Source organism: Zingiber officinale, chromosome 2B (genome assembly GCF_018446385.1).
Source record: "Zingiber officinale cultivar Zhangliang chromosome 2B, Zo_v1.1, whole genome shotgun sequence".
Taxonomy (NCBI): Eukaryota; Viridiplantae; Streptophyta; class Magnoliopsida; order Zingiberales; family Zingiberaceae; genus Zingiber; species Zingiber officinale.
This window is the reverse complement of record NC_055989.1, coordinates 108299154-108371242: the sequence shown is the minus strand read 5'-3', so window position 1 is coordinate 108371242 and position 72089 is coordinate 108299154. Positions and strand designations below refer to the sequence as shown.

General features: G+C 36.0%; 4 protein-coding genes across 17 annotated transcripts; 2 read left to right on the top strand and 2 right to left on the bottom strand.

Moving 5' to 3' along the window:
• Positions 1-6792: 6792 nt before the first annotated feature.
• Positions 6793-9649, bottom strand: LOC122046731 (outer envelope protein 64, mitochondrial-like). Of its 6 annotated transcripts, none has more exons than XR_006130368.1 (6): positions 9000-9646; positions 8866-8926; positions 8559-8727; positions 7988-8126; positions 7403-7571; positions 6793-7197 (listed from the first exon to the last, which is right to left on the bottom strand). XR_006130368.1 is itself a non-coding variant. In XM_042607569.1 (6 exons), the coding sequence occupies exons 2-6, from the start codon at positions 8892-8894 to the stop codon at positions 7179-7181; spliced, it is 474 nt and encodes a 157-aa protein (XP_042463503.1). In that variant the 5' UTR covers positions 8895-8926; positions 9000-9648; the 3' UTR covers positions 6793-7178. The 6 variants fall into 6 exon arrangements, 3 of the variants coding, with proteins under 3 accessions (XP_042463503.1, XP_042463504.1, XP_042463505.1); XM_042607569.1 differs by having other exon boundaries at positions 6793-7208; positions 7988-8064; positions 9000-9648; XM_042607570.1 differs by having other exon boundaries at positions 7988-8064; positions 9000-9647.
• Positions 9650-16142: 6493 nt separating this feature from the next.
• On the top strand, positions 16143-51386 carry LOC122046730. Of its 9 annotated transcripts, none has more exons than XM_042607561.1 (23): positions 16144-17042; positions 20334-20876; positions 20964-21098; positions 21193-23274; positions 23362-23475; positions 23829-24011; positions 24102-24164; positions 25875-25946; positions 26018-26287; positions 31160-31279; positions 32389-32448; positions 37543-37583; positions 37740-37817; positions 37893-37977; positions 38611-38755; positions 38851-38909; positions 39058-39141; positions 39241-39410; positions 48725-48911; positions 50206-50302; positions 50681-50727; positions 50951-51049; positions 51158-51386. In XM_042607561.1, exons 1-15 carry the CDS (start codon positions 16248-16250, stop codon positions 38737-38739), a joined length of 4770 nt encoding a protein of 1589 aa, XP_042463495.1. In that variant the 5' UTR covers positions 16144-16247; the 3' UTR covers positions 38740-38755; positions 38851-38909; positions 39058-39141; positions 39241-39410; positions 48725-48911; positions 50206-50302; positions 50681-50727; positions 50951-51049; positions 51158-51386. The 9 variants fall into 9 exon arrangements, with proteins under 9 accessions (XP_042463502.1, XP_042463495.1, XP_042463494.1 ...); XM_042607560.1 differs by having other exon boundaries at positions 50681-50861; XM_042607565.1 differs by having other exon boundaries at positions 39058-39098; positions 50681-51049.
• On the top strand, positions 45092-51259 carry LOC122048553. Its single transcript, XM_042610107.1, has 9 exons — positions 45092-45667; positions 45749-45833; positions 45918-46063; positions 46214-46846; positions 46954-47092; positions 48725-48855; positions 50206-50302; positions 50681-50703; positions 51158-51259. Exons 1-9 carry the CDS (start codon positions 45092-45094, stop codon positions 51257-51259), a joined length of 1932 nt encoding a protein of 643 aa, XP_042466041.1.
• A 322-nt stretch (positions 51387-51708) lies between the features above and the next one.
• On the bottom strand, positions 51709-52878 carry LOC122049404. Its single transcript, XM_042610789.1, has one exon. The coding sequence runs from the start codon at positions 52754-52756 to the stop codon at positions 52052-52054; it is 705 nt and encodes a 234-aa protein (XP_042466723.1). The 5' UTR covers positions 52757-52878; the 3' UTR covers positions 51709-52051.
• Between the last annotated feature and the right edge of the window lie 19211 nt (positions 52879-72089).

Genomic DNA, 72089 nt, shown 5'->3' with positions numbered 1-72089 from the left:
AGACTTCGCACACTAGAAGAAGAAGATGGAGGTATATTTTAAAACTGACTTCGATATATTTCTAATATTGAAAATGATTTTGCAGTACCTACCGATAGCAACGGCGAGCTAAAGAAAGAAGACCATTGGATGAAAAAGGAACAAGCCGAATTTATGGCAAATGGAAAAGCGAAGTTCCATCTGCTAAGCGCGCTGCCACCACAAGAGGTAAACCAAATCAAAGTCTATGAATCTGCAAAGAATCTCTGGGAAAAATTCCTAGAGCTTCACGAAGGAACTGTCGAAACCAAGCTTGTAAGAAGAGATCTTCTTTGGAACCAACTGACGAATCTATGACTCAAGGAAGGTGAAACAGTTCCTCAATTGCATGTCAAGCTTAAAGAACTAGTCACTGAACTCACGAATCTCGGAAAAAAGGTAACCAACTAAGATTCACTAAGGTATGCACTTAACGCTTTCCCTAAAACTCCTGAATAGTCAACTCTAATAGATGCATATTACATCTCTAGAGATTTAGAGATAAGTAATTTAAAAGAGTTATTTTCCACTTTTGAAATTCATGAGTCTAAATGCGCAAATCTAAAGGAGTTGAAGCACAACATTGCTTTGAAGGCAAAAATGGATGAACCATAATCTGAAACGCCTCTCGATGATGACGAAATGACTTTTATGGTAAGAAAGTTCAAAAAGTTTGTTAAAACTAATAAATTCAATCAAGTGTAAACTAAAAGAAGAAAAAGGAAAGTAAAGTGCAATCATTGCAATGAAGAAGGGCGCGTTAAAGAAAACTACCCAAAACTGAAGAATAAGGACAAGAAAAAGGACAAAAGAATGACCTAGAAGAAGCACAAGAATCTAAAGATGACATGGGACGAAACATCTTCATCAGATTCGGACGTTGTAGCCTATGTCAGACTTACATTGATGGCAAGTCACCAAGAAGACAACAAAGCAAGTTCATCAGAGATGAGCATTGAGAGCATCGATGAAGAGGGAGCAATGTCAGAAGAAAGCAACTCTACAGGGAGAGCATCAGAGATCGACAAGATAAGTCAGATATAGTCTCTACCTCCTGACCAATTATTTAAATTTATTAAAATTTTATCAAAAAATTCTTGTCAATGAGAAAATGATAATAAAAAATTTTTAAAAGAAAATAATGAGTTAAAAAGAACCTTAACAACATCTTGTCGATTGGAAAACTTCGATAAATAAAAATAGAAAATGAGAATTAAAAATATATATATATAATTTAAAAAATTCTGCATATTCAAATGTTATTCATTTAAATTTTAGAAATTTTCAAAAACTCAATTGGCATCTTAGATATCATAAGGGCTAAATCAAAAAATTATCATCAAAATATATTATGAAAAAAAGTGATTAATCTAGTAAGTAGGAAGCTATATTGGATTCCAAAATCATACTTAGATTAAATTTTTATGCATGCCTTATTTTTAAATTGAATTAAAGTTTTTTTAAACTGTCTAATATTTTTAAATAAATTGCTTTGCATGATTTCTGTTAGAAATTAATTAGAATTTAATTTTTTCGAGAAAGATAATTTCATCACTTAGGAAAAATTTTAAATTTTTTTTGGGTGTTAAATTATTTTCTATGAATTTTTAAACAAAAATTATATTTTTAATTCAAAAATAATTCTCAAAGTAATTTTTGTAAATTTTATTTTTCTGTGAACTCTTATCATGTATTGATCAAAGAAATTTTTTTTTGAATTTTTTAACCATTGTATTATTTTTCTATGATTTTTCCTAAAAAATCATATTTTAAATATTAAAAATTTGATTTTTGTTCAATTTTTGAAAATATTTTTTTTGTAAAAATAATTGCTCTATTACATTTTCAAAAAATTTATCACCATTTTTTTAGCCTGGAAATTATTTTTAAACATTTTTTTAAACAAATAACATTTTTTTAAATAAATTATTATTGCTTAAATCAAATCCATAATTTCATGAAAATTTTATCACAACTTTGGATATATCTGCTTTCCTGTTGCAAAAATTTTCAAAATTTTTTGATATTTAAGCATAATTCTAAAATTATTTTTCCAAAAATTATTTATAAGTAGTAAAAATCTAGATTTTTAAAATTTAAACTTGATGATTTTTTTTTTGGATACTAGTCAATGTATTTTTATCTCTTAGACTTTGTTTTAAATTTATTTCAAGTTATTTTCATAGCATACCCCTATTTTTAATATGATCAAAGGGGGAGAAGTAGATGTTAACTCTAGGGGAGGGTAACATCTTGATTTTTGCACATTTTTTTAATTACAAAATTTATACTTGTTATTTTCCTACTATTTGTTTTTAGTTTACTCTAACTTAACTTGGGTTACTCACATCAAAAAGGGAAAGATTGTAAGTACCTCTCGTGGAAGTTTTACTGTGATCAACCAAGTCAAGTTAGGTCATGTTGTGTTTTGATACCCTGTGTTTGAGTGTGCAGGAACTTAGAAGCACAGGAGGTCGAGCGAAAGGCGCAGCTAGTGAGAAGGACGGCATAAGAGAGAGTCGATGGGCTCGGTGTATCCCAAGGACGAGGTGCTGCGAAAGAGTACGCTAACAAACAAGAAGGAAGCGGCGACGGTTCCGAGGCACGAGAAGTCAGAGCAAAAGATTACTTGAGAAGGCCAAAAAATGGGTTCGGGTGAGCCCTATTCCGGATGGCTGCAATCACCAAAGCGAGCGGAACCGGAGTAGAAGACCCGGACAGAAAGTCAACAAGGAGTTGACTCTGGTCCAAGCACTCGGATCACTCGGGGTAGCCAGGGCACCCCGGGTGCAAGCCCTGGTCGCGGGCTGGTTCAGCCCGATTGTAACGACCCAATTTTCCCTATTTCAAGTTCTAAAAGTCCTTATTAATACTTAGAAGTGCTATAGAAATATTCTAGAGATTTTTAGAAATTTTTAGAGTATTTTTACGTAATTTTTGGAAGTCGTTTGATATTTTTACAAAACGAAAGAAGTTTTGATAAAAATAATGTCCAAGCCGAGGTTTGAACCGGAAACCCCAGGTTAAGCAGAGATTCGCTTAACCAACAGACCAACCGAACTTTTCTTAATTAAACCTATATCGAAATATAGTTAAGTTATAATGAGAACCCCAAGTTAGGCCTAGTTATAAAAGGATTAGGTTTTTCTTTCTCCCGAAAACCATCTGTCCTTCTTTCCCTTCTCCCTCGCGACGGCAGGCTCCTCTCTCGGGCGAAAAGGGGCGACATCGCTAGGGCTTCACTTCGACGGCCGGCGAGAGACTCTTTCCGACGGGATTCCACAAATCCGCGACCACCTCGTCAAGGGGAACACGCGGATAGGAAGGGATCGCCGAGATCTTCACCTCCTCCGAACCCTAGAACCGTTCTGTCGGTTGTAAGTCCAAGCAAACCGCTGTAAGTACTACTCACCTGTGGTAGGAGTTGCTCCGAACTTAGGGTTTTCGTTTCCTTGCTTTCGGATTTTTCTGTGCCGAGTAGAATTATATGCTAGAGCTTTTCTTTCCTTGCTCTGTTTGTCAAGCCAAACAGTCATACCTATTTGCATGAGAATTTTGAGTTTTGTGATTGATATGCTTCAATTGTGATAATCCGAATAGCCCTCTAATTCTAGCACGTAGTTCATGTTTTAAGCATGCCTTTAACACTTCAGTATTGTATCCTTGTACATCTACCACTGCCCATAAATTCCAGCAAGTTTGTTTTTCTTTTGGGCCATGCAGATGGGCATAAACAGCCTTTAGCATTTCAATTTTAGGTAATTCTGGTTAATTAGTAGGCATGATCAGCAGGTTATCTAAGTGGCAATATTAGTTTTTGGTGTTATTCTTGAATAAGAACAACCCTATTTCTTTCCAGCATTACAATTCTGAATTCTTTGCTTATTTTGGTTAGCATGAACAGCCATATTACAAGGATTCGGGATTTGTTTGTCTTGCTACCTTATCTAGCATCCCAGTATTTAATTCCTTGCAGTTTTGTAACCTTCCGGTACTACCGTAAGCATGAATAGCATTTTCCTTGCTACTCAAAGAGCAAGAACAGCTCTTATTTAGTTAGAATGGATTTTGCATTCTCCTTGCTACTCAAAAAGGCAAGAACAGCCTTAACATAAAGTACGTAGTGTTAGTTTCTTGGTTTCTTGAACATGAACAGCTATTAAGCTTATCTTGTAGTTTGATTGGCTTTGCTTTATTTTTATAGCATGCTCAGTTAGTTGCAATTCTCTACTTGTTAGACATACTTACAGTGTTCTAGTAAGCTCTATTAGGGGATTATGAGAAGTTATGAGTAGAGAAAAAGACCAAGGTCTAGTTAGAAAAGATAATAAGTAATTTAAAGTAAGAGGCTAGTACCCGACTTCCAAGGTTGTCGTTAAACAAATCCAGGTGACCAATTCCAAGGTCTTGGCCCTGGTAAGACCAAGGTCTTTACCCCCATAGGAATGTAGGCTCGCTACCTCAGTCTCTATTAGAGAGCGCTCATTTGGTACTAAGCCTGGGCCCAAGAAAGAGAAGAAGAAAGTTAAACATTAATTTCAAGTATAAAACTATAAGTAAATGAAACAAGTATCACCTATGTTTAGAACTAGCAAAGTTTAGCTCTTATAATTCTAAACATACAGTATTGGTTTTCATTTGCTTTCCTTATGAGTTTATTGAGCATGATTAGCTTTATTTCCAGCATGCAAATTTATTCTTGTATATCATGAGTATGCAGATTATTTTAGTGCTTTGCTATTAGATGAGCATGTGTACCTTTTCTTTTTAGCATTTCAGTTTTAGCATCCCTTGTATCTTATGCACTTTCGAGTTTTTGTGAGATAGTTTAGTATTTACTAAGCATTTCGCTTATAGATTTATTTTCCTCCTACTGCAGATAAAGGAAAAGCTAAAGTATAAAGAGGAAGGCGACAAGGAGGACGTGTGATGGATGGTGTGTGATGTTGAACTATGGAAGCCTCGGGACTTGGCTAAGAAGTTGTTTAGAGTCCTTCTTTAATGTTATTTGAGAAGTTGAGATTGTTAAAGAGTTGTTTCCTTTTTCTTATGTTGCTAATTGAGTCTATTCCGCATTGTTAGTTTGATTGTTTCCTACTGTTGGAGCTTTATTCATTTGTTATTGCTAGAATAGTTTTTTTAAGTTGTTGTGTCTTATTACTGCATGGTTGTGAAGTATATATACCAGCCGCATGTGGCTGATGGTTTATTTTGCATGTATTGATGATTATTGTCACCGGTACAGGAGAGACTCTGTCGAAATTTTTCGGTAGGAACTTCTCTGGGGCCGTGATAAATTTAAGTGTTGCTAATAATAGCATAAGTAACACTAGTAAGTAGAGTAATAGTTAAGTAACGGTCACCTTTAGAGAGTAGCAAGGAAGGTGGGTCATTACACCGATGCAGGCACTCGGACTTAGTCTAGGCGCTCGAACCACAAAACTTATCGTTTGCCCTGCTGTCGTGATCCATGGCGTCGTGGATAAAAGTTTATCTACACTTAGGCGTCTAGAACCCTTCTAAGCACCCAGATCAGGCATATAAATACAGCTCTAATCCTAATAGTTCAGAACAACATTTGTAAATGATTCTCTTCTTGTTCTATTACTTAGTTTGTGAGTTATCTGTTGGAGCAATCTTGCCTCAAGATTGTCCTGTGTGACTATGGGTTTTGATGGTTTGGGCAAAGAGTTTAAGTTATTCACCGTTGTATTTGATATGTGTATGTGAGTGTGTATGTTTGCAGGATACACATATGACTCAGCTTGATAGTTTCAAATCCGGTGAAGGATGGAGCATTTGAGGGACCATGGACAAGAGCCAAGGGAAGCGACTTCGAGACATGCGCGAAGGATAGCATTAGGACGAGCCTTGGGCTTGGATGCATCTGAGGGGCAAGAGTCAAATGAAGTAGGCTTGAAGGCAAGAGGTCAACGCTACAAGGAAGAGTCAAGTGAGTCGTAAGGGTGAGGGTCCGAGTGCTAAGAGATTGTACTCAGGGTACCAGTCGACTAGTACTTTCATCAGTTGACTGGTTCAGTCAACTGAGCAGTCGACTAGGAGTGAATAGAATACTTTTGTTCGCTCGGCTAGTGTGGAGCAGTCAACTGCAGAAGACTGATATTGAGCCATTGGATTGTAACAATCAAATTTTCACAGAGGATGGTCGACTGACACTTTCACCAGTCGACTGGTAGGCAGAATTTTCCAACCCGTGGCCTATATAACCAAGGCTTGGGAGCTTGGTTAAGGTTAACGAAATAGAGGTAGTTAACCCCTATTAGTAGTCTACCTTGAGCTGTGATTGGAGTGCGGTGTATTGATCAAGGTTATGTGAGGTTTACTCCACCAAGAAGGAGTTCGCACTAGCCGGAGTTTTGAGGCTTGATCCACTGAAGGATCACAGGGATCGTCCACCTTGCGAACAAGCCGTGGAATAGGTGCAAGCAATCTGCGAACTACGTTACATCGAACGTGTTAGAGTTTGTGTTTCTTTTCTTGTCTTTAGCTTTCGTATTCGTATTTGCATTGTTGGCATTCTACTGTGCTAACAAATACGTAGGAAAGCGAATTGGGGGCAACGTCTATTCAACCCCCCTTCTAGCCGATCGTTTGATCACCAACACTGTCAACGTTGTAAGAGGCTACTCTGTCCAAAGGAGATTTTTAGTAAGTTTTAATTGTCTTGGATTAGGAATCCTCTAATTGTAAACCAAGTAAAAGATCTGCCTCTACTTTCTTTTTAATTAGTTTCTTAATTTTTTTGTACAAGTATTTTAATCAAGCTATAAGATCGAGAAATGTATTTATTTATTTTTGTAGGAAATTTACTCCCTCTTGTCGGACGCAAGGGATCAATAATTACTCGCATACAAAGAAATTTTAATTAGGAGACACTCAAAACTACTCCTCTCAATTACATCTTATTGCATGAACTTAAAGGATCTTGATAGATGTTACTTATCCTCTTGACTTGAATGTTCTTTACTCATTGACTTTAACCACGTTCTCGCTTAAATCCCAAAGCCTTCTTGATAGTTCTTTGTCGAAGTACTTCCCAATCACACCTGTGGGGTTCAGATGCAGTGTCACATAACATGTAGTTGTTGCTCATGTAATCATCCATACCCGAGTTGTTTAGATGGAGTTTCTGAATATCTTCATTCACCTTCAAAATATCTGAAAAGGCACTGCACGTCAAATTTTCACAATCTTAACATTTAATGAAAGGCAACAGGAATAAACAAATGGCATGTGAAATTTCTACAATTTCAACATCTGAAGAGCATGCATAAGCAAAGAAGAAATGACATGATTGTCACTAGTATCTTATAGACTATTAAAAAAAAAAAAAAAATGTGAATGGTAAAAGCTAGAGAAGCACCTTCAAATGACTGTTCAATGCACTTCGCATTTCTGCCCTCACTTTGTACAAAGATTTTATGTTGTCCTGTGTAGCATTCACAACTGCAAGAACCTGAGAGGAATTACGAACTCCTATTCTGTGTTTCACTGTGTTAAACCATGCCTCATGGTTTAACTTGAATTCACATCTGAAAAGGTGAATGACATTTTTGACCATATAAATCGTTTGAGAACTAGTTTCAAACATACTAGTGTAAAAATTTGATAACATAAAGAAAGGGATAAATAACTCCTTAAGAAAACTGAGGAAAAGACTATTAGCTAAATTCTGTCTAAAGGAAACAGTGATCACATGACCACAATATAACAAAAAATGTGTAATGACTTCATTGCAGTTACATGTATAAAAATTAAGGAACATAATATCCACTAGCATTGAGCATTTATTCCTATAAACCGAAAATATTGGTTCTTTATGCTATGTTTTTCCAATGGATAATTAGAAAGATGTGATTCTTAGTTTGGGAGCCTTAAATTCGAGTTTAGATTCATGTCCCATAATTAGAATCAGTTAAAAATGCAACACCACATGATGATTGTTTACCTTTGCAACAATACCATAGCTAAAGATATTGCCTTTAAAATGGATATTCCTTCTTTAGGTGTTGGTTCAGTGAATTCCTTCAAACTCAAAACATTTGTCATCAAATATTGACTGATATTCATATGCTTACAAGGTTGATCTGCATAAAAATAATAAATTGACCACTTAATCCATAGCACACAATGGCATATTTTCCCAGTAAGAGACATTGAAATGAATTCCAACAACTTATCATAAGTCAGAACCATCCTAAAACAGATTGTATTATATTGTACGTAGAAAGAGTTTTCAAATTTCTAGAGCAGATAAAGAGTATTACATAACAAGTTATTTTTGGTTCAACAAGATCATCAAACATAAGTAGCAAGCAACCAAGTATGAGATGGAACCAATTTTCAGTAAAAAAGGAATCAAGAAGGGAAGCCTTGAATCAGAAAAACTTGCTCCAACAATTAGCGCCCAAGTTGTATGTTACATGGTTTAGAAAACTTTGTAGGCTAAGCATCACACAACTGCTGCTCTAGGGACTCGTTTTCCTTTTTGATGGAATCAAGATCAGATTGGAGTTTACCAAAGTCAAGAGTCCTAGAGAAAATAGCTGCAAGTTTCTTCTCATGCTCAGCAGCTTCCCCTCTAGCTCTGTCAGTTGAGAAATTTTCTCCCTGATTTGTTCGAAAACGTCATGCATGCTAGTTAGAAGCTGGTATAACTGACGCCCTGTTGGATCATCTTTCATGTTCCTATGGGCAAAGGAAAGTGCTTAAGCACAGATGCCTACAGCTATCAAATGCTTATGCGTTGCATATCAGTTTCACTTACAAGCAAGCACAAGCTTAAATCTAAAGTAGAAACATATAGAACCAAATCTAGAAGAATACCTAGAAAGAAATGAGACCTCAAATGACATAGTGGTAAAGTGTAGAAGTGAGCCATGTCCACCTGCAATCGATTGGGAAAAGGAATCAAGAAGGAAAAATCAGCGAAGACGAAAAACCCAATTTGTTTTGCTTACCGGAGTTAGGGATTTTCAAAAGCTCAAGTCGGTCTTGGGCAGCTCGATAACCCTAGCAGCCCAGGAAGATGAGCATTAATATGAGGGAGCTAGCCGACAATGAGGAAGAGCGTGGAGGTCAGCCAAGGGTAGGGGAAGGCGTTGAGAACCTTCTTGTTGTAGATGTTGAACACCACGTTCAGCGCCCACCACGTGGCGAAGTAAAATCCGATCTTGACCTTTTGCGCTGCCGCCGATCGGCTCTCCTCACCGCCGATCGGCCATTAGAGCCCTAACGAGCTAGGGAACCGCCTTGGCGGTCTCAGCGGAGAGTCATCCCTCCTCCTCCATTAGATCGGCGACCAAGGTATCGATCTCGTGTGGCGATCCGCACTTGGACAAGGTGGAGACCATCTCTGCATAGAGGTTGAGATCGACGTGGTACCATTGCTCGCTTCAGGCGGCAGTGAAGGCATTCAAGGCAAGGCATAACTGGTCCTAAAAAAGCTCATTGTTTGAAGGTGTTCGGAGGAGAGATTCACGAAGAGAGGTTTGTCGAAGAGGGGTTGGACGGAGACGAGCTTGAAGGAGAGATTCGTGGAGAGGGGTTCGAGAAGGGAAGGCTTTTTAGAGTTGGCATAAAAATTTCAGCCAGGGTAAAGAAAAACGTTGATGGGAAAAAATACGGCGAAGAGGAAAATAATTGTCGAAGGGAAAAAAACAATGTTATTTTGACAAAATTATTCAAAGACAACGATTTTCAAACAAATATTATCGTAGTCTTTAAAAAATTACTCATAGGTAATATTTTTTTATAAATCGTTATCTTTGATTAAAACAAAATATTCAAAGACAATTTTTCACTAAAAGCATTCTAAAAAAAATAAGACAACACTTTTATAAAAAGTGTTACTTTTTTTAATATTGTAAAATTCTAAATTTTTTTATAGTATGAGGTTGTACGTTAGTATTAAAGGAGTATAGTCGCATTAAATATGTTGTCATAGTATATAGAAATCAAAGAAGCTACCGGATTTCATCTATTAGCCAATCTTAGCTTAGTTATTTATTTTAATTTTATAATACTAACTATATTTATATTTAATATGAACTAGAACCATATAGTTGTATATAGTTCATATTTTATTATATAGTATAGAACTTAGTATAGAACTAACTATATCTAACTATAGAACTAATCTAACGATATAGATAGAATAGTTAGAATATAATATATAGAACTACTTCTAACTATAATGTTCTAACTATAATGTATAACATAATGTATTTACATATATACATATATGTATTTTTTTTATTTTCCAAATAATTTCTATATTAGATAGATTTTATCTATATCTTTTATAAAAAAATGATATAAAATAAAAAAAATGGAATTTTACTTATTTAATTTAATTAATTATAATATGATGAATATCAATTTAATCAAATTGTAAAATCCTGCCACGTGCTCTCCTTGACCGTTGACGGAGGTAATGATGAGGTGACCATCCTTTCTACCAAAAACACAATAATCTAATAAGTCGAGCTCACGTCTCCTTTGATTCAACTTAAGAGGAGGTTTATAATGTAGAGAGTATTATAAGCTTCTACATATCTAAGAAAGTCAATGGTCAAAGTTGAGTTGGAGGTCAAAGTTAAGATTGATCAAAGAGATCAACAATCTGATCGTGCCCCTTAGTCGGATCATATCAAATTTATAGACTAGTGATCCTCTCGGCTCCACCGATCGACAATCCTTTTGGCTCCGCTGATTGACAATTGTCTCAACTCTACTGACTAGCGATCCTCTCGGCTCCACCAATTGATGATCATCTTGACTCCACTGACTAGTGATCCTCTCAGCTCCATCGACTGATGATCATCTCGGCTCCACTTACCGATGATCCTCTCGACTGCATTGATCAACGATCCTCTCGACTCCATCGACCTATGATCGTCTCAGCTCCAGCAATTGACGATCCTCGCAGTTCCGTTGATCGATGTTCGTCTTGGCTCCACTGACTAGCGAACATCGTCTCCATCGACCGACGATCCTCTTGGCTCCACTGATCGACGATTGTCTCGACTCCACCGATTGACGATCCTCTCGGCTCCACCGATCGATGATCGTCTTGGCTCCATCGATTGGTGATCCTCTTAGCTCCACCGACTGATGATCATCTCGGCTCCATCAAGCAACAATACTCTTGACTCCATCGACTGACAATTCTCTCGACTCCACTTATTGACAATCATCTCAGCTCCATCAAATGATGATCCTCTTAGCTCCATCGACTGACGATCTTCTCGGCTCCATCGACTAGTGATATTCTTGGCTCCATCGACCGATGATCGTCTCGGCTTCACTGATTGGATACTCTAGTTGATTCAGTGCCTCTCTCGGCCCTACAAGTCCAATTCTCCTTTACTTAACAGGTCATGCCCTCTGGCCCATCTATTTTAAAATGGGCTGGCCTAGCACATTGATTGACGTAGCATGTGATATAGCATGTGGATTCACATAACACATGGGAAAGAGCATGAATTATCAAAGCATGTGGAGCAACATGATCAATATGGCTTGACCCCACAAAATATTTTGGTGATATGATTCATGGATATGATGATATGATACTTTCTTTACTAGGATATGATATCTAATTAACGAGGAAAAGTATTTTTCCTTCTTCAATAGAAAAAGTCCGTTGTTGAGGGCAAAGGTATGCTTTTACTGTTGGTGCAAGATGCACCAGAATCAAACCTGAGTGTTGATGTTGTCAAATGTTCAAGTTAAGTCTTGTTATGATCTAACAAGTTGACTGAGTGTGCAGGATGTTTACTCAACCGGGAAAGTCCTAGCTGGAGGCTAGGCAGAAAAGTCTTAGCAAATCGTGGAACCTAGGTGCAAGTCCAAGCAGGACCCAATGCTTGGCGGTAAGATCGAGAAGTTTGGAGGACTGAAGATCAAGAGAAAAGTCCTGGGGAGCCGATCAAGGCTGAGTGAAAAGTCCAAACTGGATCTGGAGGATCAAAGTTTGGCAGGTAGGTTGAGGTAAGCAAACTGGAGGAGCGACGGTGAGGTCGGGTTCCCAGAGGGAACAACCTTAGGTCACTGATCCAACTGAAGAAACCGGGAAGGTTTCCAAGTTGAGATCAAGACAGCTCTACTGTCTTTATTACTCATGCATTATATTACTGTGCTAACACTTGTTTTGCAGGAATATTGTTTAAACTCTGTTTTGCAGATTCGGCTTGATCGGTCGACCGAACCAGAAGATCGGTCGACCGAACCTGGAGATCGGTCGACCGATACAATCAGCATTTAATCAACATTAAAGGGTGATCTTAGCATATTTTAGCGAACAAGGAAAAACCGTGTTCGGTCGACCGATAAAAGGGTTCGGTCGACTGAACCATTGAAGGCCAGTTAATGCAGAATTTACGAGCCAGCGTCAGACTCCAGCTGTGGGTGATCGGAGCTGGTTCGGTCGACCGAACAGAGGGATCGGTCGACCGAACCTCAGTGCACCTATAAATTGAGGCTCGAAGTCAGAGGCCAGGAACAACTTTTCTGATCACAAGTTACTGCTCTGCAAGCGACTCATCTTCATCAGTACAGCAAGCTGCGTCATTCGAAAGCACTGACCTACGTTAAATCTTCGATTCATTTGTCGGTATATATATATCTTGTTTTTCACTTAATTGCAAATAAGATAGTAGACTTGTTACTATCTTATTCTATTGTATCTGTACGATCTGCTTCTCTCCGAGGACTTCGGAGAGAAGAGTTTTAGTGTTTTGCCCATCGGTGCGGTCAAGAACCGCGAGCCTTTGAGTAGGAGTCGAGCTAGGCTCCGAACAAAGTAAACAAACTGTCTCTATTTACTTTCCGCTGTGCACGACTTTGAATTCCAAGAAACGATTAGTTTTAAAATAACGCGATATTCACCCTCTCTCTCTATCGCGCTACTCGATCTTATCATTTACGCATACACACACTTATGAACTCTCACACTTTTTCCTTATCTATGGTTTATTTCCTTCATCCCGCTAGAGCCTCTATTTAAACTCTCCTCTTTTCTTTACCTACTATTCATTTTTTCTACTTCTTATATCGAATACTGACTTAAATGTCGGAATGAACGAATTAGGACACTTCGATCGCATTCTATTCTAACTCCCTTTTGCTTTCTCTCTTAAGTGTAGCAGACGCTCTGTTGATCTAACTCCCTCTTCTTTCCTTGAAGATTTGGCGACTCCATCACCATGCAAAGAGAGCTCACCTATGATTACGATTTCAAACAGAAACACTAGTGTATGGTGTTATTCTCCATAATACACCAGAATTATTTACTTAAGACAAATCAGTCTGCCCACTTAGATAAGACGTGAAGTAATTAAATAATTCATCATTCATCATCTAAACTCAGTCAATTTTTATTTTAATTCTAAAGAAGTTGTTGGTTCATGATAATCTCTATTACCATGATTGTCAGCTGATTCATGAACCCGCGACGGTATTCAGTTTGTCGGGTCAAACATCGCAACACAAACGACATCGCATGAAATCCATAGAAGATTGGGAGATTACATGAATACCTGCCACCGGAGGCCTTTTAAAGCCATGATTATTCCATAATAAATATAATACAATTGTAGATAAAATCTCATTTGTGTAAAAATAAAAAAAAAATCCAAATTGTTAAAAGAGTTATTATTTTTAATTAATCATCAAAATAACATTGCTTATCCTTTTTTTACTCGAATTATCTATCTTTACTAAACAGATCTAAATATATAAAAATTGAACCATCTGAATATATATGTTGCAGCATGAATCATAACTATTAGAATATAATATTGACTAACACATGTGCTATTAGAATATAATTATTATAATATGCTATTAATTAGTTTTGATTTAAATAGAATAGAATATGATTTGTAATTATTACTATTATAATATATAATAATTATGATTCATAATTGGTATAATAGGATATTGATTGAATTAAGATCTTATATGTGAACTGCTAGTTTTTATAACATTCGAATTAACTAGGGAGTAGGTTGAATAATAAAAATGGATTGAAATGATATAAAAAAAGTCATTTTTTATTATTAGAATTGTCAAAAGATGCCCTTGTTTTTTATTTGACATCCACATTTGATATTAATGTCAGTTGTAACATCTAAATCATATTACAAGTTACGTGAATGAACATATGTCAATTCCTATAATCAATATAGAAGAACTAAATCATAAATGATTGATGATGATAATATTTTAGAGTAAATCTTGCTGGCCAGAATCTGGCCAGTTAGAAATTTCTATCTCCCAATTAAAATGCATGCATGGACATGCATATAATTAATGTGGCTATATGAAATTACTAAAATACCCATGCATATGCATGCATGCATATATTCTAGCTGCCCAGATTCTGGCCGTTTAGCAATACCCAATATTTTATATGCTAGAAATTAGATTATGGACTTATTCCAAAGGTTATAATGAGTATGATTAAATGTTAATAAAAGTTATATATTAATATAATGAATATGTATTACGTTTTTTTTTTTAAAGATGTGACATATATTATTAACATTCAAATCAATATATGCCTTGCCTACTCTAACATAAATATTTTAACTTTATCATACTAATAACTATGTTATCCAAAGGTTAGTAGTCGTCCATAATTTATTTTCTCCGTATTAGTCCTGAGACAAATTGACGAGGACGCTAAGAACGAACGTATTTATCTTTTACCACATACCAATAACTATGTTATAGTTCATAGCTAGAATAATATGAACACTTTATCTAAGTTGTCACTAGCTAATATTATGTTATAGTATGTTTTTTTTTCCGACTATGATCAATATTAATAGTTCACAACTCTTATCACATATAGATGCTTCCTCCTTTATCAGGGAGCAGATCTCCTGGTCCGTAAATTGCGGACCAGGAGATGGTCTACTACATGTGGATCTTTGATTTGAATAAACCCCACTTATTTAAAGATGGGGTCCATTCAAATCAAAGGTCCAGATTAGTGGACCATCCCTTGGTCCGTAATTTACGGACCAAGAGATCCCTGCTGCCTTTATCAATATAATATTATAACAATTACATCACAACTGTTATAACATAGACAATTTATTTTTAATCAATAATAATCACTATTATACTATAGTAGCGGCAACATCATAACTACTACACTAGTGTAGTTGTAGCAATAATAATTTTTTAACTATTAGAATTATTTACTAACTACGAAATCGTAAATACAGCTACATGACCATTATACTCTTTTATTAATTGGTATAATAATATAAAAAATAAAGTTTATTTTGAATAGGGCTGTAAACGAGTCGAACTGAGTTTTGGATTATTCAAACTTATTTGATAAGATAATCAAATCGAATCGAGCTTAAAATAAATCAAACTTTTGAAATGATTGTTCAAGTTTGACTTAGTTTATTTTTTATGAACTTGAGCTTATTTGAAACTTGACTTGAACTTGATTTGTTTAGATATTATCGAGCTCTCAATTCAAGTTTGATTCGAATTTGATTCGTTTAGATGTTATTAAGCTTTTAATTAAAACTTATTTGATTATTTGAAATTTTTAGTTATTTGATTGATTATTGAGTTTGATAATTTAAATTTATTTATTTTATTTTATTATTTATTTAGCATATTGAAAAGAGTAATTTTTTTAAAAATAAATATGGTTCATGAATATTATTTACGAATATTATTTATAAACGTTAACGAGTTGAACATATATATATTTAAACTTATTTATTTAGTTTAACAAGCTATTCAAATTTTTATGTTTAATTAATACTATGTATATTGGAAAATATAAACTTATCAACTTAAATACTAAAATTATTTATGAAAATTTGATATGTTTATTTAATTAATTCTATATACATGGAATGGAACGAATATATATACATGCTTATCAAGTTAAATATTAAAGTTATTTACGAAAGTTTGATTCGTTACCGAGACGAACGGGATCCTCATCCTGATTTTTATTTTAAAATAAAAGGTTCTATTGACAATTCTAATAAAATGAACTATTTTATTTGAATAAGCTTTGAAAAAGGAGCACCAGATACAATAAAAAGGCTTTTTGATGATATAGATAGAAAGAAGGCTGTTTTAATTTTAAATTTTAATTTTTTTCCCCTTCCTCTGCGTGAAAAGGAAATAACACGTCCGTCGTCTCATGCGATCGAGTGAGAGAGATGGCAATGAAATCGCAGCAGTTGCTCGACTCCCTCACTGCTCACATCGCCGTCTACCACGCCGCCTTCTCCAAGGCCTCGAAGCCTAACCCTAGCCCGCGCACAACCGTCCTCCGGTGGTTCTCGGCCCTCTCCGGCGCCGACCGCCAGGCGGCCCTCACTTTCGTCGACCCTGACTTCGTCCGTCTCCTCCTACTAATGGTCGCGCGCCTCCGCAGCCAGGGCCATGGCTTTTTCTTCGTCCTCCCCGATCTGCCCTCTGACTCTCCCTCCCTCCCCTCCCTCTGCTTCCGCCGATCTCATGGCCTACTCTCCAGAGCTGCTGCCATCGACACCGCCGAGAGGGATGTCGCTGCATCTCTCCTCCTCTTTGCCTCCTCTGAGGACGCCGCCTTCCTCGACACGGTCACGGTGTCCGAGGATCTTGTTGTGGACGTTGACCGGTTTGTGGCGGTGATGGATGCGATTTCGGGAGGGAGGTTTCTCAGAGGAGAGGTAACAGATTTGGCGGCGAACTGGCTGGAGCTTCCATGGTTGAAGGACAAAGGGTATTATAGCATAGAGTCTTTTGTAGCGAACCGGTTTGAGGTGGCCTTGCGGTTGTCTTGGGTTAGCTCTGAAGGGGGGAAGAAGCTCAAGGGTGGAAAGGCTGCTAAGGGGAAGACCTTGGCTGCTGGTCTGGCCGCAAACGCCCTCTGGAGGAGGAAAGGGTGCGTGGATTGGTGGGCGGGGTTAGATCCTGGAGGAAGGAAGAAGATTATTGAAGCTTTCCTTGGGAAGGCAGCAAAATATCTGGTACACGTTTTCTTGAATTATTCATTGAATCACTTCAGTCCGATTCTGGTGGTCAGACATTCCCCGAGATAATCATATCTGATGCTTATTATTATTTTTCCAGTAATTATCCAACCATCTAGAGACTTGAATTATTTTTCTTAAGAATGCTCTTTTGTTTTCATTTATCATGGCTGATATGGATCCATGCGAAAAAAATCAAATTAAGCTAATATTGTTCTATGGTTGACACAACGGTAAAGTTGCTTCCGTGTGACCCAGAGGTCACGGGTTTGAGTTTGGAAAATAGTCTCTTGCAAAATAGGGTACAACTGTGAACGATACATCCTTCCCCGGGAGCAACCTCTTTTTTATGCTAATATTCTTCTATGTCAAAGTAAAAGGAGAATTAGGATATAAATGAACTAGACATCCACAAACAACCTTAATGTTCGGTTTGGTAAGTGTTCATTATTGTTCATTTAATAGAAAAAATATATAAAACAAATAAGCTTGAATACTAGTTTATTCGTTAGTGTTCATGAAAAAAAGCCATAAAAATTTATGAATATACTTATTTATCAACTTGTGTAAAACTTAATTATAAATCTAGTTTTTTTCATTCAAATGTATAAAAATATCATAATATATTTTTACATTCTTAAATTGTTTATATTATCTTAATAATATAAGTTTAATATATCATATCAATGTTTTACCTAAATTATAAGGACAATAATATTGTTAGCTGAGCTTGATAAAAGTTTGAACTTGGCTCGAGCTTAATAAGATTTTTAATAAATAAACTTGAACAAGTTTTATAAGAAAATGAACAAGCTTGAAAATTGTCAAGCTTGGTTCGTTTAAACAAGCTTTCATCAGAGTGAGTTAGTATAACGTATACCCATGACTATGGACAATTGTTTTCTGGCAAATCTGCAGATTTGGAATCATCACCTTGGCCAACAAAATTTTTAGTTTGCTCCCACTAATTCAAAACCATTTTTGACAGTAAATCTGTGAATTTGCTGATTAAGCTGATGAATTACTTGAAAATTTTGTTTCAACTTTTGAGTTTTCCATGTGATCCTTTAGATAACAATAGTCAAACAAATTTATAGAAATGAATCCCTTTCCATCTTCACTGCGGATAAAGTTTCTACACTCTTTCCCTATGATGTTTACCTTATTTGAAATTGTTTTCTCAAGTTATTGAATTGGTCAACAATATAAATGTGACCTTGATTGCGAAATTTTTTTTTCTGGCAGCATTCTTGAGGTTCTGCAGAATTTCTAGGGCTACTTCTTAATAATTATGGCATGTGATCTTTTGAGCTGACTAGTCAAATTGATTATAAAAGAGATGTTAAGTCTTGTAGTATTATAAGGTAGTTCAGTTTTCCTACCAATCTTTTAGTTAATGGTTTCCCCTTCTTGGTACTAATGTGACATAAGATGTGTAGGAGTGCCCCCTTTTGGTCCCTAACATGTTAGACTCCTCAAGATAAACTTTCATCGTTGACAGATGCTAATATCTCCCTGTGAGCGAGCAAACTTTATAGAAAGAGACAGGAGGAAAAAATTAGGGCTGTGATACCATGTTAAAGGAAAAAAAAAAAGATTATAGCTCTTAGTATTCCCCTACCTATCTATAATACTAATTAATGAAAATAGTAAAGTCCCCAATATTAAAGTATTTACATTTTGATCCATAACAATGGGTATTATACTATTATGTTTACTTCCACATTTGTAGTTTTAGATTTAAGATTTTTTAAGAAGTCCTATATGTGTAATAATCCCTTACAATGCAATAGAATATCTTCCTTTCCTTAAATTAAACACATTCGTTTAAGAATCTCCTTATAGTCATTACTCTTTCATTGCTCTTAGTGACTTTCTTTGCCTTGGTCCATAGGCTTTATAGCGGTATGAGATGAGATGGTTGTATTAGTGGTTTGTATTAAACAATGAGTGTGATTCTATCAATTTCTTTCATATACAATTTAACTTGTCGGCACTGTCCATACCTTCGAAACATTTATTTTTTATTGCCTGAACTCGAGTCTTTGATCTTACTTACAATAAGCAATTATCTCCAATCATTTACCTTTAACAGTTCATAGAGTGTCACTGACGATTCCTTTCTCATTCCACTGTTTAATTTTCAGGAAGAATCTTTGGAAATTCCATTATCTGTCTTAATGGGCAAAAAAGAAACAATTAAAAAATTTGTTATTCTAGCCTTCTTTGATAAGAAACTGCAGTATAAATGTTGCTATTTTAAATGCAATAAGACATTATGCAACATGTTTCCCTGCCAATTTCTTTGCTTCTATGCTGAAACTTGATGCAGCTGCTATTTTTGTACAAAATGTCATTGCAGTGTGCTTATGAGAAAACATTGAAATGCAGCATTTTCTGAGATTGTACACTTTTACAAGTTAAACAAGATTGTCTATCAACTTGTATCTAGTTTAATATAGTTCCACTTGCCACATCTCCATTATGCCCAATACAAGTGAATCCATTCATGATAACGAGACAATGGCCTATCATGTTTTTTTTTTTTTTCACATTTTCTCACAAAGACAAGCGAAATTATTTAGTGGCAAAAAGAGGAATTAGCACAATCCTGGAATTCATTGTTCATGATTTAACTTTTATATTATTCCTTTTTTGCATACTGTGATCAACATTTGAGTTGTGAACTGTGTTCAATTGTCTTGACTCTGCGGTATTCAGAAAGTTTCTGGACAAGTTTTTACTCAGTTGGGTATGGATTTTAAACTTGGGCATCCTTTTGGTTGATGATCCTTGTCCTAGTTTTTTTTTAAAAAAAAAATTGAAAAGATAACTATGAGAACTTTCAAGCACTCACATTTGATGAAGGCAGATTTCAAACTCAAGACTTGAGTAACAACTTCCAGGGCCCTTACCAACTTGGCTAGTTGGCATGTGCAGCCCTTGGAGTGATCATTGTTTGATTTCTTATTTTGCTTCACTTTTCTTGTCTAGAGAACATTCTATGGCTATATACTGGCCATAGAACTATTAATTTTCATATTGAATGAATATTGTAAGATTGTGATGGAAGGAGGAGATTTATGTAGTGATTACCAAATTGGGTTTTATATGGCTAAGGTGGCTGTCTATTTGAAAGTAGAAGTATTCAATGGTCTTTTAATATTTAGAGTGATTTTTATTTTTTTTGACTAGTTGATGACAACTTATTAGCTAAGTCTTCTTGATGTGTCACCAAAAAAACATGCTTTTATGGGCAATAATTTTCTTATTGGTCTATGCTTTCAGGTAAATGAGATAACCTTGGAGTCAAAACTTGCCATGAAGAATGAATTTCAGTTGTGTAAGCTTGATGGTGAATTTCAGTTAAGATATGGTCCTATTCCTTCCTGGGTGAGATCACAGAGATCTCTTGTTAGCAGGAGGCTTGATTTTTGCATAGACATCATTCCTGTTATGTCTTCTGCAAGAGCACAAATTCTAACCAAATATTTGAACTGCATATTAATGGTTCAGGAGATATCTTCTCTTTATGTGTATCATTTTAGTGAATATGAAGAAAAGCTGATCTTTTTTAGTACATTATCTTCTGCTGGGACTATTTGGGATAAGATGTCAAAGAAATTACACGGACTCCTCATGGTTATTTACACTAACTACACGAATGTTGAACTTCTGGGAGATGCAAACTTGAAAAGTATCCCAAATAAAAATAGAGAAAATTCTAAAATCCGTCGTCTCAAAGGGAAGAAGAAAGCTCATAATTCTCGTAAACTAGACTCTACTCAAAAGGTGTCTAGTGTCCATCCTGGATCATGTGAACCTTCCTTGGTATTGTTGGCCCTTTTCTTCAGTGTTCTAAATGTTCCCATGAGTTTTTGACATTTCTGATTTATAGTAGGGTTGTTTTCTTTTCAGGCCAATGGATGTAAAGATGATTTTTCCAATGAGTGTGAAACTAGGCTTGCCTCCCAGGAGGAAATTCCCTTGCAGACATCTAGTCAAAAGGCTAATCTGACTAATATTTTGCTGAAAGATGCTGAGATCCAATTGGTGGTTACTAATACTGCAATTTCCTTGGCTTATTTTCTTGTTTATGATTTTATTGACATAATAACCCAATTAGACTTTTTTTTTTGTCGTGTAGGGAAATATTGGAGGCTCATGCAAGAGCAGTAACAGTAAGAAGAAAAATAAGAGAAAAAAAGCTAAAAGTATAGTTGCTAGCTCTACAAATGATGAACTTCCTCAACTTGAGAGCAAGGGAACTGATTTTTCATCTCGTGCTGCTGAAATTGAAACAAAAGAAAGCACTACTTGCTTATTAGATGAATTTAGTAATCCTGCAGTTGTTAATCCCTTACTGAATGGTCTTGATGTCAGTTTTGGTTCATTTCCAGTATATAATTCTCGTGAGTCTTCTAAGGAATCAGTTTTAGTGGCAGAGGAAGAGAAGGCAGTGTGCACAAAGATAGCTTGTGACCTCCATAGTACTGCACAAAAATGTGTTTCGGAGGAGGGTCATTGTCCAGATTTAGGCAAACCAGTAAAAAATTATCTTTACCAGGGTGATCCGTCTGTTAACACAGTTGAAATGATTCTACATATCTCTTCAGGGTCCTGTTTGACAAGCAATGTAAATTGCGATGAAATAAATGCAGGTTCTGTCAACTCATCTGAAAAATGTTTAGAGAATGGACATGTTGCTGCATCAGAAAATTACTATTTACCTATGTCTGAGCAACACATGGAAGGCAAATCGAAAAATATTTGTGGAACAACTTCACAGTTTGTTGTCCCATTCAAGCAAGAAAAAAGTTCCAATGATGATAGTTCTGTAATTAAAAATGATAATAAACCATGCTGTCTATATAACCAAATTAATCATGTTGAAATCAAATCATATGAATGGCCTATTGTAACACCCCAGAACTTTTCACCTTTGAGTTTGCATGTTCCTGCTGCCACAGAAAGGCTACATTTGGATGGTGGACATGAATGGCCTGCTTACCATCGTCAATCCTTCTTATATCTGAGGGATCAGCCAAAGATGTCGTCTTCTGAAGGCAGACAAGGCCAGGTCTTACCATCTCTTACTCTGCCAATGAGTTTCGACTGGCCTCCAATGGTTAAAAGTTACAGTCGACTGGGTCAAGCAGCGACTTTGAGCTATGACTCTGGATATAGCTCAAAGCTACAGTCTTCTTTTTGCACTGGATTTCCTAGTAATCCAGTTGAAAGTACTGGTAGCTTTAGTAAGAATGATAGGATTAATTCTGCTGATATCGATATGTGTGATAAAAAAAACATATCCGATTTGGCAGAGGATACAGAAAGCTATTGGCAATCTGAGGAGGAAATGGAGACCCACATGCTATCTGCGAGGGACTATAATAAGTTTTTTGGTGGCGGGCTAATGTACTGGAATCCTGCTGAACATGTTGGATCAGGTTTTTCTCGTGCAGCATCTCATAGTTCCGAGGATAGTGCATGGGCCTGGCATGAGGCCGATCTTAACAGAGCTATAGATGATATGGTTGGAACACCTGGAATATCTTCATACAACACAAATGGTTTGGCCTCACCAACAGCTATTCCATTTTGTTCACCGTTTGATGCCGTTGGGCCCGGACATCAATCTGTTGGTTATACTGTTGCAGGAAATGAAATGGTTGGAAAGATACCTAACTCACCATCTTTATTAGATACCCCTGAAGAAAACTCAAAATCCATCAACAACTCACCTAGTGTAATTGAAGGAATGAAAGGGGACACACTTCCAATAATGCTGCGCCCCATTATTGTTCCTAGCATGTCGAGAAGAGGATCAAGATTGGAGTTTAAGGTTGGCTATGAACGCAAAAGCCCATGCAGGCCTTGTACTAGGAGGGATGCTCCCCGAATCAAGAGGCCACCATCTCCAGTGGTTCTTTGTGTTCCGCGAGTGCCTCAGCCTCCTCCGCCGTCTCCAGTAGTAGAATCTAGGAAGCGAGGCTTCCCAAGTGTTAGGTCTGGAAGCTCAAGTCCTAGACATTGGGGTGTCCGAAATTGGTATTCTGATGAAAGTACTTCCGAGGAAATACAACAATGTTTTGATGGTGTTGAAGTTGTTTGGCCTTCATGGGGAAACAAAGGCGTTGCAAACAATCAGATGGTTCCATCATTTCATGGGCCATTGTTGACTGATCATTTAATCACAATTCCTCAGCTTGCTTTTGATCAGGAACATGTAAGTGGATGCATCATTTCAATTTTTACTGGTTGTATTTCTTCATGTGTGCTGACTCCATTGCATTTTTTAAAAATAACTTTGCAGTCTGATTTAGCTCTACCTTTGCAACCTCCAGATTCAACAAATTTTTCATCTATTAGAACATCTCTATCTGCGATGCGCACACTCCATGAGGAAATTGATTGTTTTTGCAAGCAGGTTTTGTTCATTAAAGTTTATCTCAATCTGTCTCAGTTTTCTGTCCTGTCACTTTTTTTGCTCTACTGTTGTAATGTTGTCTAGTTTGTGATAGTGCACGCGTTACTTATTTCATCCTTTGCAGTATTATTTATTGGTTTACTAGTTGACATTAATATTCTAATTGTGCTGTATTCAATGAACATAATATCACTAATATATTTTTGAGGACTTAGATTGGGTATTGTATTGCATAAGATTTACAAGAGCAAACATCTTTTAACCAATTTAATCATCATGTGAATTCATTGAACATGCTCTCTCTTTGCAATTTGTATTTCTAATTGTTTTTCATCACTAATGATATGGCATAGGTTGCTGCTGAGAATCTGATTAAAAAGCCGCATGTTAATTGGGCTGTCAAAAAGGTAACACGCTCCCTTCAAGTCCTTTGGCCCCGGTCTAGGACAAATATATTTGGATCTAATGCCACTGGTTTAGCTCTGCCTACTAGCGATGTAGATCTTGTTGTATCTCTTCCTCCAGTGCGAAATTTGGTGAGATTTTCATATAAAATGTAGTGATTGTTGTCATTTTAGTGTAAAAGGGGTTTTATGTAGAATTTAAAAGATGGACTTTAATATCAGGAGCCTATTAAAGAAGCTGGAATCTTAGAAGGTCGCAATGGTATCAAGGAAACATGCCTTCAGGTAATCTGATTGTTTCATTGATTTACACCCGTGTTGGCTTTATTTTTCTTATCTGTTTTACTACAATTCTTAACTAGTTCCACTGTGGAAAAAATTTCTCACTTGGCCTTTAATTCTAGAATTATTTGAAGACCTATGAGCAATATATACATATAATTTTAGTTGATTAACAGAAGGATCAATCACAAAGTAATTCAATTCCTTTCAAGGGCTAATTTCGTGTATTGGGTGATAGGTTGCAATTTTTAAATTTTCTCTTCTTTATTCATCATGATTGTTATCCATCTTTGCTATGCAAGACAAAGAAAATGTTGTTTTCTATTATTTTTTGAACCATGTCCCCATAGGCCTACTTGCTATGTGGTTTAAATCTAGCTTGTAATTTTTTCCTTGCATAGTTAAAGTTATTCATACGGTATACCTTAATAAAATTCTGATATTTTCCATCTCAACTTGCCTCTAGATGGAGGAAGTTGAAAGCTAAGGAAGTAATCAATGTTACCATAGATAGCTCAAGTGCTCAACCACACCAAAGTTTTGAGGAATCAACCAACAAGAGAGAAATACGAGAGTAAGAGAGAAAGGATAGCAGCTATGAAGGAATCCACCTTCAGAGACCGAGAAATAATCCACCTTACTCACAAGACATGGAGAAATTAATTTTCAAAATGTAGCTTAAAAATAAAGCATTAGCTGTTTCATTTATTTAATCCATTATGATCTGAAAGGTTTACAATGAGACTTGTGTAAACATAGACAAATTTAGAGAGCACAAAAATGAGAAATAGATCTAATAAAGATTGTGACCATGCAACCCAATCGCCCAAATCACTAGAATAAAAATTTCCAAATATTAAAATAGGCATGCTTGGATGTTTGCATATAACATATTTCCTATGGTGTCTCTTTCCATTGTTTGACTATCGTGAAGTAGTTTGGGCTTGCTGTCCAAGGGGTTGCTCTAGTTGTCATGTTGAACTCTATGATTGAATAGATCAAAGAGTTGAGTGATGGGAAGGATTAACTATTGGAGGGTTAAAATTTGGAAAGTCACACCGGCAGCTCCTGCATTATTCTCCCTTGGGTTGGAGAGAATTTATCCCTGGGCTTGCATTTTCATCTTCTCCATAACAAGGCATAATTTTTGCATCATTAAAGCTGACCGAAACATCATAATATAGATCTGATCTTGTAAATGCTTTCGCCCATTCGGTAAAGGAATTTCAATGGTCCATCCATTTGAGGCTTGAGTCTGTCACCTTGAGGAAAGCACTAATTAATCTGTTCCTTATTTGTAGCTTTCAAAGAATAAGAGGCTCCATTCTGCCTAATTAATCTGTTGAGGATGATATGTTAGTTGAAAATCAGATTATTATTATTTGTCTTTTTGTTTGACTTAGTAACTTTTTTCACTTGCATTGGTTTCTAAGAAAACATAGTTTTAAATTTTTTGCTTAATATATTGATAATGATAAACAGACAATATTAGTTAGTTCTTCTGATTAGCCCACCTCCTTAATTACTGAAATCTGTTAAGACTATTTTTCATCTCTCTGAATTCTGTTTTCTTGGAACCCTTGACTGTTCATGCAATCCTGTGATTATTCATATGGTGGATTTCTAAAATAGACTACATACTGGAGTAGATTTCTAGTATGATATATTATTTGATGAGGCATGATATTAATAGATTGTTTTGTTTTCTTCCAGCATGCAGCTAGGTACCTAGCAAATCAAGAGTGGGTTAGAAATGATTCATTAAAAACCATAGAAAACACTGCGGTAAAATTATGTCTTTGCATAATATGCTATCATTTCTGTGGCTGTCCTCATTTATGGCTGTTCATGTACAGATACCTGTTATCAAACTTGTAGCTGAAGTTCCTACTGATTCTGATATTTCAAGAGAGAGCTCTTCCATAGTGCATATACCAGATACACATTCAACTCAGATACATCAGAGAGAAAGTGAAATTCCTGATCCTGACCTGTCTAGTTCAGAGTGTAGCTCTTGCCACATAGATTCAAAAAGGACAAGAAATGATAGTGTTGATGCAAAATCAATTCATCTTGATATTAGCTTCAAATCATCATCACATACTGGACTTCAAACTTCTGAACTGGTAATATATATATATTTTTGCCATAGATTTAGATTCTCACTTATTGCTACAAAAGAAATTGATTATCTGGGTGATTTCATCTGTTCATGATATGGTTAATTTTGTTTGATTATTATGAATTTATTTCATTCATGCAAAATGCTAAAATGTTCACCAATATCCTTGCTCATCAAGCCTGATGCAATTAATTACTCCTATAAATGACGTGTTTTAGTTTACTCCAGGATGCTAAACTTATGTAGTTTTTCTTGTTACAGCAGATAATGGTCTTCCTTATTGTTGTGGATTGCACATCCTAGTTGGAATCAACTATTTGATTCTTTACCTTGTCATGGTTGATAAATTGGATTCTTGCAACTGTCATTTTCACTATTTGATTTGTAAATTTTTTTTACTGGGCATGACTGGCTTATTCAGTTGGTTTCACTTGAAATTGGTGCATATGTTGTTTATTTAATGTCCCTGACAAAGTCTGTTTGATAAATAGTAACTTTACCTATTAATTCCCAGTCAGTAATTGGTGGAAAACACTCAAATCAGTGCGACTCAAACTGGTCAATCAGTTCCATGTTTGTTCATTTTCTTTGATCCATCTGATTGAATGGATAATTAGCAATGTAGTGCCACTGCCCCGACTAGACTGACCTGTTTGTCTATAGATTGGTTGTTTTTGCTATGAAGAACCTGACCACAGCGGTACTTCTTATGTGTTATTGACATGAATAGAGGGGTTTATTTCTTCTTGTTTCTCTAGCTTTGGGGCTCATTTAGGGTTGATTTAGAGTTAGGCTCAATTTGGGTTTTACTGGTGTTAGGCTTGGGCTTGAGTCGGAAGTAGGCTCGAACCGTATTTAGTTTGGAGGCTTCGTATTTAGTTTGGAGGCTTTTTGGATGACTAATGTTGAAATGGGTTGATGGTGGGTGAATTTGATTAAACCTTAGCTAAAACTATGTTCATATAATACAATGTCAAAATTATACCATTTTTCCTTCTCCTTTTTTGTCTATGTACTCCTTCCCCCTCCGATTCTCCATCAACACTATACATCCAAATACCAACACAGTACCGAAATGATATTGTTCTAGTTAAAGTCCGAAACTCTAACATGACTCGAGATTTTGAACCTTGGATTAAATGAGGTTAACTTTTGCGGTTTTGGTTTTAATGTCTTAATTTAGAGTTATTAATACCTAGGTGCAGTCACATACCCACACACCCATACACATTGTCTTTGTTATTAATACCTAGGTGCGGTCTACACACACCTCTTCCTCTCTCTAGCAATCCTCCCTTTTATGCCATTTTTGTTCGACAATTTCTATCCTTAATCTTCACTCTCCCTCCATCATCTTGGTCTGTCACTTCTCCATTCACCGCAACCGCCTATTGTCTTTGTGAACCCTTTCCCTTCATTGGCACTAGTTGTCCATCTACTATAGCCCTCCCTTCTCCACAAGTTGATAACCAATCTGTCACTATTTTGACTCAGGTCACTAGCAATCCTCACTTTTGCACCACTTTTACAGGACAATCTCCATCTCCAATCTTTACTTTTTCCCCATCATCAATGGTCTCACTAAACTATTCAACGCAAATCATGTCCACCCCTTCCCTCCATTTCCATTCATCGTGTTGGCGCAACGGGGCCGACAGGAGGGGGGTGAATTGCCTGAAATAGAAAAATAAAACCCCTTCCCGATCGTTGGACTTAGACTAGAAACGCAATTAAAAACAGAATTAATAACTTAAAGAAATAAGTAAAAGGTCACTATTTACTTGGTTACAACCTAGTTGGTTGTTAATCCAAGGCGGCTGTAAAGCTCACTAAGAATCTCCTTCTCTGAAGGCGGAGAAGCCTTTTACACACACTGAAAGCTCAGAAATAACTAGGAAAGTGATTATAGAAGTTGTTATACTATTTCCTAACTCCAGGGGCTTTTTTATAGCTCTTGGAAATCCTATCCGTAGCTTGAGGGGGCCTCCAAAGGGCTTGGAGGGCGCCTCCAGCGAGGCGCCATGGGATAGAGTTTTATCCCTTGGCAACGGTCAGTTTTCCTGGTCGAATGCGCCTTCTATGCTCACGGAGGGCGCCTTCCATGCTCACGGAGGGCGCCTTCCATGCTCACGGAGGGCGCCTTCCATGCTTACGGAGGGCGCCTTCCATGCCTATGGGAGGCGCCTTCCGCCTGAAGGTGGCAAAGGCGCGCGGGCGCCTTGGAGGCGCCTTCAACTCCTGTTGAGGGCACCTCCAGCGGTCTTCATAAGCTTCTTTCGCTCTTCTGCCTTCGATCGCCTGGGTGATTGCGGCCAACCAAAATAGGGCTCACCTGAACCAAATTTCCGGCCTTCTCCTTGAGCAGGCTTCCGCTCCGGCTTCTCGTCTCTCGAACGTCGCGTACGTTCTTCTCGTCCACTAGTGTACTCTTCCCCAACACCTCATCCCTCGGATGCGCCGAGCCCGTCGGCTCCCTTCTCGTGCTATCTTTTTCGCTAGCTGCGTCTTCCGCTCGACTTCCTGTGCTCCTAAACTCCTGCACACTTAGACACAAGGATCAAATCAAAAAAGGACCTAACTTAACTTAGTTGATCACACCAAAACAACCACGGGGTTCAACACATTGGACACTAGCAACCTCCTTAACCCCAATGCAACAATTTTGTTAAAGTAATTGCACCTGTGGAGAAAACAATCCAATGTGGTTTGTGTGAGGCACATTGATAATAGTGTTAATGTGCTTCTTGCTAATGTAGGTTTAGTAATTGTGTTGATTAATTCATGGTTTTTGATGATTAGGTGTTATTTACGTTGATGGATCTTGGAGTGGTTGCATGATCATTGATGGGACAACAGGTGTTGCGTTGTAAGTAGTTCAATCAAGGTAGAATCCTTTTCTTTGCATGGAATATATAGATTTAAACCATGATGTCCTAAAATTTGTGCAATATACATTTGGTCTTGTGGCGATAGAATCAAGTGGTAAATGCATTGAGTGAGTACAATTAGTACATAGATTCCCTCTTATGTGAGTAGAGAAATCATAGATCTAAAATGCCTTTGGTTTGGTCGCATATGCAATGTGTAGGCAGATTTTGAAGGCGAATGCATATGGCAAATATGGTTTGCATGTGTAATTAAAAAAAATCTTATTTGGTTTGTTCCAAGGTTTAAAATTTCGAGTGCCGAAGTTTTGCTCTTTGACGGGAATGATACTATTTCGGTGTGGTGCCGATGTTTTGATGCATAGTGCTAGTAATGGATTGGAGTTGAGTAAGAAGGAAATGAAGCATAGGAAGGAGACATTGTCCCAAACATGATTTTAAACCTTGTATCATATGGGGTAAAATGGTTAAAATATATAATTCCGGTAAATTATTAAAACTTGATACCACTCAATGTCTTCTTACTTTGCTCAATCTTTTTCCTCCAACCTCCAATCTGTCACCGACACCATGCATTGGAGCTTCAATGTGATACTAAAATATTTTTTCAATCAATCTTCTTGAAACAACCTCTTGTAAAAAGCAGGGTAAGGCTACATACAATGGATCCTTTCCCGGGACCTGTATAGAGGGAGTTTCGTGCACCGGGCTGCCTTTTACGGAAGGGGAGCCTTAACACAATGTTAAAGTTGTTGCTTTGTGACCAAAAGGTTACGGGTTCGAATCCTAGAAACAACCTCTTGCAAAAAGTAGGGTAAAGATGCGTACAATGGATCCTTCCCCGGGACCCCCCGCATGACGGGAGCTTCGTGTACCGGGTTGCTATTTTTAGTTAAGTCTGAAGGGGAGCCTTGACGCAACGGTAAAGTTGTTGCTTTGTGACCAAAGGTTACGAGTTTGAATCCTAGAAATAGTCTTTTGTAAAAAGCAAGGTAAGACTGCGCACAATGGATCCTTTCTCGGGACCTTTCATGGTGGGAGTTTCGTGTACCAAGCTGTCTTTTTTTTTTAAAAGATTGAAACTATGACATGGTTTGAGATTTGGAACCTTGGTGCCGAGTGATATCGAATTTTGGTAATTTATTGGAACTATATATTTTGACTGATCCGCCTAGCCGGTATGAGATTTCAAACCATGGTTCGTTCTAAGAAGCTTAATTTCAACCAAATTTACTTAAAACTCCCATTCTACATTTAATAGTTTATAATTTGTAAGTGTTAATTTAAACACTTGTTTTACAAGTGACGATTATTTTAGATACACTGACTACATATGCTTTTATCTATACGTTCCTATATTGCATATTTGCTATGCAGTGAGTCCTGCGCATACCACCTACATACGTTTTTGAAAGTATGTTGGAAATTGACTCTTATGAATAAAGTTTGCAAGCTTGAATTGTGGTTATTGTAAATTCATTTAATTATCTTTACTGGAAGATATTTTAAATATGTTGACAATCAAGCTTGATTTATATACGTTTTAAGATTTTTAATAACATCTTAAATGCAGTTTGAGTAATAAATTTTATCCTGATATTGATTCACAAATCCTACTGATCATATGAGGTTTTTGACCTTGCTACTTTTATATAAATATTGATTTTGTGAACTATGCTACCAAGTTATAAACCATATTGCTAAACATTATAAATCCCCATCTACAATTAGTCATCAAACATTATCCATCAATGAAGTCTTAAACCCACAATACCAGTCATATGCCAATCATGCTTTTTTATGTTCATGAAGCGTTATTTATCACACAACCTTTCACCTCGCAGACAGAATTCTCCTGTAGTTTTATGCCAGACCCTTAGTTGTTAAACTTTGAAATGATGGATGATAAGAGACATTGCAGCTTTCCTTTTTAGTTAATACAAAATTTATATTGGATCCTTTACTTTGACTTGTTAAATTGTTATGTGCAGGTTAGAGAACTCACCCAACAATTTCCTGCTGCTGTACCACTGGCTCTAGTACTCAAGAAGTTCTTGGCTGATAGGAGTTTGGATCGTTCATATTCTGGTGGTCTAAGTTCATACTGTTTGGTAGGCTATTCTACTCTTGCTTGGCTTGTCATACAGCTAATTTCGTACTGGAATCCTAGTAGCTCAGAATTCAGATGGAATGGCAATAAAATTCCTTTCTCTATTATGAGTTTAGTATTAGTGACAAAATGAGCCAAAATTTGTTTTAGCGTGATAGCTGCATTCAAAGGAGAAGTTATTGAAGTGAATAATATAGCTGTGCTTTTGAAGGCTACAACACAATCATAAGGAATTATGTTTATTGTAGTGACTAATGCTAATGATATATTAAGAATGTTTTATGAAGTTAAATGATATGTTAAATTTAATCCAATGAGATTTATAAACAAGAACACTTCCTTGATAAACTTGAGAATTTGACATATCTAGAATAAATCCAGTAGACTAGAGTCATGGACACCGATTAAATATCGTCTTAGCTAATAACTAAAAGAATGTCGTAGGAGGTGAAGGGCTCTTAGTTGCATTTAAATAGTATACTTTTGTAATAATTAATGTGGAATATTAATTGTATTTCCTAGTTTTTTCTTTAAGAAATTCACTATAAATTTAATTTAGCTCAAATATATACTTGAGATTCTGATATGATGTTGAGAAGAGTCCCATGAAAAATGAGAAACTTAAAGAAGTCAAGTAGTTTTATAATGGTTTAAGTCACATAATTCTCAGATACATTAAGGATCGTTGTTGGGTTGAACATCTGATCAAGATTGAAAATATGCATATGTTGTCAAGATAGATAATGATATGCATCTTTTTTGGACTCATCTGCTTGCCTTAAATCAACATTTCCTATGAGCTTCTGGAAGAATCTTGATCTTGGCTACATTGATGGAACTTTGATACGTGGGCATATTTTCCATGCTTTTGTTTCTCTGATATCAAAATGCATATTCATCTTTCCTATGCTTGCTGTATTCTTTTTCTTGTATTTTTTAAACTAAAGCTGTCATAGTTTGACGTTGGCATGAAACTTGTGTCGTCGATAAAACTTTTTTTCATATTTAGACTGGAATTGTTACTGATCTAATATATATAATCTTATATTATGGACATTTGGTTTGTCCAGAAGATTATATTTATTGAAATGTCTGTTTGGCTATGTGCAGATCTTGCTTCTTATACGTTTTCTTCAGCATGAACACCATGCTGGACGTCCCAATAACCAAGTAAGCACTCAGTTTTGTTAAAAGAAAGTTTTGATTGATTGTTTCTCTATTAGTCAATCTATGTGTATAACTATGATATGCTTAATATTTCTTATTTGGTTAAAATATGATAAAAATATGGCAAATATGACAATATTCAATGAATGGATCCATTAAATTATTGTGCTAATGCTAGGTTGTTCCCCGGAAGGAACACGTTGCAAGGTCGATTGCAACGTTTCGGCAAGGACCGCTACATCTCCAGAACTCGGGTGTAGTGCTAAATATGCAAGAGTTCGCGTTACAGGGTCCGACTGTAACGTCTCAGCAAGGACCGCTACATTTTTATGAGAATTTGGGTGTAGTGTTAAATATGTCAGTTCTCATACCATAGGTTGGATAAGAATAAATATGATAGGAAAACTAATAATCTAAGATTTGGAACATGGAACATGAGAACTCTCACTGGTAAATCAATGGAGGTAGTAGATATGATGATTAGGAGAAGAATTAATATTTTATGTGTACAAGAGACAAAATGGACAGGCGAGAAGACAAAGATGATAGAGAACTCGAGTTTTAAGTTATGGTACATTGAAAAGAATAAAGCAAGAAATGGAGTGGGTATTATTGTAGATGGTTTGATAGTTTGTTAAATGATGGAGTTGTAGGAGTAGTTAGAAAAGGGGATAGAATTATAACCCTTAAGATAATAGTGGCGAAAGAAACTATGAACATAATTAGCGTATATGCACCACAGGTAGGATTAGATGAAGTTACCAAATCAAAGTTTTGGGAGGACTTAGATGAAATATTACAAAATATTCCACCAAATAAAATGATTTTAATAGGAGGTGATCTAAATGGACATGTCGGAGTGAAAAATGAGGAATATGAGAGAGTACATGGAGTTATGGGTTTGGAACGAGGAATGAGGAAGGGAAAACTATATTAGATTTTGCGATAGCATATGACCTTATATTAGCTAATACATTTTTTAAGAAAAGAGAAGAATATTTAGTCACATTCAAAAGTGGGAATAATAAATCACAAATTGACTTTTTTATGATTAGGAAGAAGGATAGAAAGATTTGTAAAGATTGCAAAGTCATCCCTGGAGAAACCTTAACTACCCAACGTAGGGTAGTAGTGTTGGATATACGCCTCAAACATAGTATCAATAGAAAGAAAATATATACAATTCCTAGAATTAAGTGGTGGAAGTTAAAGGATGGGAAACAAAATATATTTAAGGAGAAGGTGGAAGTACAAGCATTAGTTGAAATATACGATGACTCTAATACAACATGGGATAAGATGATATCAAAGTTGAAAATAGTAGTTAAGAGTGTACTCGGTGAGTCAAAGGGACATACATCACTAAGTAAAGAATCTTGGTGATGGATGAGAAAGTACAAGAGAAATTGAAGGAAAAACGAATAGCTTATAAGGAATTATATATTTATAAGAACGAAGAAAACTTAAAAAAATATACAATAGCCAAGAAAGAAACTAAGAAAGTAGTGAGTGAAGCAAAAAATAAAATTTTTGAACGATTATATCAAAAATTGGATACAAAAGAAGGGGAAAGAGATATTTATAGAATAATTAAAGTGAGAGAAAGGAAAACAAGAGATCTTAACCAAATAAAATGTATTAAAGATGAATGTAATAGGGTATTAATAGACGATGGAGAAATAAAAGAGCGGTGGAAGAGATATTTTCATTAATTTTTTAATGAAGGTTTAGGTGACCAATTTAACTTAGGTAATTTAGGTAGGTTTAATTTTTATCGTAGAATTCAAACTTCAGAAGTAAAACAAACTTTGAATGAGATGCACAATGGAAAAGCCGTTGGACCAGACGATATTCCGATAGAGGTATGGAAGTGCTTAGGGAAACAAGGTATTGAATGACTTACAAAATTATTTAATATGATATTGAAAACGAAAAAAATGCCTGATCAATGAAGGATAAGTACTCTAGTTCCCTTATATAAGAACAAGGGAGACGTACAAAATTGTGCAAACTATAGGGGTATTAAACTAATGAATCATAGTATGAAACTTTGGGAAAAAGTAATAGAAAAAAGATTAAGGAAGGAGACCACAGTGACAGAAAATCAATTTGGGTTCTTGCCTGGAAGGTCGACAATAGAACCTATACATCTTCTTAGATAATTAATTGAAAAATATCGGGAGCAAAAACAAGATCTACATATGGTATTTATTGATTTAGAAAAAGCTTATGATAGAGTTCCAAGAGAAATTATATGGAGAATTTTAGAAAAGAGAGGTGTTAGCGTAACATATATTGAACTAATTAAGGATATGTATGAGGATGTAACAACTAGAGTAAAGACTTCAGGCGGAGTAATTGAAGCATTTCCAATAAAGATAGAGTTATATCAAGGATCAACTCTAAGTCCCTATCTTTTTACACTAATTATGAACGAACTCACTGCACATATTCAAGACACAATACCGTGGTGTATGTTGTTTGCAGATGATATTATTTTGGTAGATGAAACACGTGAAGGAGTAAATGCTAAACTAGAATCTTAGAGGGAACACTAGAAGGGAAATATTTTAAGCTTAGTAGATTAAAGACAAAATATATGGAATTTAAGTTTAGCAATATTAGAAGTAATGAAACAATTGTTAAGATAGGAGAGGACGAGTTGTCCGGAACCGAGAGATTTAAATATTTAGGATCATTTTTGCAAAACGATGGAGAGATTGAGAGAGATGCCTTACATAGAATACAAGCAGGATGGGTGAAATGGAGGGGAGCGTCGAGTGTTTTATGTGACCGTAAAGTACCTCTTAAACTTAAAGGTAAGTTCTATAAAACCGCAGTTAGACTTGCTATGTTATATGGAGCTGAATGTTGGGCTATGACTCGAGCACATGAGCAGAAGATGAGAGTTGCAGAGATGAGGATGTTAAGGTGGATGTGTGAGCATACGAGGATGGACAAAATAAGAAATGAGAGTATTAGAGAGAAAGTCGGAGTTGCCTCTATTGAGGAAAAACTCTGAGAGACACGTTTAAGATGATACAGATATGTACTTAGACACCAATAAATGTTCTAGTTAGGCGATGTGAAACTATGATAAACATGCATATCAAACGAGAAAGAGGAAGACCAAAAAAGACTTGGTTAGCAACAATGAAACAAGATAAAATTTATTTAAATATAGATGATGATATAATAGGAGATAGAGCTCAATGGCGTAAAAGGATTCATACAGCCGACCCCACCTAGTGGGAAAAAGCTTGGTTGTTGTTGTTGTTGTTGTTGGTTAAAATATGATATACACGATATGCGTATCTTGTCTTTATTTAAACTTTTATTAGGCATTTTCCTCAATATTAGTATTTGTTATTGCTGTACATGTATCTGAATTTCTCTCTTTTCAATTCTATTACTGAATATTTCTAGTACAATTTTTCTTAAGTAGCCATCCGTGATTTATCTCCTTTGTGTTGGCCCTAGACTGGTTGGCGGGGGCGCTGGGGGCGAGCGTAGTTGCCTTTTGCCACCATTGGTACCTTTTTTCTACATGAGTGAGATTAGTTAAAATCTATTCATCCTAGGTTCACAACAACAGTAACAACAAGAAGCTATGTCCTAATTATCTGGGTCAAGTTCCAAACTATATCAAAGTTATATGGGTAGTTAGTGACAGCTAACCTCACAAGTAGAGCAATTTGGACATTGTTTTATACTGGTTTCTAGAGATTAACATAACTCCACCTTTTTTTTATGGGAGTGGGAACAACATTGGCAGAATTTCTGTTTATGTAACTTTCTGAAATTCTTTTTGTATATTGAGACTTTGATATTCGAACATGTATCTAGAACTCAATTGAGATGTATATTTTAATATTTTCTATAAGATAATGCCTATTAAAATTTTATAAAAAATATTTTTAAAAAATAGTAATTCTTAAAATTCAAAACTGAATTTAAAATTATAAAATAATTTGAAAATTTGAAATTATTTTTTAATGTATTTATAAATTTTTAATTTAAAAAATAATAATAATAAATTATTAGAATATAAATGTGATTTTTTTTAAAAATAGAATTTTTAAATAAAATGAAAAATAGTAAAAATAATTTTCAGAATATTAATTAATAAAATTTATTTAATTTTTAAAATTTTAAATATATTTTTTATATTTTATTGGGATAATTTAATTAGGGTTTATAAAAAGCCTTTTCGAAATATCACACCTAGTTGGGAAATGTTTGAATTATTTAAATCTTTTGTGTTTTTTTCGTCGAACAGAAACACGGACGCGCGGCATGGGAGGCGTCCCACGCCGCGTCCTGTAGTGCCGAAGGGGTCCGACGGAGCTGGAGGCGTCTGGTGACGCTTTCGGTGGCGCTGGAGGCGTCCCGTGACTCTTTCGGTGACGTCGGAGGTGTCCTGCGACACCTCCGGTGGCGCCTGCGATGCCATGACTCCGTGGCTTTCGAGATTGGAAGCGCCTCTAGGACTGCTTCCAGCTACTCCGGAGTCCCGCGACATCTCCGAAGCCTCCAGTACGCCTCCATCGCCTCTGATAAGCCGCCTGCTCGTTTATGTCAAATTGAAATTGTACCTGCCCGCCTCGCCTCACCCTCCCCTTTTGTCGCGATTCCTTCTGTTCGCGACGCGCGATCCTTCTATCCCGCAACGCGACACGATTCTGTCTTCTGAGTTTTGTGATTTTTCTGCGACGCACAAAATTACCCCGTCTCCTGTGCCGGTTTCGCTTAGGAGACGGAACGGTAAAATACGTCCGTGTGGCAAAGAACAGTATTTTAATCATTGCTTGAATCCTTTATTATCCTTTGCTAACCTTTCTTTTTTTTTAAACTTCTGTCACTTAAAAATCATGTCACACCTCATTGGAGCCTGACTAGCAAAACATTATAATTTCTCTGTTTTAAGGTTCCAATTGATATTCCTTAGTTGGAGACCTGTTCGATTTTAGGTGGTTAGTCCTATATGTTAAATGATTCTATCATTTTTGCTTTGATATAGTACCCTTTTTAACCATGGTAAAGATTTGCTATATCAAAAGATTTCAGATATCACTTTGTCATTGGTGGTTTTTGCAGAATCTTGGTGGCCTTTTGATGGACTTTCTTTACTTTTTTGGGTAAGTAAATGTTACTTCATGTTTACTATAGTTAAATATTTATCAGAAATTCATTATACATGGCCATTCTACTGTATGATTTCAGCGAATATCTGGTTTTGTTGATTGGGTAACTGACTAGATTTCTTCTTTTCTTTTGCGGTTTTTCAATTGCAGATATATATTTGATCCTCGTCAAATGAGAGTTTTGATCCAAGGGAGTGGAATTTATCTGAACAGGGAAAGAGGACTTAGGTTAGAGGATTTATTTTGTTCTTATCATCAGAATTCGGCTTTTACCAAGTTTCATATCTTTCAACAAATTTGCAGCATAGACCCACTCCATATTGATGATCCTCTTTACCCAACTAATAATGTGGGAAGAAACTGCTTTCGAATACATCAATGTATTAAGGTCAGTACAATTTTACCATTTGTTGCACGAGTCTTACAAGCACAAGATAGTACAGTGGATTCTGATGAAACCACATGCAATATCCACAAACTCATGTGGTTCATAGCTTCATCTATGCAATATCCACAAACTCATGTGGTTCATAACTTCATAACTGATGAAACCATGCCAAAAGATGAATGAATTGCCAAACGAAAGAAGTGAGCAAATTAAATCTTAGTGACACAATACACCTGCTCACTATGTTTATCATGTTGTTCAGATCAGGTTATCTGGATCAGACATTCCAAAAAAAAAGAAAAATCTAAGTATCTGTTTATCTCACCAATAAAATCAATGAGATTGGAGTCGCTAGAAAATATTCATAGGAGAAAAATTAAATAAATTTATTTCATGCAAAAAAAAAAAGATTTTCAGAAATAGATGATGCTACTGCGTTTTCAAGATGCGTGTTATCTACAGAAGATATATGTGATTTAGTGCAATTTAATCAAGTAAATTATTAAGATGCATGGAATTGAATGTTTGGGTTAATTTGGGTTTTGGTTAACTGGGATCAGACACAAAACAAATCAAATTTAATTTTTATAGGACCATAATGATTGAGTGCTATATTGACACTGATATGGACAGGCTTTTGCTGATGCACATTCATTGCTGGAAAATGAGCTACAATATTTTTCTGGTAATGGTTGTTCAGAGTCAACTGGAAAATTCAGGCTACTCCAAAAGATCATCCCTAGTATTGATTGCAAGGAGTAAATTTAAGTGATGAGTGGTGAGAGAATGTTCATCTATAGAATGATAATGGTACTTTCAGCTATTTTTCTAATCTGTATGATCACATACTTGCTTATTTTTTGAATGGACCAGCATTCAATTGTTTATTCTGATCACGCCTGCCAATATGGATTTACTCTTGAACCTCCAAGGTATGTTCAGCTTCACCATTTATGTATCTTATGCATATTAAACTAAGCATGATAGATGATATATGCATCTTGACTTGGTGAAACCATACCAGTTTTACTATCAATCTAGATCACTTTAATGTTTTATTTTTTGGTGTCGTTTCTCTAGGATGCAGATTGATAGATTCCACTTGTCAATTTTGGCAGCCAGTATGGTGCCTTGACTTGCCTCATTGTTTCTTTCATGATCTGTGTATGGATGCCTTATTTAACAGCTGCTACATTTAAGTGAATTGTTGTCATTCACTGTGAATGCCACCTCATTTTTTTTTTTTGTTTTATTTCCTCTCAGCATTCTTGCTACTATAGGAGGCATGCCAACGCCAGCTGAACATTGTTTTTCCATACAAAGCTGTCCTTTTGAAGACAACTGGAGTTCTCAAATTCAAAGGCTTATGTGTATCCTCTCTCTATTAAGAGTGTGTGATTATACACCATAAAATCTTCCTTCACATGTCCAAGGTAAAAACTGAATTTCATGAAGTACGCTATTAGTAAAAAGAAGCATAATGTGAAATCCTAGTTTACTCGCACATGGATGTGAGCTTCATTAAGGGATTTATAGATTTAGATAAATGAACTATTATTAACTTGGGCATTGATGGGGCCTAACAATTTTATGGGTCAATTCTCTCATTGGATGAATTGTGACACTATAATATCGGAGTGGATCCAATTCCTTGGCATAATTTGGTTTTCAAAAAGAGTGGTTTTATTATAACATTACCGTTGGGCTCACATGCCACTGAATAAAGATGATTTTAATTTATGAATTGGAGCTTGGATCTTGAAAGGGACATCAAGTGTTGACTGTGACACATTTATTTAGTTAATCATGGAGAATCTTGGGCTTATAAATTCTATTTATAAGTATAGATGAGTAAAACATTTATTATTTGCTTGAAGCCTTTTGAGCCAATAGTTAGGTCTAATGAATTAACATGCTAGGTATCTCATTTGGGTAAGTAGTTGTACTTTATGTTTGCTTTCAAGTGTTAACTGTGACATTTATTTAGTCAATCATGGAGAGTCTCGGTTAATAAAGGGAATTTATAAACATAGATGAGCGGACTATTTAATGTTCATTTGAAGCAACTTGTGCCAATGGTTATGTCTAAGGGTGTCCGCATTGGTTTGAACGTAAATATATGTCATCTCTTCAAATAGCATGCCACATACCCATTATATTAACACCGCCCTTTTATTAACACACACATTCATTTTAACATTAACATTGATTATTTGTGGGTCCTACTATCCATTTATTCATTTTTATTCTTTATATCCAAAATTTATTTTCTTAATTTTTAAATTTTTTATATAAAATCTACTCATTAATCGTGTTCAAATAATTGAACACTATTAATGTGTGAGTGTTATAACACTAATCCACATTGGTATGTAACACCATTTAGACGTTATAACATCCACATATTAACACCAATGTGGATGCTCTAATAGGTTAACATGTCAGTTATCTCACTTGGGCAAGTTGTTATAGTTTGTGTTGCTTTTATGACACATTGATTAATCTTGTTTTATTGTGATAATAATCTCTAATTTTTGTTTACTGCATAAGTTTTCTTTGGATATTCGATTACAGCATTTACTTAGTTTCAAAGTATTCTGGTAGAGTAGTAATTGTCACTTACAACTTCATCATTGTATTACTGTAATAAATTCCTTTGGATTTTTGTTACCTGAAAGCATCAGAAAATGATTGATCAGAATAGGTATTAACACTAAGGCTGCTGTTTCTCATTACTTTGATCTGCAAGAAAATATAACTAGTGGAATTTTGCACTTTTTTCTCTTTCAATAGGAATGAACTGAAAGTTTTGGTTACTCAAGTTTTAGTTATATGACATCAATGTAAGTACAATGATTTATCAAGGTAGCAGCTAAATATAGAGCAGCTCTCGTTCTTTTCTTTTTTCATGTGTTATACTCAATGTTCTAAAACTCGCCCTAGGCCGCCTAGGTGCTTGGCGGCCGACAACTGCACCGGAAAAGTGCTAGTCGACTGGGCGACCCTAGGCAATGCGAAAATTTAGGTTTATTTTTTTTTCATTTAAAACCTTAAATCATCTGATTCATCTGCTCACGCTGTTGGCTCGACAATCGATCGATAAGTTTTTCAATAATTTATTTTATGTAATTTTTTTTTTGCCTCTTATGACTCTTTCGGTGTTGCGGGATGCGTCCGGTGCCGCCGGCAGCGTCGCCGGAAGCTTCCGGAAGCATCAGATGCTTTGTTGGAGGCTTCCTGCAGCACCGGAGGCTTCCAGTGGCGCTAGAAGCGTCGCGGGGTGCGTCCGGAGTCACGCGACGCTGGTGCTGGACGCGCTCTTGACGCTTCTGGCACCGTTGGAAGCCTCAGGAGAAGTGTTTGGTGCCACTGGAAGCTTCGGTGACGTGTCTTTCGGCTTTGGATGCGTCTGGGAACACGTCTATTGCCAGCGGATGCGTCCCGTGGGCACGCTCACGATGCTTTTTTAATTAATTAATTAATTATTTAATTCAACAACTTCTCATTTAAATAGGGTAATTTGAATAGACTTTTATGTACCCTAATTAAATTATCCTAATAAACTATATAAAAAATATATTTAAAATTAAAATATTTTTAGAAATTTTATTAATTTATTTATATTCTAATAATATTATATTTAAAATTAAAAAATTCTAATAAATATTATTAATACATTTATATTATGATATTTTATATTTAAAATTAAAAAATTCTAATAAATCTTATTAATTCATATAAATCATATTTATATTCAAAATTTTATATTTAAAATTAAAAAATCTAATAAATTTTATTAATTTATATAAATCATATTTATATTATGATAATATTTTTTTTATCGATTTATATTCTAAATTTATTCTTAAATCACTTTTCAGGTTATCACAATTACAATGACAAGTAATCCATCTTCGATGACATTCGTCACTCAACTTGAATACGGAATTCTTAGGAGAAAGTTAAGTGACATTGGATGTAAGTATGAGATGCTAATTGATCCTAAGCATCTCGACAAAATTAAATGCAAGTTGTGTGAAAAACGATGTCGGGGGAGTGTATAGGATCAAGGAGCACATAGGATATATACATGGAAATATAACTGGTTGTCGAAAAGCATCTCAAGAAGATAAAAATAAGTGCAAACAAACTATTTTAGAAGGGAGGAATAGAAAAAAGAACAAAATAATGAAAGAACAAAGTTGTAGAGCCGAGGAAGGTCCTGGAAATTGAAGGGATAGATAGAATTAAAAAACCTATTTCACTTGGCCTCCCTCATGGATAGATATGCATTAATAATTGCTCCAGAAAATGTAGATTTCAGTGGGAGTAAAATGCTTCTTTAAAAAAATATAAATGAGGCTCTTTTCAAAAGAGAGAACTCAACAAGTTCAACAATATGTTGGGAGATGAGTTTATGAAAATGGAATCTCATTCAATGTCATTGATAATAACTTCAAGCAACTAATGGAGGTAGTGGGTCAATTTCGACTAGGATTCAAGCCTCCAACTCAATATCAATTTAGGGAGCTATTGTTGAAATCGAAGTTGAAAGAACAAAGCAACTGCCGAACAAACATGAAGAAAATGGGCAAAGAATGGATACTCGATCATGACAGATGCATGGAGTGATAGAAAAAAAAACATTTTAAATTTGTGTGTTAATTGCAAGCAGGGTACTACATTTTTAGAGTCTAAGGAGTCTTCAGACGATGCACATACTGCTGAACTTATTTTTGAGCATATTGACAAGTGTGTTGAACAAGTAGGAGCTTAGAATATAGTTCAAATTGTAATAGACAATGCTACCAACAATATGCCTGCAGCTAAATTGATGAGAGAAAAGTGACCTGGATCTTTTGGAGTTCATATGCAACTCACACTGTTATTCTCATGCTTGAAAGTATTGACAAGCTTCCACGATATAAAAAGGTTATTGAGAAAGCTAAGTCTTTTACCATTTCATTTATGCTCACCATAAGACTATCATTGATGAGAAGTTTCACGAAGAAGAGAGACGTAGTCCGGCCAGGAGTTACCAGGTTTGCATCAAATTTCCTCACATTATAGAGTTTGATTGAAAAAAAATATATAGTTTAAGGGTCATGTTTACAAGTGATACGTGGGAGAAATGTAAATGGTCAAAAACAAAGGGAAATTGACTTACTCTAATGTGATGAGCATGAGTTTTTGGAATGGTGTGATATTTTTTTTTGAAAATATTTGCTACTTTGGTAAGAGTTCTTTAATTGGTAGATGGAGATAGAAAACTATCCATGGGGTTTCTATATGGGGAGCTTCTTCAATCTAAAGATATCAAGATGACCCTGAACAACGTGGAATCAAATTATCAGCCTATCATAATGATTATTGAGTCAAAAATGAAGGATAGACTTGATACATCATTACATACCACTACATTTTGTTGAATCTCTATTTTTACTATTGCACTTTATGAGGAGGTCACGACAGAGATTTTTGAATGCATGGAAATTTTGCATGCCAATGAGTTAGATCTACAAGATATAATTATTAACAAGTAATTTGTAAAATACAGAAACAAGACTAGGTTATTTAGAAAAACATTGGCAGCAAAGGCATGTGAAAAAAATGATGATACATTTAATCCATGTGTATGGTGGAGTATATACGGTGCTCACATACTCAACTTGAGTGACATTGAGGATGCTTTCATTGACTACAAGTTCATCTAGGTTTGGAAGAAATTGGAATGCATTCGAAGGAGTAAGCTTTAAGTCTTTAATTAAAGTAAGTATTAATTTCATGTTACTAACCTGGGTTGTTAAAGGCGCGCCTGAGGCGCGCCTGAGGCGTCAGGCGCACAAGGCGCTGAGGAAAACGCCTTCTCCCGCACGAGGCAGGCGATGTTCGTCAGGCGCGCGCCTAGGCGCGCCTGGGCGCGCCTAGGGAGCCTTCGCGCCTCAGCGAAGGCGCGATCAAAGCTCATCGCGCGATCGAAGCGCATCGTGCGATCGAATCGTGCGATCGAAGCGCATCGCGCGATCGTCCAGGTTCACGATTTCTAACCAAATAAACATTTCAAACCTAATTTGGCTTGGATTTAGGGCACGGAGAAGAGAAGGGAAGAAGAAAAGAACAGAAGGAGAAGAAGAAACCTGACTTTGAAGAAGCGTCGCGCCATCGCTATTCCTCCGCCGCCGCCGCCGCTGCCGAGTTGTGTCCGTCGTTGCCCAGGTATGTGTTGTTTCCATCTTTTTTTTTTGTTTTTCTATTCTTCACTTCATTTGCTGCTTCTCTGCTTCTCTTCTTCTTCTTCACTTCTTTGCTTCTTCCTCTTCTTTTTCTGTTATTTTGTTTTTCTTCTTCTGGTTTGCACTGTTCAATATTTCTTCTTCTTCGCCTCTTCGCTTCTTCCTCTTCTGTTTTTGTTATTTCGTTTTTCTTCTTCTTTTCGTGGTTTGCACTGTTCAATATTTCAACGTTTTTTCACTTCTTTTCTTCTCTCTGTTATATATTTCAATTCATTTGTTTTCTTTTTTTTTTTTTACCTTCTCGTTGAAGGCAAACTTCCCGTTGACAGCAAAACTACTGCTGCTGCTTGTCCTGTTTTTCTTTTTTCCTGTTTTTCTTTTTCTTTTTTGTTTTCTGCTGCTGGTAGCTGGTACTGCAAAAATCTGCTATCCAGTTTTTTTATTTTGCTGCTGGTCCTGTTTTTTTCTTTTCTCCCCTGTTTTTTTTTCTATTTTTTTATTGCTAGTACCAGTACAGTACTTTTCTATTATTGTTGATGATAGGCTAGCCTTTAACAACCTAGATGCTAGGTACAGTACTTTACCATTCCATTAATTCATTAAAATATTTTTTATTTTGTTTTTAATGTTTTTAGGTTATTTTCTTGTTCAATATCATGGAAGGTAGTAGTGATACTCCAACATATATATCAAAAGATCCGGCATGGAATTATTTTCAAAGAGTTAATCAGAATAACAAAAATGATTTGATTTGTAATTTTTGTCAAAAAGTTACAAAAGGAGGTATCTATCGTGCAAAACAACATCTTGTTGGGGGGTTTCGAAATACTACGACTTGCAAAAAATGTCCGCCTCATGTACGTGAAGAAATAAAAAATTTCATGGAGAAAAAGGCGGAGAAAAACAATCTTTCTAAACTTGCGACATTAGACGACTTTGAGGATGTAGACCCTCTTGGTGATGATATTGATATGGATGATATTGGAGCTAAAGCTGTACCGCCTATAAGTACAAGTGCAAGTTCTAGATCAGTGAATATGCAAAAAAGGCCAAGACAAATAGGTCCAATGGATATGTATTTTGCTCCTAATGTGCAAAAAAATGTTGAAAGTCGAAAGGGTAAAGAGAGGCAAACTACGATAAATGAGGCATACAAGAAAGAATTGAGAGAAAAAACTTGTATGGCTATAACTGAGTGGATGTATGATGCGGCAATTCCTTTTAATGCCGTTAACTATTCAAGCTTCAAAAGGATGTTGGACTTGGTTGGCCAATATGGTATAGGTCTAAAAGGACCTAGTTATCATGAGGTGCGGGTTCCTTTTCTAAAAAAGGCTGTTGATAGTGTGACTAATGATTACATTAAGTCGTGTGAAACAGAATGGGCAAAGTATGGTTGTAGTTTGATGGCAGATGGGTGGACAGACAAAAGGCAGAGGACGTTGATTAATTTTTTAGTGAATTCTCCTAAAGGTTCAGTTTTCATCGAATCGGTTGATGCTTCTGATTATGCAAAAACTGGAGAGAAAATATTTCAGTTGCTTGATCGATTTGTGGAGCGTGTAGGAGAAGTAAATGTTATTCAAGTTGTTACGGATAGTGCAAGTAACAATGTGCTTGCTGGTAAGAATTTATTTAATTTTTTCTTATCATTATGCTTTTTCTTATATATGTTAAAATTATCTAGTTTTCTAACTTCTTTTATAGGAAAATTATTAGAGGCAAAAAGGCCACACTTGTATTGGACTCCTTGTGCTGCCCACTGCGTCGACTTGATCTTAGAAGATATTGGAAAACTGCCTGATTTTAAAGCAACATTGAAGAAGGCAATGAGTGTGAATGCTTACATTTATGTTCGTCCAGGCATGGTAAATATGTTGAGGCAATTCACAAGACAAAAAGAGCTTTGTCGGGCAGGTGTCACAAGATTTGCTACTGCTTTTCTCACTCTTGAAAGGATGCACCTACAGAAGCAAAATTTAAGAAAAATGTTCATTTCAAAGGATTGGACAGAGAGTAAATGGGCAAAAGAAGTGGCAGGGAAGAAGGTAGCTAAAATCATCATGACACTTAGATTTTGGAGCAGTATTGTGCATATTTTAAAGATATATGGCCCTTTAGTCCGTGTTCTGAGACTGGTTGATGGCGAAAGAAAACCTGCAATGGGCTATATTTATGAGGCTATGGATAGGGCAAAAGAAACAATTATTAAGGCCTTTAAGGAGAAAGAAGAGAAATACAAAGAAGTGTTTGAGATCATTGATAAGAGATGGGAATGTCAACTTCATCGGCCTCTGCATGCTGCAGGACATTATTTGAATCCAGAATATTTTTATTCATACACAGATTCAAATATCTGTGGAGAAGTGGTGAATGGTTTGTTTGAAACTATGGAGAGATTGGTTTCAAATGCTGCCGAGCAAGATAAAATCACTGCCCAACTCTCTATATATCGAAAGGCAGAAGGACTATTTGGGAGAAATGTGGCAATTAGACATAGAAGAGCATTATCTCCAGCAGAATGGTGGGAATGCTACGGAGCAAATACCCCAGAATTACAAAAGTTTGCTATTAAAGTGCTTAGTCTCACTTGTAGTGCTTCTGGTTGTGAGCGTAATTGGAGTGTATTTGAGCAGGTACGTAATAAATATAAATGTTTAATACTATTAGTATGTTACTTTTATAAGTAGAAAATATTCTTTGTTATTTTATTATACTTATTGTGATTTTTGACATTTTGTAGATTCACAGCAAAAAAAGGAATAGGCTAGCTCAGCAGCGCTTAAATGATTTGGTATTTGTGAAATACAATCGTGCCTTAAAACTTCGATATGACGCACGTGATAAGATTGACCCCATATCTTTGACAGATATTGATGATAGTAATGAATGGTTGATGGGTAGAATGGATGGAGAAAGTGATAATGAAGAAGATGAGTTGGTTTTTGAAGGTGATGACTTGACATGGGATGTCGTTGCTAGGGCTAGTGGAGCTGAAGAGCCTGAATATTATACCAGAGGAAAAAATATTGCATCCATGACCTCTAGTTCACATGCTAGGCCTAAACAAGTCGAGAAGGGAAATACATCTTTCTCTATGAGGCACTCATCTCTAAGACTTAGAGATGAAGAAGAAGAAGAAGAAGAAGAAGAAGAAGAAGAATTTGAAGAAGATGAAGATAAAGACGAAGAAGAATACATTGAGGATGATCTTGAGCTTGATGATTAATTTGACTTATTACGCTTGTTTTGATGAACTTTGTTAGTTTAAATTAGAAAGTTGAAACAAACTTGAAAGTTTGAAACTTTTATTAATTTTATCATTGTATTGTTTTGCTTGTCATATTTGATATTGATGTGTGTGGAATATTATTAATAGTTAATAGTTATCATATTTGACATATTATATGAGTGTCAATATTTTAGTACTCATCAACATCATGTTCAAGAGGCGCGCGCCTCGGGCGCGCCTCGCGCCTCGGGCTCTAGGAGCCCCTTTGCGCCTCGGTGCGCCTCACGCCTCTAACAACCCTGTTACTAACTATAATATTTACTTTTTTTTTTTCAAGATTCATACAAACAAGAGAAATAGGTTGGATGTCAACAGGTTGAACAATCTATTATTTGTTTAATTTAATACTAGATTGTTGAGCAAACAAAAAAAAGAGAAAAAGAAAGGAATGTCGATGTGCTTCTTGTAAAAGATGCTTCAAATGCACAAGTTTGGATTGTGGATGGTGGGGAAGATGATGAAATTGAACTAAGTTTCAGGCTCACATGACAAATGGTTGATGAAGCAAGTGGTGCAGATGAAAATCTACAACCCTGAAGAAGTTCTTGAGTGAGAGAACTTCACGAGGATGATTTTGCATCCGAAGGAGGATCACAATGATGATATTAAGTTTGTGAATCCTGGAAACATCCTCTTGCAAAAAGCAGGGTAAGGCTGCGTTACCATTGTACGCTTTGTGACCAAAAGGTCACGGGTTCGAATCCTGGAAACAACTTCTTGCAAAAAGCAGGGTAAGGCTGCGTACAATGGATCCTTTCCCGGGTCGCCGCATAGCGGGAGCTTCGTGCACCGGACTTTTTTTTTTTTAATAAGTAGAATAATATGTGATATTTGGTTGTGTAATTTTGAACTCATTTTAAATTTGATGTTATTGTGTTGGAGTATGTGATTTTTTATGTAGTTTATGTTGATACCGTGGAATCCGCCTAGCGGCGCCTAGTTCCCGTCTAGGCGATAGGCGTTGGTCTAGTGTTTGACTTGCGCCTAACGTATTTTAGAACCTTGGTTATTCTTTGTGGAGAGGTAATAAATCATGCAACTCTAAATTGTTATTGCTATTGCTGGATGACTGTCGTCATAAATTATTTCCGCTTTTAAATAAGCCGGGGACCTACATGATACTATTCAGTTCCTAGCTTCATTGTCTTTTAGTGCCTGGCATAATGATTCAAGTCTGAGAAATTTATTCAAGTGGTTCAAGTTAATTTTCATCTGATTGCAGGCCTACAAGACATGACTGGATGTGAAACTGTTAGAGTCTCTGAGTTTCTGCATCTTTGGCAATCTGAGTGGGAGATTAAGCAAACATGCAGCAGCTTGTATACAGATTCTTCTCTATTCTGGTTTGTCTTGGTGAGATTTGACCTATGGAAAAAATTGAAACTCATGATCGGCCAAAAAATAATAAGGTGAATTTGGACAAAATGTTTGTAATGGTGAAATGCAAAAACAGAAAATTATTATAACAATGAAAAGTTATCCTATTATGTGGATGCACTTCAGGCCATCTTTATCACTATATGGTGGTTGGCTTAGCCATTTATCTCAATACTTTCCAGTGCCCACAATTGCTACAAAGCAAGGATCAAAATATCTTTCAGTGTGCAGCAGTTTCGGCCTCTAGCTAGAGTGGTGGTACAGATCATCATGGCTAAATATTATCACCTTTTAAAGCATGTTGGGATAAATTTTAATTCTATAATCAGTTCCACTTAACTTGTTTACCTCAAAATACATATTTATAGCAATCAAAACACAATTAAATTAAAATTTTAGTTCTGAAGTTACAAAAATATTACTAATGTCTCGAATAATGACTATATTTTACTAATACCAAAACAAATTGGGGATTGGATGAGGGCATAGATTTTTCTACCATCCTAATGAGATAAATCTCATAATTTCAGAAGATCTAGACTAAACAACGTATCTCGCACATTTATATTAATGTATCTAGCACATTTAATATTAGAATTGATTTCTGCATACGCACCTGACGATTAATATATCTCGCTTAACTACTAAGAGTTGGCGTTGGACCGACACTATTTGTACTGGAATAGGCATTGTGCTTCCCCTCCCTTGCTTTTCATGGTATTTTATTTCCTCCTCGTGACCTACCGAGAAAATAGATGGCACAAAAGAAAGAAATCCTTTTAGGAAGGATTACTAGCCTTACAAATTCTCTATCAGCACAAGACACAGAGAAAATGCTTTTTTGTGTACAGTCTTACATTGAAATAATCTTCTGTTTGTTAAAAGTTACCTTTTTTCTTTCACTTGTTCACTCAAAATTCTTATTTAGATTGATAGGAAGGTGCTGTCAAACCGAAAGAGGAAAAATTAGGAGGGATTAATTGATTGAGCAAATAGAATTTTTAAGTAACTTGAATGTCTAATTTAGTGGAAATATTCAAACAAATTCAGATCTCAGGCTCTATTTTAGAGTAAATACTTCTACGGATCATGGGAATAAAATCTTCTTTTCTTGGCTGGTTGACTGGTTCTAGACTTACTGTCTTGGCATGAGCCTGCGCCAACACTGTATTGGTATCAATTGCCAAAATATGTTGAGCCTGCTAACTGGTCTCAATTAGCATGTGAAATCATGCTATGAAGTATATGTCAGATAAAAGACTTTGTCAATATTACCTTATGGTTTTTCTGTTTGGCTTCTGTAGTAATGTGTTTTGGATCTTGCAGAATAGACACGTCCTGGGTGAACCATCAGAATGTTGGTTGCAAGGCACCACTCCATATTTGACTAAGTTCGATCATGCTCTGGTTGTGCATCCATCAGGTATTAATTTGCTAATTTATGTGTTTTCCTTGAATATGCTTGTGCTGGGATGCATTTATGATTCTAGTTCTTATATAGATACGTTTCAAGTATTTTTTTTGACCCTCTTGTATGCAAAGTACATTCCATTCTAAGACCATCAATACACACTTATATTCATCTTTAGATCTGATAATTATCTTTATGCTTTCTTCATTTTGGTTTCGTCTATGCAAATATTTTCCCCGATGCCATTTTATTCTTCTGTGCCCAATTTCTATTATTTGAACATGGTGGTTTTCAATTTTATTTATGTTAATGGTAAGTTTGACAACTTGGGAGGCATAATTGTTAATTAGTATCTGATGCTAAATTCCAGATTTTCTTTTCATTTTCCAGGTGGACTTTCTGGGAATCTCTTTGTGCGAGGAAGAACCTGAAAAACGGTGAAAAGGCTTCGTAGCATATATGATGCCTAAATCTTCTTTAAATCTTCCCATAGCTGTAGTTGCTGCTGCAGCCATTCCACCTCTACTTGGATAGCATGCTTTAAAAAATGCTACAACAATTTCAAGTTTTGGTGATTAACAACAAATGGGAAGACTGTTTTATGAATAAGTTTCTTATATGACAATTGGTGTAAATTGGTCAAATTCTTCAATTTTCCAGATTTGAGTCTAAACCATCACGTAGCCATGTTGCTGCAATATGATTCTAGTAAAAAGTGTCTTTTGTGAATTGGAGAAGTAACCGCGATAGGAACTAAAGGTTTCATCGTATTGCTTAAATTCTTATACTTGATTATGTGTTTTAGACCTGTGAATATATAATTATATATTTATGAGATAACATTCTTAGCATTGTCTGTTGCCTCAGGGACCGCTGGAAGGAGACTACGCCGGCTGGCAGAGCATTGTAGCAATTCTTCAGCAATTTTGCACAGTGCAGATCACTCCAATCGGGAAGAATTCACTGTAGCAATTCCGGCTCAATCCATTGTACCACTCATTTTGTATTAGTTAAGTAATCGAAAGCTCTTGCAATTGTAATAAAACACTTTATTTTAATCCAAAATAAACGACATAGGAGAACTAATTTGTTCAAACCTCTACAAGGAGTGATTTTGTTTGCATAAAGCTGCGAGGACACTCTTTTTTAAGATGTTGGATCACATATTAATGCTTCTGGGTATGGTTGACTAAGTTGAGAAAAATGTCCTCTCCTATTGGGATTGAAGTGTGAAACGGTTGGGGTTGCGGATTCTATTTTTTTACTATCATAGATCACATATTAACAAAGTCTACTAATCACCAAGTGTAGTGAATAAATACTCTATTAGTATTAGAAGATGATGGAATTAGATTAAAAAAGAAACAAATTTTATGACAAGTGTAAAGAAACATTATAAATATTATAATAGGTAAAAATCTATAATATGCATCTATTAATCAATCCTTTATTCTATACACCACTAGATCTTCAATATTCAGTTGGTCATTTATCTAGTATAATCACCTCTGTTTTTTTTTTTATTATTATTACAACTAGATTTTCAATTTCCTCACTCAAAATGTGAGAAACATTCAAAAGCCCTTCAGGGATCGTCGGTCGAGAAAAGTGAAAGTGCGGGGGCAAAATCGTCATATGAATCGCCTAAACTGGCGAAGTTTCTCGATGGACACGAACCGAGTCCGGCACGGCGTCGCGATGTCGGTGGATGGATTTCGCTGGGCAGTGCGGTTCGACGGAGAAACCCGCCAGTCCTACTACCTAAGTCCTCCGTGCGGTGGTGCCGACTCTCTTCAACGGGCTTAAGAAGACGGCGAAACCCGATACGCTCCCCAATTCAGTTTGGTGGTGGTCGTGGCGGCGGCGGCGGTGATGGTTGCGGCTGCTTGTGACGGTCCTCCGCATGGGCGTCGAATTCGGGCGCCACCGCCCGTTCGAAGACTCGGATGAGTACCCGCTCGCGTCGGCCTTGTTGTCCTCCTCGGCCGGCGACATTCCCCGCTCTACCACCTGCCCCCCTCTCCTCCCGTGTCCGACCGGCGCTTCCCTCTCCGCCGCCGAGATCTGCGGCTGTTTCTTCCTCCGGCGGACTAGCTCCGAGAACCACGAGCCCGAGCCCTCGCGAGCCTCCCAATCGCGCTCCGGCTTCTTGGATCTGCGATCCCCGAACAGGGTTCTGAGGACAGAGAACCTCCCGGGTTTCCCTATCCAACCACCTTCTCCTTCGCCGCCGAAGGTGGGGCCCACCTGGGGAGTGCTGAAGAACCGAAAGTCGAGGCGGCGAGAAATTTGAGGCGAGACCGAGCGAGGAAAGTCGACGAGTGCCGGCTGGGGGGAGCAGGAGGAGAACCCAGCCCTCCGTCGGGCGCCGCCGCTCTGCTCCCTGGCGAGGGCGAGGAGGCGCTCCCGAAGGCACGAGGCGCAGACTCCCTCGCCCAGCTCGTACGGGTGCTTCTTGCACTTCATCGCCGCCGCAAATGCCTCCGCCCTCCGCCCATCCGTTCCCAAACCACCCAGATCTCTAAACGGAGGCGAACGCTCGACGACCGGTAGTTCCTCCCTCACATTGCCGCAGGCTCGGGCCGTCGATAAATAGCAACTGTTTGTCGTGGGCTGACCGTAACGGCACGCTTCTTCCCTCGGCAACTGACTCGCCCGTGGGAATCCAAACGCCGCTGTGTCGATGCGGGGACCAGACGCATCCGCTCCACGATTGGCCAGCGAGCGCCAATGGCCAGGCAGTTGGGGCAGGTACGGAGTCTCACTGATGACGTAAAAAAAAATTAAAATCACGTTAATTAATTAAAATATTAACTTCTTTACTATCAATTAATCGCTGCTTTAAAAATTTATTTATTTTAATTATCTCATTGGATCCCTATCCTTCTAGAAATTGCTGTGAGGTATAAGAAAATTCAACAACGGTGCAATATAATTTAACTTAGCTAACTAAGATTATTTAGATGAATAATTAATTCTATATTTCATATGTTCGTTTTTTTTTAAAAAAATAAATGGTTAGTTTTCAACTAAACTTACAAAAATAAACAAAAGAGAATTTTATTAGATTAAATATTAATTTTATTTAAGGAAATTTGACTTTGAAAGTTCTAAACATTTGCATTGAGTCAACTCTTAGCCAACTGCCATGAATTTTGATAGGTTGAACTTGTGTATACGTGTTGAACTAAAGAGTTTTCTTTTATTTGTTTTTATAAAAAGGGCACTTTGAACTTTTTTTTTAAATTATACTAGCAAAATGCTAAGTAAATGACCAAATTGATATTTTTATTTTAGTAGCAAAATTAAATTTTTAGAGATATTGTAACATTAATAAAATATTTAATTGAAATTGTTAAACTCCATCAAAATCACTTCAACTTAATTAAAAATAATATTAATATTATTTTAATACTAGATCATAACGGTTATAATAGTGTTAAATCGATTTTTAATCAAGTTAAAATGTTATCAATTAAATTTAAACAATTTTAACTAAGGTAATAAAGACATTTTTATATAGTAGTTCTGCTATAATTTTGATCAAATTAGAATAATTTTTTTTTATAATAATAACACATAAAATATAATCTAAGTTGTAACAATTATAGTCATAAATAATACCAAACTGTTAAAGTAATTTTAATTAAGTTGATAAATAGTATTATATGTATAATAATTTTTACTAAGTTAAGTCGATTTATTTTGTGTCAGTTATCATCTAACTGTTATAATAACATTAAGATAAAGATATTTAAAGATAAAACATATGATAAAATACTGTTTTGATATTTTTTAAAAAAAATATCCTTATGGAAAAAACTATCTATTATGATTTTTACCCTTATATATATATTACCACCGTTGATGGACTTATCATTAATCAGTTAATCTTTTAATTAACTTGATCTGTTTGCATTAATTAAGAATCTCAAAGTGGATACAAATCATATTCGATAGCATTAAAAATGGTCAATATTTCTGACTAAAACAAAGAAAAAAATAAAAATGAAAAAGAATTGTCAAAATTCACGGACGTATTTAGTTCCTTTTCATTGGACTGCGTTGCGTGCAAACAAGGCAATTGCACATTTTCAAGTAAACAGACTTGAAGGAAGTAGTTGTCTCATTAAATCAAAAATTAATATTATATATATATATATATATATATATATATATATATATACACATTAATTAATTAATTAATACAATAAAAAAGAAGTTTCGCAGTAATTAAGGAACGTTCAATCGATTGACTTGTGTGATTGAAGTTTTATTACTCGTTCATTAAACAAAGCGAGAATTTGCATTCTGGCAAAATTTTTTTGAAGGGGTTTGCTCCTCAGTGGGGCTGTAAATAAGCTGTGCCAAGTCAAATTATGTTGTTGTGTTTAAATTTATTTGATAAGATAATTAAATAGAGTCTAGTTTAAAATGAATTAAACTGTCGAAATAATTATTCAAGTTTAGTTTAATTTCTTTTTAATGAGTTTGAGCTTGGTTCAATGAAGTAACTTTTCCACCCGAGTATCAACTCAGCTACATTGAGAGGGCAATTTGAGTTTGGTTCAAGTTTACTTGAGTTTGATTCATTTAAATGTTATTGAGCTCTCAATTTAATTTTTATTATTATTTAAAATTTTTACATTTTGAGTTTGTTGGTTTAGTTATTAATCTTCATAATATAAATTATTTATTCATTTTAAAATTTTCTTTATTTAATTAGCACGTTGATAAGAATTTTATTGAAGAATTTGATTCACAAATATTGTTCATGAACGTTGTTTACTAATATAAATGAGTTGAGCATATATGTGTTCAAACTTATTCGTTTAGTTTAATGCGTTGTTCAAATTTTTTCATTTAATTAATTAATCTTGTATATATTAAATAAATATAAATAAACTCATTAAGTCGAACACTAAATTTATTAGTCAACGTTTATTCATTTATAGTCCCACTCTTGTGCACATGAATCTCGATGTGACTTGTGTGCGTGATTTGTTGAAAATGTGTATGAAAATCGATGGAATTAATTTCAATAAACATGTAGAATAATTTAAAATTGCGAAAAAATTATGATAACGTTAATTCATTAATCGACCCTATGCTTTTCAACGGAAACGTTCAGATATATAATTCGATTTACCATATAAACAATCTAACTAACGATCACCTATTCAAACTTCTACATACCTCAAAAGAGGGGAACGGTCGATCTTAAAATTATATGATCATCGTAAGCCTTAGTTCATCTTTGACGTGTTGAGTTCATCTTTGAGGTGTTGTGTCGCTATAAAAAGAATTAGGGATGAAATTTAGAAACAAATATTTTTTTTTCCAAATCAGTAATAAATTTAGTGATAAAAAAATATTCATCCCAAAATTTACAACAAATAATATTTTATCATAAAATTCATTGTCAAATAGGGACGAAATTTAATTTTCATTTCAAATTCTATGACAAATAAAATATTCATGATCACTTTTGTAATGAAAATGAGGTTCATTAGAAATTTTGCGATGGATTAATAATTCATTGCATATTCTGTGACGAATAATATGCTGCATATTCTACGATGAATTAATAATTCATCGTAGAAATTTAATATTTTACAGAAATCAAATCTAGGACAAATCCAGAATTTGTCTTCGAATCGGGGATGAATCCTGGATTCATCCCCCATTCTGGGACATATTCTGGATTCATTTTCAAATCTGGGACAAATTCAGGATTCATCGTCAATTCTAAGACAAATCCAAGATTCACCTCATAATTGAAAAAAATAAAAAATAATAAAAAAAAGTCAGAAGCACTAAATATGTATCTAGAGATATCAGAATTTTATGAAACAAGGTTTAATATGTTCGTATTGTTCACCTGATTATAAAAATACTCTCATCCATAATTTTGACTAATATATTGAACATAGTGATTTTTTTTTTAACAAGAATTAGGTCAAATTCTTGTTAAAAATCACTATGCTCAAAACATTCCGTCAAAATTATGGACGGGGGTATTTTATGATCAGGAGAATAATACGAACATATGAGAAATTGTTTCTTGAAATTTTGATATCTCTACTTCTTGTTGGTGCGGTTAGCACTAACGATTTAACCCAGGTTTTGATGAATGACAAATAGGTTAAGTTAGTTTTGTTGTTGTCTGACACTTTGATCGAGTGTGCAGGAGAAGTCCAGACAGGTCGACGGGCTGACCGGATGTCTGACACGAAGTCCAGCTAGGTCGACGGGCTGACCGGATAGCTGGCGAGTCCGGCGGTCCGCGGCCTGACCGACGAAGTCCAGCTAGGTCGACGGGCTGACCGGATAGCTGGCGAGAAGTCCAGACGGGTCGAAGGGCTGACCGGACGTCTGGCAGGTAAGTAAGGTAAGTCACTGGAGGGGAGTGACTGCGAGGACGCGTTCCCGGGAAGGGAACATTAGGCGTCGATCCGGCTTAGATCCATTTCGGATATCTAAGTCGAGATCGTGACTAGATTCCGGTCTCGGAAAGACGGAATCTAAGTCATACTAACTTGTGCTAATTCATACTATTATAAATGTGCTAATAATCTATGTTGCAGGGTATATATTGCCTCGGACTAACTTTGTTTTGCAGGAAAAGGGAGTTTTCTGGAACAAGGTGGTCCGAGCGCGTCCGAGCGCCCGGAGGTCCGAGCGCCCGGAAGGCAAATTATATCCAGCCGAGTCGTCGCCATGTGGAGCATCACGGTTTGTGCAGCTACGTCACATTCCAGGCGCCCGGAAGGAATCCAGGCGCCCGAAACAGCATATAAAAGAAGCCCCAGGCAGGAGCTTCAAAGAACAATTAATCTGAGAACTTTTCTGCTGCTGGTCTTGCTGCTCGACGTTCAGTGCGACGCCAACAACGCTCCGACAAAGTGCTTCTTCGGTTTTTATTTAATTTCCTTGTCGGTATTGCTTTATTTTCACTAGCATTTCCTGTATTCATTCTGTAATCATATTTCGACTTGTTAGTGATTGCCCAACGAAAGTGGTCAAGGACCACGGGCCTTCGAGTAGGAGTCGTCACAGGCTCCGAACGAAGTAAAAAACATTTGTGTCTATTTTACTTTTCCGCTGCGTTTATACTCTAAGTTTTCGAATCGATATTCACCCCCCCTCTATCGAATCTAACGGTCCTACAAGTGGTATCAGAGCAGGTACTGTAACGCCCCGGCCCGGGCGGACCCCACCCGAACCGAACTGGGAACATTACCTAAATTGCCCATCGGGTTGACGACTAGCTCCACAGACCACCGGAGGTCCTTTCAGCGTGCTTTTGTCCTCACTCGCACGCACCCTGGAAAACTTCCCAGGAGATCACCCATCCTCAGATTTCTCCAAGCCAAGCACGCTTAACTTTGGAGTTCTTTGAGTTTGGGCTTCCGAAAAGGAAGGTGCACCTTGGTGATATGGATAGTACCATCTAACCTTTTAAGCCATACTTAACCAGAATCTCAGAACCGGGGTATTACAATCACCCCCACTTAAAGACACAACGTCCTCGTTGTGTAACCACGAATCACACCACAAATAAATCCCAGAATCTCCCTCGCTAGGTGGTGCCCTGGGTACTCCTGCCACAGGCGCACTCACGGTCGCAAGGTCGCTCTGATACCATTTGTAACGCCCCGGCCCGGGCGGACCCCACCCGAACCGAACTGGGAACATTACCTAAATTGCCCATCGGGTTGACGACTAGCTCCACAGACCACCGGAGGTCCTTTCAGCGTGCTTTTGTCCTCACTCGCACGCACCCTGGAAAACTTCCCAGGAGGTCACCCATCCTCAGATTTCTCCAAGCCAAGCACGCTTAACTTTGGAGTTCTTTGAGTTTGGGCTTCCGAAAAGGAAGGTGCACCTTGGTGATATGGATAGTACCATCTAACCTTTTAAGCCATACTTAACCAGAATCTCAGAACCGGGGTATTACAGGTACTGCTCTGATTTGGTGCAACCACCAATCAGGCAAAGGGGGGACTTTTTTGAAAGAAAAATTAAATATCGTTTTCCGCCTTTCGTTTTTTTCCTCCAAAATGATTTTTGAAAAATACATCGCCATCTTTTCACCATTGTTTAGTATTTAAAAAATATTACATTTTTAAAATTTTGAAATAATATTTTTTCAAATATTTTATTAATATTTTAATAATATTTTATTATTTTTTCCGAAAATAGTGAAATATTATTTTTTTCCAGCACTGCTAATCCAAGACCAAGTCTTGGGATTTTTTTCTGTTTCTCTGTGTGCAAGAACAATGACTCTTCAAGAAGGACGGAACCCCCACGAACCACCACCATACGATCAAGATTTCAACTATTGGAAGCGATTAATGGAATGCTTCTTAGGAAGCGTAAACTTTGATTATTGGCTGATATTGAGAAAACCTTCTCAGAACTCAGAACTAAATACAAATGTAAGTAAAATCATTTGTAATGTTTTACCTAACAATGTTTTATGCAGAGTAAAAAAGTACAAAGATGCACATGAGCTTTGGACCCAATTGATCAAACTTCACGAGGAGCCGATGGAGCTTGAGGATTAAGTAAAAATCGAATCTGAACTCGGGTTAGATCCAATCGAAAAGCCTACTGAATTAAGAGTTGCGCTCAAAGTTAGTGATATTTACCAAAATTCCCCTGCTAATAGTAGTTTAGAAAATATGAGCATTGATCTGGTTATTTCTGAAAATATATGTGAAAACAATGTAGTTGACAATAATTACAAAAATACCCCTAAGATATTATCTGATAAAACAAATCCAATTAATCCAATTAATTTAAAAAATCTGAAAACTCAAATGATAGAGAGGACAAGGTGAATATTGATCTAGATAAAATTAATAAATTATTTAATAATCTAGACAATATTAATCTAGAAAATCCTATCCAAACCCAAGATAATTTAATTAATAAAAAATTAAATTTTAATGATAAGAATAATCTAATAAATTCCACTAATTATATCAACTTAAAAAATAAAGAAAATATAAGAATAAAATCAAACACTTTGATAAAATCAAAACTAAATTTAATAAAATTAAAATTAAATGTCAAGAATAACATATTAAATAAAGATAATCTGGAAAATTCAAAATTAACAATTAATAAAAGGTTAAAAGATAAACCTTTAAGGAAATATAATTTCAAACAATTTAATTAAATCAAATTTAAAAATGAATAAAAACTTAAACTTTAAAAATAAGCTATTAAATAAAAATAATTCAATTAACCTAATAAAAGTGAAAATAAAAGAAAATTTTAAATACATTCTCTTAAAGAAAGATAATTTGACTAATTTAATTAATTCAAAATTAAAAACTTGAATCTAAATTACAAATTAAACATTAAATTTTAACCAAAACTTAACTATAATAAACCCAGAACTAAAAACTAAATTTATGACCAATAATTCAAGGGGAGGCTCCAGAATAGCTGGCACCTCCAAAACTAACCTACCCGACAGGGTAACCCTAAACAAGGGTAACCCCAACCAACCTACCCGACAGGGTAATTAGGACTAGTTAAAGAGGGTTCAAGTTTAACTTGAATAATGGTACTGGTGAAATTTTTTTGATGATAGTACGTTGGGGAAGCTTGGGCATCGTATGTCTAGAAAGATATGACTTCAATCTGGTGCATTTGGCCAAGTGGAATCGACCGAAGCTACCTTTAAATGGATCCTAACTAGTTAGATCAAGGTTTAGTACTAAGCTCCGTGGATAGGACTATTCGGAAAACCTCGAAAGGTTGGTTACTTCTAATGACGTCCAAGTGACTCACCAAGCTTAGAAGTTTATCCGAAGAATGCCTATTTGTTGAGACCAAAGCTAAACCTAAATCTAACACAAGTTAAATCAAACTCTGTAATAAAATCTAATTCATCTCACAAAATTATAGTATTCCCTGATTGATAATCTAGATCGGGTGAGATGAATAAGGATTAAATTAATTTTCAAACTAAATTAAAATTAATTAAAATTAAAATTCGAATTTCAAATTACTTAAAATTAAATTTTGAATTTCAAATTAAAATTAAATTTCAAATTTCAAATTAAATTAAAAATAATTAAAATTAAAATTTGAATTTCAAATTAAAATTAAATTTCAAATTTCAAATTAAATTTAGAATTTAAAATTAAATTAAAATTAAATTAAATTAAATTAAACTAAAATTAAAATTTTTTTAATTAAAAATTTATTTTAAAAATTAAACTTAATTTTTTTTAATTTAAAAATTATTTGAAAAATTCTTTAAAAACTATTTGAAAAATTCTTTAAAAACTATTTTAAAATTCTTTAAAAATTATTTTAAAATTCTTTAAAAATTATTTTAAAATTCTTTAGAAACTATATTTTAAAATTCTTTAAAAACTATTTTTAAAATTCTTTAAAAATTATTTTAAAAATTCTTTAAAAACTATTTTTAAAATTCTTTAAAAATTATTTGAAAAATTCTTTAAAAATTATTTGAAAAATTCTTTAAAAACTATTTTTAAAATTCTTTAAAAATTATTTGAAAAATTCTTTAAAAACTATTTTAAAAATTCTTTTAAAACTATTTTTTAAAATTATTTAAAAATTATTTGAAAAATTCTTTAAAAACTATTTTAAAAATTCTTTTAAAACTATTTTTTAAAATTCTTTAAAAACTATTTTAAAATTCTTTAAAAACTATTTTAAAAATTCTTTAAAAACTATTTTTAAAATTCTTTAAAAATTATTTGAAAAATTCTTTAAAAACTATTTTAAAAATTCTTTTAAAAACTATTTTTTAAAATTCTTTAAAAACTATTTTAAAAATTTTTAAAAACTATTTTTAAAATTCTTTAAAAATTATTTGAAAAATTCTTTAAAAACTATTTTTAAAATTCTTTAAAAATTATTTCAAAAATTCTTTAAAAACTATTTTTTAAAATTATTTAAAAAAAACTATTTTTAAAAATTCTTTAAAAACTATTTTTAAAATTCTTTAAAAACCATTTTTTAAAATTCTTTAAAAACTATTTTTTTTTAAAAAATAAAATTCTTTAAAAACTATTTTAAAAATTCTTTAAAATCTATTTTTTAAAATTCTTGAAAAACTATTTTAAAAATTCTTTAAAAATTATTTGAAAAATTCTTTAAAAACTATTTTAAAAATTCTTTAAAAACTATTTTAAAAATTCTTTAATTTTTTTTTAAAAATTCTTTAAAAACTATTTTAAAAATTTTTTAAAAGCATTTTTTAAAAAAATTCTTTAAAAACTCTTTAAAAAATCATTTTAAAAACTTTAAAAAATTCTTTTAAAACATTTTAAAAATTCTTTTAAAACATTTTAAAAAATATTTTAAAAATCAGTTTAAAAACTTTAAAAAAAAATTCTTTTAAAACATTTTAAAAATTATTTTAAAAACTTTTAAAAATTCTTTAAAAACATTTTAAAAATTATTTTAAAAACACTTTTAAAAATCATTTTAAAAACTTTAAAAAATTCTTTTAAAAATTATTTTAAAACATTTTAAAAATTATTTTAAAAACTCTTTTAAAAATCATTTTAAAAAACTTTAAAAAATTCTTTTAAAAATCATTTTAAAAACTTTAAAAATTCTTTTAAAACCTTTTAAAAATTATTGTTATTTTAAAAATTATTTTAACTTAAAAATTATTTTAACTTAAAATTATTTTAATATAAAAATTATATTTTTAAAATTATTTTAACTTAAAAATTATTTCAAAAATTATTTTTTAAAAAAACTTTTAAAAATCATTTAAAAAATATTTTAAAAATCATTTTAAAACTATCTAAAAATTTTGTATCATTTTGAAAAATTCTTCTTATTTTTTCTCTATAATGAAATTTTGTTAACTTAAAAATAGTAATAATAAATTATTTCTATAGATTATTTTCACTTTAAAAATTATTATTTTGACTTTAAACTCATTTTTAATCTTAAACATCATTTTAACCTTAAAATTAATTTTTAATTTGACTTAACTAAAAATTAAATCTTAAATTAAAACTTAATATTGAAATTACAATTAAAATTAAAATTTTTAACTTAAACTTAAAATTAAACTTAAACTTAAATTAACCACTAATATTAATTTAAATCTAAAATCAAAACTGAATCAAACATATGTTAATTGACATAAAACATATTATAAAAATCTTTTTAAATTCCTTTTAAATGCTGTTTTAGAAATCCCTTTAAATTTTTTTTTAATAATAATAATAATTATAACTAACACTTTCATTGACCAACTCAATAAGTAATATGAAATTTAAATTATTTCACTAAGTATTAAATTATTAAATCAAGTAAAAACTAATCAATAAATTATTGATAATGCTTAACTGTTATTGAATTAATAAAATCTTATCTTATTTAACCTTAAACTAAAGTTAAGTACCTGAATCTAAAATTAATTAATAATTGATTAATCAAATTCAAATAAACAGTTATACCAAGGATACAGAGATAATAATATATGTATTACTAAATTAGACAAATGTGTTAGGGCTTTGAAATTTAACACAACCAAACCTTATTATTAAAGGGGAGATATTAAATTAAGGGGAGTAACTAATTCAGGGGGAGGTTCAATTTCTTTTAAATCCCCTAGAAAAATTAATAAATAAGGAGGATTAATAAAGGAATATCAAATTCAGGGGGAGGTTTATTTTTTAATTATCTCCTTAAGCGTTATTTTTTAATCTTCTCTTTAAAATCTCTCTAGAAAATTCTACCTCATTTAAAAAAAAAATTTACTTTGAATATTTTTAGCAAATATTTTCAAAATTTTAAGTATCAAGTTCAGGGGGAGAAATTAATTAAAATTTTGTGTGTTTTTTTACATCTATTTTAAAACTAACTTATTTTTAAAACACCAGTTTTCAAAAAGTTAAATTTAACTAAGTTTAATCCCACCTAATTTTTAAACCTGGTTTTAAAAGTTGAATATTGCAAATTTAAACTTATTCAGTTTTTTAACATATGCTTGAAAATTGTAGTTTTATGTTTCAATTTTGAACCAAACTTAGATATGTTTCAAAATCTGATTACTTTTTACAGTAACTCTACACTATGATTGTTTACCCTTGCTTATTTTTGATGAATGCCAAAGGGGGAGGGTTAGGTGGTTAAGTTAGCTAAACCAATTTGAAAATACAAACTAACTTTAAAACCACATAAATGCATGTTGTTTCTTGCATATGTTTTCACTAACTTAACCAGGTTGTCATTCCATCAAAAAGGGGGAGATTGTTGGTGCAGTTAGCACTAACGATTTAACCCAAGTTTTGATGAATGACAAATAGGTTAAGTTAGTTTTGTTGTTGTCTGACACTTTGATCGAGTGTGCAGGAGAAGTCCAGACAGGTCGACGGGCTGACCGGATGTCTGGCACGAAGTCCAGCTAGGTCGACGGGCTGACCGGATAGCTGGCGAGAAGTCCAAGCGGGTCGACGGGCTGACCGGACGCTTGGCGAGAAGTCCAGACGGGTCGACGGGCTGACCGGACGTCTGGCAGGTAAGTAAGGTAAGTCACTGGAGGGGAGTGACTGCGAGGACGCGTTCCCGGGAAGGGAACATTAGGCGTCGATCCGGCTTAGATCCATTTCGGATATCTAAGTCGAGATCGTGACTAGATTCCGGTCTCGGAAAGACGGAATCTAAGTCATACTAACTTGTGCTAATTCATACTATTATAAATGTGCTAATAATCTATGTTGCAGGGTATATATTGCCTCGGACTAACTTTGTTTTGCAGGAAAAGGGAGTTTTCTGGAACAAGGTGGTCCGGGCGCCCGGAAGGCAAATTATATCCAGCCGAGTCGTCGCCACGTGGAGCATCACGGTTTGTGTAGCTACGTCACATTCCAGGCGCCCGGAAGGGATCCAGGCGCCCGGAACAGCATATAAAAGAAGCCCCAGGCAGGAGCTTCAAAGAACAATTAATCTGAGAACTCTTCTGCTGCTGGTCTTGCTGCTCGACGTTCAGTGCGACGCCAACAACGCTCCGACAAAGTGCTTCTTCGGTTTTTATTTAATTTCCTTGTCGGTATTGCTTTATTTTCACTAGCATTTCCTGTATTCATTCTGTAATCATATTTCGACTTGTTAGTGATTGCCCAACGAAAGTGGTCAAGGACCACGGGCCTTCGAGTAGGAGTCGTCACAGGCTCCGAACGAAGTAAAAAACATCTGTGTCTATTTTACTTTTCCGCTGCGTTTATACTCTAAGTTTTTGAATCGATATTCACCCCCCCTCTATCGAATCTAACGATCCTACACTTCTATATTTAGGGTTTCAGACACACATACCGTTGGACAAACAATCTGTTGCCAGAGATATACGAGGTATTAGATGAAATTAAATACTCGAATTAAATTCAACTTACAGTTGAGATGACCTGAGCTGATAATCTCATGTTGCCAGCAGGGGTTGATTTTTGCCAAGTGATAATGGCAGTCTGCACAGTGTTGACAGAGCGGGTAGAGCGGCTGACCGGGATGTAGAGCCGAACGGTCGAGCTGATTGGCCTATCATGCAGATAGGCTGGGCGAAGCAGACAGACAGGTCGAGTGAAGCAGACAGGCTGGTTGAAGCAGACAGGCCGGTCGGGTAGACATGCCGATTATATAAACAGGCCGGACAAAGCAAACAGGCCGGTCAAAGCAGACAGGCCGATCGAAGCAGACAAGCCAGTTGAAGTAGACAAGCCGGTCGAAGCAGACATGCTGGGTTGTCAGGGAGGTTGGTCGGGCGGACAGTGACCGATCGACCGAGCTGACAGGCCGAGGAACAAAGAGACAGGTCGGGCGAACAGGTGTAGGTCGGGCATAGAGACTGAGCAAATGGCCGGCCGAGCTTTGACATCGAGCGGAACCAATAGAACAGAGTGAGCAACGGGCCGAGGCCTGCGAGAGTTGCAGTTTCCTTGAAATAGATTCACCCCACCTCCGGCTGTGCTTCGAGGCTTATTAGGGTCATCTGTTTCCCAGGATACAACGACTGACCGTGATTCCCACCAAGCACTGGTGGTCACGGCGAACTGAGTGGCACTCGATTGCTATCACGAGCACTCTACCGAGCAGGAGTTGCGCGATAGAGGAGGGGGGGAATGAAAGTGGAGAGCTGCTGCTCGTGTTGCTGTGTATTTTGCCTGTGATCGCAGCCTCCTTATATAGGAGCTCAAATCAACGACAGCGTTAATGGTTGATTAATGACCATTACTTGCCAAGCAATAAAACACCCACCGTTTCACTTATTATCACTCGACCGTTTTGATTCTACATTAAGCTCGACTTTAATGCATCAGTTTCACAGCAGTAAAAGGTTTAAGTGACAAAATATTGGTTGTTCCACTTGGGTAAATTTTTTCCCGACCGGTCCGGCATTCGGCGCGCGCAGGTCGTGCCCGTACACAAGTCAACATGGTTCAGTGTAATCCGGACCTTGGATTTACACCCCCTTACGCACCCACGCATGAGAGAGAGTCTCTCCCCATACATTTGTTCACATCCTCAATGCATGTGAATCAATATAAACCAACCAAAATGCCATGAAACTCCCAATGTGCGACTAAAGTCTCATTCACAATGGAGCTTCTATCCTCTTGCACCTCTTCTCCATTCACACATATTCAACAATCCCCCACATGAATGGAGATAGAGTATGTTATAACATTCAACAGTTGAGTCAAGTATAGGATAGGTAGATTTTACCCTTTGAACCTTCCCTTGTGAAGATCTGGTTGCTTATTGACTGATAGTAGACACGATATCCTTGAACTATACTGTCGTCTGTGTAAGTAGTGACAAATCTCACCCAATACTCTCCCTGATACAACTCAGTTCTCATAAATTTGTTCGTTCTTGGCCATGAACACACCTAGTTTTGTGAGAAGCTCTAAGAATTGTGTCTCCAATTCTCTTCGAAGCGGCTCCACTTCTTTTTCACATAGGTGATACCTCAAGAGTTGCCATCTACTGTTCTTGATCATTAAAAGTCCATCGGCTTACCCTGATCTAGTCACTGTTTCATTGGGATATCCCCCACAGTGTGTCTAGTCAGTGCAGATTAGTTGTCCCTTTGAACCTAGTTCTTGGGATCTCCAGTCACCATAGGTTAGGTGTCCTCTGCACTGATCGCTGACAACGACATCAAGCGTATTCCTCGTGATAAGCTTGCAACTAGCTCTCAATTTAACCCTTTGGTTAGCGGATCTGCTAGGTTTTCCTTTGACTTCACATAGTCAATAGTGATAACTCCCATTGAGATTAGTTGTCTAATGGTATTATGTCTACGACGTATATGTCTAGACTTACCATTATACAGATGGCTCTGTGTCCGACCAATTGCTGATTGACTATCGCAATGTATGCAAATTGCCGGAACAGATTTCAACCATCGTGGAATATCTTCTAAGAATTGCCGTAGCCATTCAGTCTCTTCACCACATTTCTTCACCATTCAGTCTCTTCACCGCAATTACTTCCATGTGTTTTCAATATGGGACTATGTTTGCAACCTTGCCACCCCAACATATGAAACACAAGGCGAAGAAGATGATGATGAACCAGTCGAGGCTGAGCTTAGACGAAGCAAAAGAGCTCAGGTAGAAAAATCCTATGGATAAGATCTTATCACTTTTATGTTGGAAAGTGAGCCCCGAAGTTATCGAGTTCTTGTGTATTTCTCGACAACACATGCTCGAACAATGAGGCATTTCTCGATTCTATTATCGAGTTCTTGTGTATCTCTGGTATTTGTGATTCATACACAACAAACCAATAAGCATTGTTGTTTTGTGCATATCCAATAAATACGCAATCAACAGTCTTTGGTCCTATCTTAATCCTTTTCGGATTAGACACTAATACTTTGGCAAGACATCCCCACATTCGTAAATATTTAAAGGACGGTTGTCTTCCATTCCACAACTCATAAGAGCTCTTATCTATTTCCTTCTGGGGCACCTTATTTAAAAGGTAATTAGATGTTAACACAGCTTCCCCCCACATGGACTCTGTCAATCTAGAGCTCAATAGAAGAGCATTCATCATCTCCTTTAGAGTTCGATTCTTTCACTCAACAACTCCATTTTGCTGAGGAGTATAAGGAGCTGTTGTTTCGTGTCTGATCCCATGTTCAGCACACAACTCAGCAAACGATGATACACATTCACCGCTTCGGTTACTTCGAACCACTTTAATCTTTCTATTAAGATGGTTTTCAACCTCAGTCTTATAGAGAGCAAATTTCTCTATATCTTCATCCTTACTTTTGAGAATATACACATAATAGTATTTTGTGTTATCATCTACAAAAGTGATGAAGTATTTATTACCACCACGTGTTGGCGTACCTTTTAGGTCGTACACATCAGTGTGGATTAGGTTAAGTGGTTCGTTACTTATTTCAATATGTTAAAAGGATGACCTTGTCATTTTTTATTTTAACACAAATCTCACACTTGTGTTTTGGGTCAAGGTGGAATGCAGGTATGCTTTGCATGTTTATTAATCTATGTAATCCATTGTAGTTAACATGTCCTAGTCTACCATGTCACAAACACAAAGACTCAAGCATATAAGTGGATGAGCGTTCATTTTTTTTTTTAATCTTGGGCCTAATGGCCATTACATTGAGCTTGAATATCCCATCAGATACATAGTCCCTTCCTACAAACATTCCATTCTTGGACAATACAACTCTGTCTGACTCAAAAGTAATGCGAAAGCCATGCTTGCTTAACAGTGATCTAGATATTAGATTCTTCTGAATCTTCGAGACATACAACACATTGTTCAGAGTAAGGTCCTTGCCTGAGGTCTGTTGGTGCAGTTAGCACTAACGATTTAACCCAGGTTTTGATGAATGACAAATAGGTTAAGTTAGTTTTGTTGTTGTCTGACACTTTGATCGAGTGTGCAGGAGAAGTCCAGACAGGTCGACGGGCTGACCGGACGAAGTCCAGCTAGGTCGACGGGCCGACCGGATAGTCGGCGAGAAGTCGGCAGGTCGACCGGCTGACTGGAGCACGAGGGCTGGGCGGGGCGTGACCTCACGCGCGAGGTGTTCGTGGTCATGGACGCCGACGGCCGGGTGGGCGAGGACTTCGCGCCGCAGGTGCGCGGGGCCTTCCGGAAGGAACATTAGGCGTCGATCCGGCTTAGATCCATTTCGGATGTCTAAGTCGAGATCGTGACTAGATTCCGTCTAAGACGGAATCTAAGTCATACTCTTTGCTATTACTTTATTGAACTTTAATTGTGCTAACAATTGCAGGATATATATTTGCCTCCGGACTAACGTTTGTCGTGCAGGATGGATTCAGCGGTCCGGAGGTCCGGGAGCCCGGGAGGCAAACTTTATCCCGATTGCGCATCGCCACGTGGAGCATCTCGGTTTGACGTCACATTCCAGCGCCAAGGGATCCAGCGCCGGGCAAAGATATAAAGAAGCCCGCAGAGCTTGAATCAATTTCATCGAGAACTCTTCTCGCTGGTCTTGCCGCCGACGCTCGGCGACGCCAACAATGCTCGACAAAGTGCTCCTTGCTTTTATTTAATTTCCTTGTCGGTATTGCTTTATTTTCACTAGCATTTCTTTATTCTGTAATCATATTTCGACTTGTTAGTGATTGCCAACGAAAGTGGTCAAGGACCACGGGCCGAGTAGGAGTCGTCACACGAAGTAAAAACATCTGTCTATTTTACTTTTCCGCGGCGTTTACTCTAAGTTTTGAATCGATATTCACCCCTCTATCGAATCTAACGGTCCTACAAGTGGTATCGAGTCAGGTTCGCTCTAAAATCGTAGGGGGTGAATTTTTTTTTTTTTTCAGTTTTCAGTTTACACTCAAACTCCAAACTTGTTTATCATTTTTTATTTGTTTTTAAAGCTAAATTTGTGCAACACCAATCTAGATTTTTATACTGTTTTCTTCAACTTTACTAATCCAAGACCAAGTCTTGGGATATTTTCGGTTATTTACCTATGCACAGAATGTCCCAACAAAGTACGACCTCCACTCTTCAACGGGACGACTTCCCATCTGAAGAAGCGCATGGAGGTCTATCAGAAAACAGACTTCGACCAGTGGATTTGCATTCGACGAGGATACAAAACTCCAAAGGACAACAATAACGGAATCATCCTCCTAGAAGATTGGGCCCCAGAAATGAAGAAGAAAGCATCAACTGAAAATAAGGCGATCAACATCATACAATGTGGATTGACGAAGGAAGAACTGAATAGGGTTGGATCGGTCCACACCGCTAAAGAGCTGTGGGACAAGTTGATCGAGCTGCACGAGGGAACAAGCGACGCTAAGGTAACAAAACGAGACCTGCTTTTAAATAAATTTTTTAAGCCACCAAATGGAGAGACTTAATAAGGTACGCATTAAACGCCTTTCCACGTAATAGTTTGTGGGCATCAATAGTGGATGCCTACAAAATTTCTAAGAATCTTTCGAATTAAAATTAGACGAGCTTTTCCGTGAATTAGAATTACACGAACAAACTAAGCCGAGAAAGGTATAGCTCTATTTGCAGGTTCCTCCAAAGAAAAGAAAAGCAAGCCTGAATTTGAAGAAGAATCTGACCAAGACTCCGAAGACGAAGAACACCTGGTGAACTTGGTAAGAAAAATGTTCACCAGGAGAAAGAGGAGCTTCAGCAAAAAGGACCTTCAAAAGATCAGCTCTCCCTTAGAACAAAAGAACGTGACTTGTTACGGCTGCAACAAAAAGGGACATTACAAGAACGAATGCCCAAAACTGAAGTTCGACAAACCAAAGCCAACCAAAAAGAAGGCACTAACGATTTAACCCAGGTTTTGATGAATGACAAATAGGTTAAGTTAGTTTTGTTGTTGTCTGACACTTTGATCGAGTGTGCAGGAGAAGTCCAGACAGGTCGGCACGAAGTCCGGCTAGGTCGACGGGCTGACCGGATAGTCGGCGAGAAGTCCGCGGCCGACCGGATAGTGGCGAAGTTCAATGGTCGGTGGCCACCGGACGCTGGCGAGAAGTCCGACGGTCGACGGGCGCCGGACGTCTGGCGGTAAGTGAGGTAAGTCAGAGGGGAGGATCATGCGAGGACGCGGGAAGGAACATTAGGCGTCGATCCGGCTTAGATCCATTTCGGATGTCTAAGTCGAGATCGTGACTAGATTCCGGTCTCGGAAAGCGGAATCTAAGTCATACTCTTTGCTATTACTTTATTGAACTTTAATTGTGCTAACAATGCTTTTCTGAGATATATATTTGCCTCCGGACTAACGCTTTGTCGTGCGGGATGGATTCTCGAGCGGGTCGCGGAAGGATCCGGCGCGGAGGCAAACTTTATCCGATTGCGCATCGCCACGTGGAGCATCTCGGTTTGAGCACGTCACATTCAGCGGAAGGATCCAGCGCCGGAAGGGATCCAGCGATATAAAGAAGCCGGGAGCTTGAATCAATTTCATCCGAGAACTCTTCTCGGTCTTGCGCCGAGCGACGCCAACAATGCTCCGACAAAGTGCTCCTTCGGCTTTTATTTAATTTCCTTGTCGGTATTGCTTTATTTTCACTAGCATTTCCTGTACTTATTCTGTAATCATATTTCGACTTGTTAGTGATTGCCCAACGAAAGTGGTCAAGGACCACGGGCCTTCGAGTAGGAGTCGTCACAGGCTCCGAACGAAGTAAAAAACATCTGTGTCTATTTTACTTTTCCGCTGCGTTTATACTCTAAGTTTTCGAATCGATATTCACCCCCCCTCTATCGAATCTAACGGTCCTACAAGTGGTATCAGAGCTGGTACCGCTCTGATTTGGTGCAACCACCAATCAGACTGGGGGTGAAATTCTTTTTTTTTTTTTTTTTTCAGTTTTCAGTTTTACACTCAAACTCCAAACTTGTTTATCATTTTTTTATTTGTTTTTAAAGCTAAATTTGTGCAACACCAATCTAGATTTTTATACTGTTTTTCTCTTCCCGCACTACTAATCCAAGACCAAGTCTTGGGATATTTTTTTTCGGTTATTTACCTATGCACAGAATGTCCCAACAAGAAGGATTCAGCACAGTGCGACCTCCACTCTTCAACGGGGACGACTTCCCATACTGGAAGAAGCGCATGGAGGTCTACCTCAAAACAGACTTCGACCAGTGGATGAGCATTACGAGACCCTACAAAACTCCAGTGGACAACTCCGGGAATCTAGTGGATCCTGAAGACTGGACAGCAGATCTGAAGAAAAAAGCATCAACAGAAAATAAAGCGATCAACACTCTACAGTGCGGATTGACAAGAGAAGAACTGAACAGAGTCGGTCCACACAAAAACGCTAAAGAGCTGTGGGACAAGTTGATCGAGCTGCACGAGGGAACGAGCGACGCTAAGGTAACAAAACGAGACCTGCTTTTAAATAAAATTTTTAATATAAAAATGCAGGAAGGAGAAACAGCGAATCAACTCCACGCGAGGATCAAGGACATCCTCAACGGGCTTCATGCGATAGGCCACCAGATGGAGAACAGAGACTTAATAAGGTACGCATTAAACGCCTTTCCACGTAATAGTTTGTGGGCATCAATAGTGGATGCCTACAAAATTTCTAAGAATCTTTCTGAATTAAAATTAGACGAGCTTTTCTGTGAATTAGAATTACACGAACAAACTAATGCTGGAGCCGAGAAAGGTATAGCTCTATTTGCAGGTTCCTCCAAAGAAAAGAAAAGCAAGCCTGAATTTGAAGAAGAATCTGACCAAGACTCCGAAGACGAAGAACAC

Bases quoted from the DNA above. Each gene is read 5' to 3' on its own strand.
- LOC122046731 (XM_042607569.1), bottom strand. From the start codon at position 8,894: ATGTCATTTGAGGTCTCATTTCTTTCTAG. The intron at 8,065-8,558 runs GTAAACTCCAAT...TTGAGTTTGAAG, and splicing joins CTCTAGGACTCTTGACTTTG to GAATTCACTGAACCAACACC. The intron at 7,209-7,402 runs GTGCTTCTCTAG...TTTGACGTGCAG, and splicing joins CATTGAACAGTCATTTGAAG to TGCCTTTTCAGATATTTTGA.
- LOC122046730 (XM_042607565.1), top strand. From the start codon at position 16,248: ATGGCAATGAAATCGCAGCAGTTGCTCGACTCCCTCACTGCTCACATC. The intron at 21,099-21,192 runs GTGGTTACTAAT...TTTGTCGTGTAG, and splicing joins AAGATGCTGAGATCCAATTG to GGAAATATTGGAGGCTCATG. The intron at 37,818-37,892 runs GTTAGAGGATTT...ACAAATTTGCAG, and splicing joins AACAGGGAAAGAGGACTTAG to CATAGACCCACTCCATATTG.
- LOC122048553 (XM_042610107.1), top strand. From the start codon at position 45,092: ATGGAGAAAAAGGCGGAGAAAAACAATCTTTCTAAACTTGCGACATTA. The intron at 45,834-45,917 runs GTAAGAATTTAT...CTTCTTTTATAG, and splicing joins AAGTAACAATGTGCTTGCTG to GAAAATTATTAGAGGCAAAA. The intron at 46,847-46,953 runs GTACGTAATAAA...GACATTTTGTAG, and splicing joins ATTGGAGTGTATTTGAGCAG to ATTCACAGCAAAAAAAGGAA.
- LOC122049404 (XM_042610789.1), bottom strand. From the start codon at position 52,756: ATGAAGTGCAAGAAGCACCCGTACGAGCTGGGCGAGGGAGTCTGCGCC.